Source organism: Triturus cristatus, chromosome 3_2 (assembly GCF_964204655.1).
Source record: "Triturus cristatus chromosome 3_2, aTriCri1.1, whole genome shotgun sequence".
Taxonomy (NCBI): Eukaryota; Metazoa; Chordata; class Amphibia; order Caudata; family Salamandridae; genus Triturus; species Triturus cristatus.
The window spans coordinates 44,220,103-44,292,191 of record NC_140584.1 but is presented as its reverse complement, the minus strand read 5'-3'; positions in this window follow the sequence as shown (position 1 = coordinate 44,292,191).

The window sequence follows — 72,089 nt, the reverse complement described above, 5'->3', positions numbered from 1 at the left end:
TGTGGGGGTTGCTTGGGGCGGGCAATGCCTATGTGTCAAATCCTGATTCCTAATTGCTGGGTCTGGACAGTGTGTGATGTTACTGGACACACACGCAAGGTGCACTGACCGAGTTATGTTGGGCATGTTTGCAGCATTACCTATGCAGCATGTGTCTCAAGTTCATGGATATTGTCCCTGGTCATAGGTATTTTCACAAACGCTGTGTGGTGCAGAGGCAGTGCAGGATTGTCCCCAGGGCCTGGGTGCTATGTCAGACTCCGTTTCCTGTCATCAGCTATTGTCTCATGCTCTCCATGGTATTTCAGTGGCATGGTGGCTCAACCAACTGTGTTTCATGCCCTACATCGGTACCTTGTTTTGCAGATGTTAGGGATCTGCCTCTTCAGGCTATGCAATGTTGACTATGTAGATTGGACTCATGTGACAGATGTGTACAGGTGTCTGATTAATTTCTGTCTCTCCACCCTGCCCACAGCATCGTCGGGGGACACAGAGGGAGACATGGACACGGACCAGGCGGAGGGACCGAGCACCAGTGGCAGCCGTGACATCGGGGCTGGCACATCGAGTGGGACAGAGGCGGAGGATAGTGTGGCCGAGGACCTGTCGACTGGCACATCAGACTACGAAGCTGACAGGTCCGAGGAGGATGTCTCAGAGTTGGCGGAGGCTGCACCAGCAGCTGACAGTGGAACAACACCTGCCACCGCCCCCTCAGTTCCCACCAACCGCCTCCCACTTGCTCGTGTCCCTTCCCAGCGTGCCCGGTCACCGCATGTCTCCTTCCTGCCAGGCACCGCACCCCCTGCCCCTGTCTCCACTGCTGCCGCCAATGCTGAGTCTATGGACATCCAGCGGCAAATGCAGGTTGGTCAGGCTGCGATCCTGAATGTCCTCCATTCCCACGGGAAAACCCTCACCAACATCGAGGCATTCTTGGAGGGCATTCATTCTTTGCAGGCTGACCAACGCAACTTGCTGAGGTCCCTAGACTCCACACTGACTGCAGCAGTGGGTCTCCTGCAGCGCGACCTCCCCCCACCTACCCCTGCCCCATCCACACTTCCCACTTCCATGCCTATCCCACGTACACCCAGACGTCGGCATGCACCCACCACAACAGACACAGGCACCACACCAGCAGGGAAGGTCCACCGCACTCCTCCTGACACGCACACACAGGGTGAGATAGGCACACCCACTGGGTCGGGGGGCAAACGTGTGACACGCAGCCAGAGTGGGAGTCCGCATTCCACACAATCCACTCCCTCCAAATCCCCTCCCCTCAGCTCTCCTGGCCACATCTCCCCCAAGGACTCCTTCATGGCCGCTCTGTCCCTGAGCCCCACAGTTACGCCACCACGCAAGCGGTCAAGGAAGTCCTCGGTCAGGGTGGTTGAGTCTCCCCCCCTGTCTCCACCCTCCCCCGGTGGCGCTGCAACCCATCCCTCTGAACCCCCCCCCTCCTTGGGGCCTGAGGTCACTTCGGGTGCAGGGGACTCCCTGGAGGACCTTGCTAAGGTGTGTAGTGCCATCCTGGCCTCCGCCTTTGGCCATGACACACCCCCTGTGGTTGAGTCCTCCATCCCTGCACCCACAACGCCGCCCCTTTGCCCTGATGTCCCTGCGGTGCCTGTTGCTTCCCCCCCCCCTGATGCCCTCACCAGTATGGAAGACGATGGCATTTGACTGTGCAGGCAAGGTAGGGGACACACATCCCACTGTGTCCCCCATGCAGCTGGGAATCATTGACTGCCCTATGGCCTTTGTTGACTTTGAACTGCCTTTGATCCACGGACATTGTGCTCATGCTGAATAAAGCTTATTTTTTTTTTCATTATCACACTCCTGCTATGGTGGTATTGGTGTTGGTGGGGCTGCTACATTGTTTTGGGTGGTGTTTAAGGCTTTGGGTGTGTGGGATTTGTAGTAGTGTTCTGCTCTTTGGGGCCACCCTAGGATCTGTGTGCCATCACAAGGTGTTGGCTAACTTCCTTAGGTCATGTCAGCAGTTACTGCATGGTTCAATTGTCCCAGGGTGTATTCCTTCCTCTGTGTACCCAGTTTCTTCCCTGCAGGGTGTTCCCAATGTTTAGCGCAGAGCTGTGTGTACATGAGCTGTGTGTGTGACGGAGCCCTTCTACTTTGGCCATGCATGCATGGCCATGTCTCCACCTGCAACAATCGTGGCATCCTTGGTGATCACTGTACTTGTGTGTGGAGTCAGTTGACATGAGTTCATGGGGACATGTTCCCTTGTAGGCAGTATGGATGTGGGTAATTGTGGCATCACACACATGTGTTACACCCCTCCTGGGTGTGGACACTGCTGGGAGGACTCTGCACCCACCCCTCCTGGGTCTGGACACTGCTGGGAGGACTCTGCACACACCCCTCCTGGGTCTGGACACTGCTGGGAGGACTCTGCACACACCCCTCCTGTCTCTGGGCACTGCTGGGAGGTCTCTGCACACACCCCTCCTGGGTCTGGACACTGCTGGGAGGACTCTGCACCCACCCCTCCTGTGTCAGGGCACTGCTGGGAGGACTCTGCACCCACCCCTCCTGTGTCAGGGCACTGCTGGGAGGACTCTGCACCCACCCCTCCTGTGTCAGGGCACTGCTGGGAGGACTCACCACCCACCCCTCCTGTCTCAGGGCACTGCTGGGAGGTCTCTGCACCCACCCCTCCTGTCTCAGGGCACTGCTGGGAGGACTCACCACCCACCCCTCCTGGGTCTGGACACTGCTGGGAGGACTCTGCACACACCCCTCCTGGGTCTGGACACTGCTGGGAGGACTCTGCACACACCCCTCCTGTCTCTGGGCACTGCTGGGAGGTCTCTGCACACACCCCTCCTGGGTCTGGACACTGCTGGGAGGACTCTGCACCCACCCCTCCTGTGTCAGGGCACTGCTGGGAGGACTCTGCACCCACCCCTCCTGTGTCAGGGCACTGCTGGGAGGACTCTGCACCCACCCCTCCTGTCTCTGGGCACTGCTGGGAGGACTCACCACCCACCCCTCCTGTCTCAGGGCACTGCTGGGAGGTCTCTGCACCCACCCCTCCTGTCTCAGGGCACTGCTGGGAGATCTCTGCACCCACCCCTCCTGTCTCAGGGCACTGCTGGGAGGACTCACCACCCACCCCTCCTGTCTCTGGGCACTGCTGGGAGGTCTCTGCACACACCCCTCCTGGGTCTGGACACTGCTGGGAGGACTCTGCACCCACCCCTCCTGTGTCAGGGCACTGCTGGGAGGACTCTGCACCCACCCCTCCTGTGTCAGGGCACTGCTGGGAGGACTCTGCACCCACCCCTCCTGTGTCAGGGCACTGCTGGGAGGACTCACCACCCACCCCTCCTGTCTCAGGGCACTGCTGGGAGGTCTCTGCACCCACCCCTCCTGTCTCAGGGCACTGCTGGGAGGACTCACCACCCACCCCTCCTGGGTCTGGACACTGCTGGGAGGACTCTGCACACACCCCTCCTGGGTCTGGACACTGCTGGGAGGACTCTGCACCCACCCCTCCTGTCTCTGGGCACTGCTGGGAGGACTCACCACCCACCCCTCCTGTCTCAGGGCACTGCTGGGAGGTCTCTGCACCCACCCCTCCTGTCTCAGGGCACTGCTGGGAGGTCTCTGCACCCACCCCTCCTGTCTCAGGGCACTGCTGGGAGGACTCACCACCCACCCCTCCTGGGTCTGGACACTGCTGGGAGGACTCTGCACCCACCCCTCCTGTGTCAGGGCACTGCTGGGAGGACTCTGCACCCACCCCTCCTGTGTCAGGGCACTGCTGGGAGGACTCTGCACCCACCCCTCCTGTGTCAGGGCACTGCTGGGAGGACTCTGCACACACCCCTCCTGGGTCTGGACACTGCTGGGAGGACTCTGCACACACCCCTCCTGGGTCTGGACACTGCTGGGAGGACTCTGCACACACCCCTCCTGTCTCTGGGCACTGCTGGGAGTGATGGGCACCCACCCCTCCTGTCTCAGGGCACTGCTGGGAGGACTCCACACCCACCCCTCCTGTCTCAGGGCACTGCTGGGAGGACTCTGCACCCACCCCTCCTGTCTCAGGGCACTGCTGGGAGGACTCTGCACACACCCCTCCTGTCTCTGGGCACTGCTGGGAGTGATGGGCACCCACCCCTCCTGTCTCAGGGCACTGCTGGGAGGACTCCACACCCACCACTCCTGTCTCAGGGCACTGCTGGGAGGACTCTGCACACACCCCTCCTGTCTCTGGGCACTGCTGGGAGTGATGGGCACCCACCCCTCCTGTCTCAGGGCACTGCTGGGAGGACTCCACACCCACCACTCCTGTCTCAGGGCACTGCTGGGTGGACTCTGCACACACACCTCCGATTTCTGGATATGTGCGCTTGGCACATACACGGTGGGGTTACGCACACTGCATTAGAGGTGAGGGTACGAGTCTACTGACACTGGTGTGGTGGGGGTACGCTCCGTACGTCCGCGGGTGTGGGTACGGGTCATACTTACACTGTTGGGCAGGGGGGTACGCTCCTTGCATTCGTGGGTGGGGGTTCGAGTCGTACTTACACTGTTGGCATGGGGGGTACGCTCCATGCATACGCGGGTGGGGGTACGGGTCGTACTTACACTGTTGGGCAGGGGGGTACGCTCCTTGCATTCGCGGGTGGGGGTACGGGTCGTACTTACACTGTTGGGCTGGGGGTACGCTCCGTACGTCCGCGGGTGGGGGTACGGGTCGTACTTACACTGTTGGGCTGGGGGTACGCTCCGTGCGTCCGCGGGTGGGGGTACGGGTCGTACTTACACTGTTGGGCTGGGGGTACGCTCCGTACGTCCGCGGGTGGGGGTACGGGTCGTACTTACACTGTTGGGCTGGGGGTACGCTCCGTGCGTCCGCGGGTGGGGGTACGGGTCGTACTTACACTGTTGGGCTGGGGGTACGCTCCGTACGTCCGCGGGTGGGGGTACGGGTCGTACTTACACTGTTGGGCTGGGGGTACGCTCCGTACGTCCGCGGGTGGGGGTACGGGTCGTACTTACACTGTTGGGCTGGGGGTACGCTCCGTACGTCCGCGGGTGGGGGTACGGGTCGTACTTGCACTGTTGGGCTGGGGGGTACGCTCCTTGCATACGGGGTGGGGGTAGGGTCCGTACATATCCGTCCCCACGCTATGTGATGTTTGTGCGGCCCGTACCCAGGCCTTTGCCACGTGGGTGCGATCCGTCCCGCCATTGTTGGGGTGACGTGTGTGGGCGTGGTCCGACTCGTACCCACGCTCTTCAGGCGTGGGTACGGGACGTACCTGTCTGGTTGTGTTGCCGGTTCGCGTGGTGACGGACTTCCGTTGTGGCGGTCGCTGGATTATCAGGACACGCCCCCACCCCCTCGTGGTGACCAGGGCATGGGAGTCAGGTATGTCCAGGCCATGTGTAGTGTGTCACTCATGTGGTTGTTTTGTGGCCTGCCCTGGTCGTGCCACCCCCACCCCACCCCACTTTCCCCCCTCCCTTAGTTATTCTGACCTTCTGCGGCGTCTGCGTCGTAACCTGTAGAGGAGGTGTACTGCTATGAGGGCAGGGATGACTCGTAGGTTCGGGTCCATGTCTGTCCGTCGCGTACTGGTACTCCTTGCTCGCGTCGTCCTGTCGCGTACGGGTCCTCCTTGATCGCGTCGTCCTGTCGCGTACGGGTCCTCCTTGGTGGCGTCGTCCTGTGTGTCCGTCACGTACTGGTCCTCCTTGTTCGCGTCGCCGTCTGTCCGTCGCGTACTGGTGGTCCTTGTTCGCGTCGTCCTGATTTCCCAGCAGTTTTTGGCTGCCGCAAAATATTCACCGTGCGGGGTGACGTCGGTGCGAATCGTGATTCCTGGGTCGTGAATGGCTGGCTGCGTGCGTCCCGACGTCAGGTCGGCGCTTTCCCGGATCGCATTGGTAGGTGTTTTTTGTTCGGTCGGTCTTTTTTACGATTCGTACGGTAATGGTGTACCCGTGCGAATCGTAATTCCATGTTTGTATATTTTGACGACCGGGTACGCGTCGGACGGAGAATATGCTCCGTCCGACGGTTCGTACCCGGTTTTTACCGGATTGTGATCGGCACCTCAGTGTTTATTTTAGTAATATTAATGGTGATGGTTTGTGTAGAAGTGGGTACCATAGGAGTATTTATCTTTGCTTGGAAAACTAAAGATTGTTTTCTCACTTGATACTTGTAGATTTTCGGGAAATGAGGAAGTGAAGTCTGTTGTCGTTATCCATGAAAGGAGAATATGCAGTGGTTTATCTAGGTGGTCCTCTTTTTATGTCTATAACGCGTCGTGTTGACGCACTTGGGTCCCGTAACGCGAGCGTAAATGAATTGTGTTTGAACGCGGGCGGTGAAAATTGTTACCGGCAAGGGTCCGTGAGGTTGCTTTTGAACATGAGTCTAGACTTGAGGTAGAAGTAAGTGGATGCGTTGCGGAAAGTGGGGAGGCTTTCCATTTGTTTGACGTTGGAATATGGCTAGAGGCAGTCTCACGACTGATCCTTTTTGTCACTTAACAGCTTCCAACCAGTTTTTTTGAAATATCGAGTGGAACACCAAACGCAGTTTATCGAATTCGGAACATGCTTAAGGTGCGTTAAAGTTTGTACACTGCAGTTGGTAACCATTGACAGTTTCCGTGAAGGATAGATGAATAAAGGATAGGTTTTTCTTTTTAATAGAAATGGATTGTTGAAGTTATATGTGAGTATTTTTTGGTTGTGGTGGTAATGCGGTGTATTGGGTATTAAGGCTTTGGATGGTGGATTTTAGTATGTCACAGGAGCACTTTCACATGGTGGTAGGAGGTGTTTTTCTTTTATTATTTCTTTTAACTTCTTTCAGCTTTATGCCTGGATTTATAATAGGAGTCATGTATAAATATGTTATGACTGTTCTGATGATATTGATTGTGAGCTTAGTGATACTTTTGCAAACAACTTTACTTCTTTGTACAGCGAGTTGTTGATACATCATTGATGTATATCTTTTGATATGTTTCAGATTGAAGCCCCCGACGAAGGGCTAACAGCCCGAAATGCATTGGGCAGTGTTCAAATCATTGCATAATTGTGTTTAAATTTGTTTCTGATTCAGTAGGAAAATTTGAATATCTGAACAATAAATGAATTATGTTGGAAATTTTAAATAACAGTGATTTACTGTGGTCTAAAATTGAGCATTGAATTGTTTTCAAATTTTATGTGTGTTGTGAATTTTCAAAAAGCAATTAGTTGCATCAGCCAATGTGCATGTTGGTCAGGTCGATCAGGCTTGAAGTAGGGTGTAAATTTGGATTTAAAGCCACAATTCTGAAAATTCCACTTTTAGAAAGTTGGCATTTTCTTGTTCCAACCATTTGGTGCTTGCAGCCTCCATCCTTGGTAACATGACTTGGTGTAGCTGGGAATTGATCTTTGTGTATTGGGCTATCTCGGTCATGACTAGGGGGAGGAGCTGTCACTTACCACACTTTCACATCACAAAGACTTGCCTCAGCACTCTGACAAAGGGTTTCACACTAGCCTTTTGTGCCCCCAGACAAGCTGGGAGAAGGTCAGGGAGGAAGAGCATTCCAGACATTAAGGGGAGACGCTTCTACTTCAAAGTGGCAACCAGATGTAAGTAGTGGTCTCCCACACCCAACTCATCAGATCACCAGTGAACCTGTGAACTCTGCCAGGAAAGACTACCCAGCTGTGAAGTCTGCCCTACTGACCTTCCTTCTGGTGAAGGACTGTTTTGCTGCCCAAGTCCTGCTGTTGTTCATCTTAGACTCTTCTGCTGCTGAACCCAGCCTGCCTGTGTGGACCCAGGACTCCAAGGAATCTCCAGCGGTCATTTGACTGTCCCCCTGTGCAAGCCATATTGAGCAACTATGTAGAAACCTTGAAAGACACTGGCGGAAAGACTACAGTAATAATGAAAAAATCCGCTAGAAACAGGCACTCGTCAAATATAAATTGCTCCTTGTGCAGGAGAAAAGTAAATACTACACTGAACAGATAGAATCTGCGCAAAACTCTAACAAACATCTATATCAGGTAGTAGCCAAACTATCAGGGCAATCATTGAACCTCGCCACAGCCCCTTCACAAACTCTATGTGACTCACTTGCCAGCTACTTCTTTGGAAAGGTAAATTACATCTATACTAACTTCGCCTCTCAACCCAAGATAGATGGTCAGCTTTCGAATCGTGGCATTCTTGAACCCTCCCCTTCCCTCCTAGAATTTGAAAGCATCTCACCGGACCAGATTATAAATCTAGTCTCCATTGTCAAATCTGGCTCTGCCACTGATCCCTGCCCACCTGCCATTCTAAAACCCATCGCTGATCTCATAGCTCCCAGCCTCTCTAACATCTGTAACGCGATGTTTAAGACCGGCATCTATCCCCAGATTTGGAAAAGAGCCATCCTCAAACCTTTGCTAAAGAAAACACAATCTTGACCCGCCAACACTAAGAATTATAGACCCATAGCTAGCCTACCATTCCCAGCTAAAATCTTCGAGAAGGTCATGAATTCCCAACTATCCAAATACATCGAAGATCACAATCTCCTGGATGACATGCAATTTGGTTTCCGCAAGGGCCATGGAACTGAGACAGCGCTTATTAAGGCATCAGAGGAGATTAGGATGATACTGGATCAGGGGTGCGCCGCTGTTCTTATTCTGTTGGACCTCTCGGCAGCATTTGACACGGTCGACCAGGCTACCCTGATCGACCGTGTCACAAACATCGGTATAAGACACACAGCCAGAGCCCTCGTGTCCTCCTTCCTCACCAATCGTACCCAATCAGTGAGTCTTGGCACTTTCAATTCTCCACAATTCGCCCTCCCGTGTGGCGCCCCACAAGGATCCTCTCTGAGTCCGACACTATTTAATATCTATGTGTCGGACTTGGCTAGAGTCATCAAAGCACACGGGATGGGTCTTACGCTGATGACACACAATTGGTGCTTGCGGTACATAATGATGGAGGGGCAGTAGCAGCCAATTTCCAGGAAGGCATGTTGGCCATCAGCCCATGGACGGCCAATAATTGCCTAAAACTTAACTCTGAGAAAACAGAGGTAATGATATTTGGCAAACTGTTGCCAGGCTGGTCCCCCTCTTGGTGGCTGTCCCCATTAGGACCCCCTCCACTTCTGATATCTAAGGTCAGAAACGTAGGCGTCATATTTGACGACAAGCTGTCCTTCGAACCTCATGTCAATGCTGTGGTCTCATACTCAATCTATAAATTTAGAATGATAAAGAAGCTCTTACCTTTTTTACCACTCAATGCTGGAAAAACCCTAGTAAGCACCTTAGTCATGTCGACCATCGACTACTGCAAAGGTCTTCTCATAAATGCACAGAGTAAAATACTCAATAAATTACAGCTGGTCCAGAATTCAGCGGCCAGAATCTTATCAGGAACCCCCAAATACAAATCCATCTCTCATATACTTCGACATTATCACTGGCTCCCGATACAAAACCGCATCAAGTTCAAGGCCCTTCGCATTGCATACAAAGCCTCGCGTAACTCCGGACCTTTGTTCTCGAAGGAGGCCCTGGATGCCTACATCCCTAACAGGGCTTTACGGTCATCCACAGCCAATCTGCTAAGGTTTCCCCGCACTAAGACAGCCTCGTGGGGCGACAAGCGATTTACTGTCGCCACGGCCAAGCTATGGAATTCTCTTCCTATCCACATCAAAGCTAACCCGACCCTACTTGCCTTCAGAAAAATGACAAAAACATGGCTATTCAGCCAATAGTCTATAGTCTCTGTTTCCTGCTAACTGTCCTTAGTGCTGAGACGCCCACGGGTATTTGCGCACTTTACAAATTGTATAAATAAATAAATTAATAAATAGGAGCAAAACATATTTCTTCGATGCATCTCCACTCATCTCAACCCAGCTTGATGCAGCTTGCCTTCGACACCGGCCCAGTGGGACACAGCTCATCCTCGACCCCGATGTATCTCAGAGCAAGTCCGCCAAGCCCTGGTGGCTTCTTTGATGTTGACGCAGCCAGGCGTTGATACCGTCCCATTGCAACACATCTCATTCCCTGTGCTGATGCATATCAGTGCAAGTCTCAGCAAGCCCAACCAGCTTCCTCGACGAGGATGTAGGGCCTCGCTTTGCAGCTCTTCCTGTTCCCGCCCCTGAGCTATGCTTTTTGACCTTGAACCTCGCCTCGCAACACCTCATCAATGGTTCCTCTACACCGACCCATGCATCTCGATGCAAAGACTTTAAATCTTGAAGCCCATGCCACAAGGTACTTTTCAGTGGACTGAACTAAGCCCTATATCTTACCCATGCTCCATCGCGGTCAGCCTGAACTTGTCACTTGGATCTGGTATTCCTCAACCAGATAACCATGGTTGGTGCTTTTTGTTTCCTAGTGCTTGATTCCTACAAAACCTTTGAAATGGCATATCTCCAGTTCTACTAATTGAATGTTTGTTCTTTTGGTGTCAGACAATTAATTGAACTCTATTTTTCTACATTGGTTGCAAGAAAATGTTAGCTGTGCCAAATAGGTGCATATCATTCATGTCTCAAGGGCATGACAACTTTACAAAAAGTTTAAGGATGAGTTTTGTAGGCATCAAAGCATAACTTTCACCAGAATAGTCTTGGAGGCTTAGAATATTTTGGGGAATGTTATTGTTAGACCTGGCTTCTTTTGGCATGTTTTCTGTTTTTTTGCTTTCTGACCTCCTGTTTTGATGGTATGCTGGACTTCGTTTGGGCTGGTTTGTTGTCTCTACGCACTTCACCACTACTGATCAGTGCTAAAGTGCCAGTGCTCCCTTGTAAATTGTGTCATTGATTGGTATTTCCATGATTGGCTTATTTGATTTACTAGTAAGTCCCTAGTATTGGGCACTGTGGTGCCTTTGGCCTGTAAATGAAATGCTAATAGTGGGCCTGCAGCACTGATTGTGCCACCCACACAAGTAGCCTTTCAAATGTGTTTCAGATTAGATCTGTGTGGAGTTCCGGGAGTTCTGCTACACAGAACTCCGCGAAGTGACCCAAAAACTCTGTTGCACTATGCTGAGTTCCGCAAGCTGAGGAGTGCCTTTGGTGATGCCATTCACGTTGAATTTCAGCACCGGGTGTTTGTCCCATGCTGTAAAATCAGTGCAAACTATACCATGCACAGCACAAGAGGGCGCTGCTTCTTTCCTTGCCTCTCGAGTTGATTTTCTACCTGAGTGGCAGCTTGCTCAACGCAAACAGAAGGTTTCTCAACACAAACGGTCACGACCTTCCGCGACCGCCCATGTTGAGAAATCTGACCGCCCGTGTTGAGAAATCTTGGCAGGAGGTGGCAGTGAAATACTGTGCATTTCGTTTTTAACTATTGCAAGGCTATCCCTTCCATAGGTTAACTTGGGGTCTGGCTGGATACACCTTTCCATTGTAGATTCACATTGGAAGATGATAAAAAGTTTGAGTTGTGGATGTCTGAGCAATTTCAAAATACACCTTTGAATAAAGAAGGTTTTAAATTCTGTGTTCGAAAATTGCACTTTTAGAAAATGGGCATTTGCTTGCTTATCCATTCTGTGCCTGCCTGTGGAATTCACATCTGGTTTAGACTGACAGGGCTGTTTGTGCTTTCAGTCCACACACTCACACAAAGGGAGCAGAGGTGTGCCCTGCATATCCTGATTGGTCTTCCCGAGCTACAGTGGTGGGAGGAGTTGACACCTGAATAGGGCTGTGCCTGCCTATCATAATGCTGTCTCCACCCCCTGTATTGTGGCTGGGCCAGGGAGGACAGAACTGGTTCTAGTATGGCAAGAAAGACTTTTCTTTGAAGTTTGCCTACTTCAAAGGCTTAAACTGGTATAAGTATTGGGGCACTGACCCCACAACTTTGTAACTCTTTTGGACTAAGGAACCTGCCAAGAGGAAGAGATGGAGAAGCTGTTGCGAGGATCTTCCACTTTGCTGTGTGTTTTGCTGTAGAGGGACTTCCACTTTGCTATGTGCTTTGCTGTGTTGGCCTGCTGCTTGCTGCTTCTGTCTTGGGCAGTGAAGGACAGGATTGAACGTTCTGCAACTTGGTTCCTGAGTTTCTCCAAGGGCTTGCAGTAGGGCCTGCCTCCTGTTGGAAGCCTCAGGAACATCAAAGGCATTAAGTAACAACAGCACTGGGAAGTGTGTGTTTTGTGCTGCAACAAAAGAAAAACAACTCTGACGCTGTCAACGACGCCGCTGCCGGCTCCATGACCTGAAGGCACCACCTGGAGCATTGTCTTGCTTCACAACGTAACCCTGGTCTCATCGCAGCCGTCACATGATGCCATCACCGATGTCGCTGCTTGCACTTTGACCTGTGGGCACTGCACCCTGCATCGCCTCGCTTCACATTGTCGCCCTGGTATCACCAATGACAATGCTCCATGCCGACATCGATGCCGCTGCCTGCACCATGACCTGTGGACATCGCTCGTGAGGTACCAGAAGTATCGCCCTGTCCCACACCACAGCCCTGGTCCACCAACATTGACGCCAGCGACGCCAGCCTCATGAACAAATGCCGCTGCTTGCACCGCGGCCTGTGGGCATCTCATGAAGCATCACCTCACTTTGCTTCGCTACCATAGGTCTACTGATGAAAGCGCTTCAGCAACGACGATGTCGCTGCCTGCACTGTAACCTGTGGACATCGCCCTGTTCCACACTGCAGCCCTGGTCTCACCAACGATGCTGGGTGCCGCCACCGAGCCGCTGCCTGCATCGTGACCTGTGGGCACCACACATCGCATGTCACATCGTCCCGCTTCGCATCACAGCCCCGATGCCAACCTCGCTAGTGCTCCTGACCTCAACCATACGGGGTTCCATCCAAAACACGTGTGACTTCAAGGGCCCGACGACTCCTGCGCCAACCTCTGGAACTGACGCCTGCCGACACCCCAGCAACGCGGCCTCTAAGACGCCTTGCATTTCCAAGGCACTGTTTGCGGGTCTTCCCAACACCGCAGCTGGCCCACGACCTTGCGGTCAGACTGAACTGTTGGATTTGTTTGCTCACTACACCATGATAGCCCTAGATTGAGCTATTGACTTCAAGGAAATGTATTTTAAGCCGATTCTTGCAATATTGATATCTTTATTACTATATGTTGGATTCATTTATCGTTTCAGTCTTGTTTTATACAGATAAATATTGGCTATTTTTCTAAAACTAGTGTGGTGTAATTTTGTTGCATTTTCACAGTATTGTGCAAAGGATTTACACATTGCCTCTGAGATAAGCCTGACTGCTTGTGCCAAGCTACCAAGGAGGTGAGCAGTAGCTGTTTTAGAAGTTTAACTCCCTTATTCTGACTAGACAGAAGGGCCCTTACTTGGAGAGAATACAAACCTGCCAAAGAGCCCCCTCCCATTTCTAACAGTTCTAAATTGCCGAAGCATTTTTACAAAGAGTTGAAAAGCAGTAATTTTGCAATGCAGAAAATGCTTCCCTGAGGGTGCCATTTAAGGCCAAGAACTAGGAATTTTTAGTTAAATACTGAGGCATAAGCATTTACTGGAGACTAACAGACACAGCATGGCTTGATAATGCTGCCAAAGAACAGAAATGTCCACGGAGCCAGCCAAAGACACCAAATGCCAGAAACTTCTGTCTGCCTTCAAGCATTATAAGAAATGTGTCCACTACACAGACAAAGGAAGAAAGTAGGAAAGCAGGGAAGAGGCTAAAATAAGCTTACAGATGCAAGATAAATCTGCCAAGAGGTCTAGATGTGGCAGAGAGGAGGCACCGGCAGCACTGTTTATGACTTATTTTGAAGCCATGCATCTCAACCCGCATTGTATTGTCAGATTTTCACATGGACACTGCCAGCGAAGGTAGATGTATTGTTTTTTTTCATGCTGATGTTGCGTCTCTTGAATAGCTCCATATTCATCAATTCCTTTACCACTTGACATTGCATCTCCGTACAGGGCTGGTTTTTTGATGATCATGGGGTTTCCCTAAAAGAAGAAGAGTTCCAAAAGGAGATCAGAATTTGTGGTCTTCCACTAACACCCGTTTTATCCTCGAGTTATTGTGTGCAGACTCTTAGATGCTGGCTGTGCGCATCTCCAAAAGTGAGTACTTTGTAGGAGGCCAGTTCTAAATGTCTTGCAGGGTCTTCTCTTCCTTTTAAAACAGGGCTTGGCAAAGTATTGGTTCTTTATCTGCACCCTGTGAAGTAATGTGGGAAACTTGGCAAACCTATTAAAGGGTGTATTTAAAAAAAATATATATTATATATATATATATATATTTATTTATTACCTACTGGCAGTCACCAGTAGGTAGTTATACTTAGGACCTATTTTCCAAAGGAAAAGCATTTTTTGTTTTTCCATTAACTTTAGCGCCGGTTGACGAATCTTCGTGAAATTTTCAAAGCTAGTGGGGCGCTCTGGTCAGCTCTTGTCTTGAAAGTTTCGGGGTGATTTGCAAAGCGGGGGATGAGAAAAAAGGGGGGTCCCAAAACGTGTTTTCCCCATGTTATTTTCCATAGGAAGCTTTAGACACGGTTACAGCCCGAACTGCTGAACGGAATTACACCAAATTTGTCAAAAAGGTAGCCCTTGGTTCAGAAATAGTCCTTTTTGTTAAATGGTGTAAATCCGGTAAGTAGTTCCTGAGAAATTCAAAATATAGAGGTCATAAAATCAATTTCCCATAGGAAACTTTAGCCAAGGCTACAGCCCGAACTGCTTAACGGAATTACACCAAGTTTGGCAAAAAGGTAGTGCTTGGTTCAGAAAGCGACCTTTTTTTTTTAAATGGTGTAAATCCGTCCAGTAGTTGCTGAGAAATTCAAAAATAAAAGTTTTGATATCTAGGGACGCGGTGGATTCGCGGACCCTCCCGACCACGAGCTTCACTGTGATTGGCTGCCAACACTCCAAATCAGGAAGTGTTGGTAGCCATCTTGTGACTCGGTAGAACCGAGTCACAAGAAAACAGTGAAAACAAAGGTGAAAAACAAGAAAAGGGGGCAGGGTAGAAACACCCTGACCCCCCCAGACCTGCTCAGGGGGTCCCACAAGGACCCCCAGGTCCAAAAAAAAAGCATTTTTTTAAAAATGTCGGCAAAATTTGCGGTGGGGTCGCGAATCCCGCTGCACTTTTTAAAAAAAATGAAGTGCGGGCTCCCGCGCTTCATTTAATTGAGGCCCCTGGTGGGCCAGGTCCCGGGGGCATTGCCAAAATATATTAGTGGGGGCTCGTGGGAGCCCCCGCAGCCCCGGGGACCGCCACCCCCTGGGGCTTTTCTCAAGTATTTGCAGGGGGCTCAAGGCCCCCCCCCCGCAGCCCCGGGGACCGCCACCCCCAGTGATATCACTGACAATGTCATGAATGATGTAATATGTGACGTGATGAACAGTGCATTGCGGGTGCTCAAGTTATAGTTAGCTGAACTAACTATAACGGTGGAATTTCTATGGTTTTGTAAGAGTGAAATGCCCTGCTAACTATAACGTCCCCAAAACCTATGGATTTTTCAGTGAATATATATATATATATACATATATATATATATATACACACACACATATACACGCACACACATATATATATATATATACACATATACACACACACAGATATATATATGTATATATATATATATACACACACACACACATACATATATATATATATATATATATATATATATATATATATATATATTATCTACTGGCGGTCGCCAGTAGATAGTTATAGTTAGGACCGTGTTTCCATAGGAAATCCGCAACATTCTATTTGGAATAACTTTGGCGCCGGTTGACGAATCCTCGCGAATTTTTCAAAACTAATGGGGCGCTACGCTCCGCTCCTACCCTGAAAGTCTCGGGGGGATTCGTCAAGCGGGGGCTGAGAAAAAAGGGGGTCCCAAAATGCGTTTTCCCCATGCATTTTCCCATAGAACCTTTAGTCCGAGCTACAACCCGAACGGCTGAACAGAATTACTTGAAATTGGGCAGAGAGGTAGTCCTCAGGTCAGGGATGTGCCTTTTGCAGGTCTGGTGTAAATCTGTTCAGTAGGTCCTGAGAAAATAGCATTTAAATCAATATATATATCTGTAAGCGCTCTCCGTGCGCTTACGGTAAGCTTACCGTACGCGTACGGTGCCGTGCGCGAGCTCAATTCTGATTGGTGGTTACATGACTGTAAACATTCGAATCGGTCGAAATCAGAAAGTATCGGCCGCCATTTTCTGTCTCTCGCACTGAAAATCAAAGGTTGATAACATGAAAAGGGGGCAACGAAGAGAGTTGCAGACCCCATAGCGTTCGTCAGGGGGTTCACGAAGGACCAAAAAGTATGAAAAATAAATTTAATAATTTTTAAAAAAAATCGGGGAGTGCGCGTACGGTAAGCTTACCGTACGCGTACGGTAAAAAAAAATAAAAAATAAAAAAAGAATTAACAATTGATATTTTGTAAAAAAGGCGTGGTGTGCACGGTATGAAATGCGCAACGTGGGCGCTCGGTGCGCGAAGGGCACCGAGTGCCCACAGCGTGCGCACGGTGCGCGAAGCGCACCGTGCGCGCAAAAATTAAAAATAAATACATAACTTAGCATTTAAAAAACCGTACACATTCACTGAAAAACCCATAGGTTTCACACACGTTATAGTTAGGAATTAGCATTTAAAAAACCTTGCAAATTCACTTAAAAAACCATAGGTTTCACACAAGTTATAGTTAGCTGTACATTTCACTCGTAAAAAACCAATGAAATTCCACGTTATAGTTAGATCAGGTAACTATAACTTGCGCGACCGCAATGCACAATGTGTCATTTCAGATGTCATCATTGATGTCATGAGTGATGTCACTGACCATGTCATAAGTGATGTAATATGTGACGTCATCAGCAGTTTATTGTGGGCGCGCAAGTTATAGTTACCTGATCTAACTATAACGTGGAATTTCATTGTTTTTTTACGAGTGAAATGTACAGCTAACTATAACTTGTGTGAAACCTATGGTTTTTTAAGTGAATATATATATATATATATACATACACACACGCAGGAGGCAGCACCTGCATTCATCTTTTAAATTGCAGTAGAAGATCCAAGAAAACAATTTGCAAACGTAATGCTCAGCATAGTAAGTGAAATATCTGAAAAAGTACTTATCTCTTCCTTAATAGAAACTGAAACTTTTAAATCCACTTTCTATAAAAGAAATTTTCTGCAAAGATGTGTTTTTTCTGGAGAAAACCCATCAGCGAGGGTGCAATAGATAGAAGAAGTTCAAAACTTGACAATTTCCCGAAGAGTGAAAATCAAGATTCTCGGCCCATTTTACAAGAGGAATATAATCCACCCATAATCTGGTATAAAAAGGAGCAGAAAAATGTGGTGAGTTTCAGAACGAGGCAGAGTGGATATTTCCTGACCGTACCTGCCGAGGACTCCTCTGTGCAACAAATCACTCGTTAAAAGGAAGAGAAATATGGGAGCGCGATTACTGTATCTGCTTTTCAGCTCTCTTCCCGTAAATAACAGATCACAAAACACTCTACAAACCTTCAGCAAACAGTTAAAAACTCAGCTTTTTTGCCTCTTCTTGAAAGAAGATAAATGACGAAGTCCTATCTCAACGTGTTTGTTAATGTTTCGCTTAACTATCTATACTGTTAAATGTGACTACTTTATCTTCTCTAAAGGCCCCTCTTATGTCTCTGGTGCTGTAATACTATAGGAAAAGGTTAAATCAGTATTTAATTGATTTAATTTAAAGTCCTTCTTCAAAGCAGAGTAGTTGGTTTGTCCATAAATGTGAAACCTTCTGTAGCCTGAAATTTTCCAGAGCTGTCTTGTTTGTAAAAAGCATTAAGAACCTTAATGTTTCAAGTGGTTAGTAAGATACGCCTAGAAAAAGACTCATGTTCAACCCTCTCAAAAGCGGCTTTCGCTTTTATCGTCAGGCGTACCCATACCACCTCGAGCGGCCTATGGGGAGGCACGCCATGGCTTCTTCAAGGCGGATCCTCCCATAGCGGCCCCCCTGGTGTGTACCATGCAATCCATCTTCTATCGCTCTGTCGAAAATTGCTGTTATGACACTTTGAGTGGAGGCGCGACAGTACTGTAAATATATGACGGGGATCATCTTCTTACCTGAGCCTACAGAAGACGTTAATTACAGGGAACAGATGAAGAGGATTCTGTCAATGTCAGAGTACTGACTGACAGCACCACTTAGCGCACTGAGTGTCAAGGTAGGATCCAATCAATACTCAAGGTTACAAAAACCTCACCTATGGGAGTGCTCGCTTTCATGCATGCAAGGGAATTGGAGGGTATTGTTGTTCTGAAGGGGCATGAAATTGTGGGACTTGGCTTCTGCAGCCCTCATGAAACACGATTGAAAACATTAAGTGGCTGTGATGTTTTCTTTTTACTAATTCCTCTGACTGTAATTGGTTTGTTGTGGATTGCTAGTTTAGATTACTGATCAGATGGAAGAATTACTTCTAACCGAAAGGTTAACATGATATTTTTGTGTTAATGTTATTTGTGCTTTTGACAAGGTAAAAGCCTGTTCAACATTATAATTTTGCAAGCAAAGCACGCAAAATGTATGCTTAGCAAAGATGCACATTGTGTATTTTTATTGCCTAACGAATTACTACTAAAAACTGTTATACTTGAAAATGTTTCCATCAAAACCATTTTGTGGGCCAACCCTCCTCCTATTTTTGTGGGCTGTACTCCAGTCAAAAAAAAGTTAGTTTAATCTTTTGCCTACTTTTTTTCATTTCGAATGTATGCAAACTTATATGCACATGAAAGTGGAAAGGTTTTATACGCACCATCATAAAACTGATTTAGACAAAATTTCACAGTTTCTGCCAACCGTAATCGGATTAGGACCAATGGAAATTTAAGTCTTCCTTTTATTAGTCTGCAGGGAAATTAATGCGGTGACTTGTGGGGCCCCCGCTTAACTTGTACAAGAATAGGTGCTGGTGCCCAAACTGTATCTCAGAAGCCCATGGCTGCCGAATACCAAGGTTATCTATTCTGGATTCTGTATAATTCTTTTTGCATTCACCATTTTATACTGCCTGCCCGTTCGGGTCACTTTTGTAGTTTCTTTTTCATTTCTGCTTCTTTCTCTCGTTGGCACTGGTTTAAACATTCTCTTCGTCCTTTTCCCACCTTTTCTGATTTTATCTCCTTTCTTCTAGGTCAAAGTCTGCTGATTAAAAAGGGCCAGTCCCAAAAATCGAATGCCCAATGGAAGGCTCAATTTAGGCCCTGATGGAGCCACATTCCCTCATAAGAACTCTGGTCACAATGTGCCTTCAAGGAGTTGCAACCTCAAAGACAAACATTGATATTCTACTAGCCTCCTAAGGTTTACCTCTCTGATGAGAAATCCATTTTATTGCCATTTTAGTGATTTTGAGGCAGGTTTTGGATAATATGGAAACGACGTGGTGGAACAGGCACCTTTGAGAAACCAAAATATGTCAAGGCTGATCCGTCATATTTCAAGGTCAGCTCCGAACCTGTCGGGTAATGGTTTCATCATTCAGGGAGTCAGGCCTATATTCAGTGCTTAGAAGTTACTTATTTTTCTGCACACACTTTGCAATTCACCCCACTCTCTTACCTCAGGGATTTCAAAGCCGAGACCCTGAGTTTACCCGGGAATGGGGGTATGATGTGAAGGCAGAAACCATAGATGAGTCAAAGAAGAGGCGTGACCTGCACGGGTGCCGCAATGATAGAAAGTAGGGTACGACTGGTTCAAAACATTGCTTAGCGAGAGCATTTCATCTACATACGGGTTATGTTATATGATGTATTAGCTGAACTGGATGTAGCAAAGGAAGCTAGGACTCCAGGCAGATTAGCATTATTGCACCACAAGGCAGATCAGCACACACTAATGGAAGCTCTTGGATACTAAATGGACGCCACAAACATAACTTTTCATCAGAAAAGTCTCACCGACATGTTCAGCATTGCCCAGTAGTAAGGACATCCATTACTTCCACCTCAACCCTCTGTGAATCTCTTACTCAAAATCAAAGACTCGCCCTTTCTCTTGTCTCTCTTCCAAGGCCACAACCTATCAAAACCAGCATTTGTCTCCTGTTTTTCAGCTCCTCTACTTTGTTAAATCTCCTCCATGACAGAGAGCCACTCCTCCATCTATGTTACAATCTTCCAAATCCAGATGCCTGGGAATAGTGTTATGTACCAGACTGCTTTGCCCCCTTTGTCAACATCATGCTTTTTCAATTATTTGGGACATGACCATGAGTCCAGGACTGAATTCCAATCCCTCAGCAAACAGGAGTTTGTGACGAGACGAGAATTATAAACAAGGAGGAAATTCCTGCACTGCCTATAACTTGCCCCGAGAACATTTCCGCACTTGTAACCTGCCCGTACGCTGGGGGAAGCAAAACACATATAGTCACTTCTAATTCACGATTTGCGCATGTCAACTTTAAATATGAGTCCTTTGCGACACTCAGTAGCGACTTTGCCTTAGGCCTTAGGGTATCAGTATTTACTGAATGCGGTAAATACTCCACGCTACTATCCTGTACCCACTTATGATCAGAGTCTGAATTTCAGCAGGTTTGACCCACAGAAATTTGCAAGTCGAACATTTGTTGGTGGTGGTAATTACCACATTGCACTGGATTCCGATCATAAGCAATTTCCCTCACCTAGCCCCCACTTCCAGGATCAGGGCCAACAGGTTTGCTGGAGCTGAACCTGGGCAGTGAGGAGCGCAGCTGCTTTTTCAAAGGAACCTATGGGGTAGGTCTGGTGGGGTGCAGAAAGGCAGAAATGATGGAAACAACCAGTATATGGATTCTAAATACAAATTGAGTAAGATATCCACCTCAGCTTTACCTTCCAATCAAAATCACTCCACATTCAACCCTCTACAAACCCCTGATCTACTCCCAAATCTGGTTCATTCCAAATTCAAAATGGCGAAGGAGCTGGGGTGGGGGAAGAGAGAAGGGCAGAGTTTGCTGGGAGTTTCAATCGTAATTGGCCGAGGCTAGAAGGAAAGGAAAAGGCCATGAAGTAGGAAACAGCTGTTTTAGCACTTGATAGACACAAAGGACACATGTATTACTGCACCCCCGGTACAAAGACGAAGGCACTACATTGACTTACTTAGTGGCTTTGCAGCTGGGAGAGAGCCCAGGTCTACAGCTGGCCAGTAAAGCCCAGTAGAAGAGGGACTGTAGGAAAGAATGTGCCACATAATGCAGAGACTGCGAAAAAGTGAGTAAAAGAGGGCTTTACGTCGGCGCAAGTACGTCATTTGTAAGGACCTTCTTCAGAGGCTTGCTAAATCAAGAAGCTCAAACAATAGAGAAATACATAAAAATGTAAAGAGGTGTAAGTTCAGAAATAGCAAGCGCGAAAGGAGACAGGGGGGCCAGAGAAAGAGACGGTTTTGAAACAGACAAGGAGGTAGAGAATATTAAGAAAGTGAGGGACATGAATTGAACAATGTAATCCAGAATAGATGTCCGACAGCGAACATTAATCCTTACTATTTCTTGCCTGGATGATTTATGGTGAACTCTGTTTTACTTCGTATTAACCCCTTCCCCGCTCATGACGGAACCGTTCCGTCATGAGCCACGGTTGGCGTGTGCTCATGACGGAACGGTTCCGTCATGACAATCCTGTTGGCGGCCGCTCCGCCTGCGCGGCGCTGTTTCCCCGCCTGTGCGGGACGACAACGCAAATGGGCGGAGTCATGACGGAACCGTTCCGTCATGAGCACAGCTCAACTGTGGCTCATGACGGAGCGGCTCCGTCATGAGCACAGGCCCACCGCGCTGCCCCCCTGCCCCCCCCAGCGCTGCAGCGGAATGTCCGCAGCAGCGAAGGGGTTAATAGCAACCGCTAGTGTTTGTCCTGATTGGTCAGGGCCATGTTGTTATTGGGCTATCTGAGCCTATCCAATCACTGTCTTGCTTTTATTGACAAGAGCACTTCTGTGGTCAACCAATGATACATTGTTCCAGGACAAGCTGACTTTAAGTAGTTAGCTTTCCAGCTTTGGTGGACTAGCAACAGGTGATGATCGGATGGCCAGCAACATTCATTGCCTTGTGTTTAAGAAGCAAGGTTTTACAATTTGGAATAGATACTCAGTAGCGCCTTCTCAGGAGGATAACGGTCAGTGCACCACACATCCCGCCCCTCACAGAACCTCTGACCAGCAAAATTGTCAGGGCTGGACTAGCCAAATGGGGCACAGGGAAAACTCATGGAAAGTTGATCACCATGCGGCTACTCGCAGAGGTGAATAGACAACGGTGTCATCACTCATCAGGTATCCAGAATGCCCACCATTTTAGTTTGCACACATTTATAATTTACATCCTCAAGATCTCCTTGGAGACGATCGGACTCACGCGCTACAATATGGTGCTGGTGTGAACACATTTTCCAGGGCTCTTTCAATTTCTGCTCCATCATTGGGCGGGCTCAGGATTCGGCGACCTGTGGTGCCACAATAAAAGGCCTTACATTTTTTCCCCTCATCCCACTTCCCTCGCACGCTCTCTCGCTCGTGTCCACCTCTACTCCCAACCCCTCACCTCTCCCTCTCTCTAATTTCCTCACCCACGCTATCTTTCGTATAATATTTCATTTCCTCTCCACCTTTAACTCGTAATCCGACGCTCGCTGAGCCTTCCCTTCGTCTTCCTCTTTCCCTTCCCACTATCTCTCCCCCGCTTCGAGCTTCAGATTCCGCAAATTGCTTTCCATCCGTCATTTGTTGGTGCGTTTTCTTATTTTCTCTCCTGCCCGGCCTCCGTTATTTATTGTTCTCATACAGATATGTTGAAGCCTCTCCCGGGCTACTGGGGGCAGCAGCACAGAAGGTACTGCGTAAGGCATACAGCGCTATACGTTCCCCGAGACCACTTGCTCTCGACCTTGCTATATACAAGTGTTCTCATTCACTCATTCATTCATACAGTAAGTCGTTCCCAGCACCGCTATTAACGCCGCCAAGAGGTCCAACAGGGCTTCGCTGAACAAAGCAGTAGACGCCAAAATGTACAACCTCACCCATTGGTTGATGCAAATTGCACGTCTAACATTTCCAGACAGCCGCTGTGACTTGGCACCCGTTCAAGGCACTCCAACCGTCTAATGAGGCCAGATTCCAGCACAGAAGAAAGAAGAATTTGTCCTAACTTCTTGAATTGTTTAGGGGTTTACAATGTCACCTTCGGAAGATATTCCGAAGGAATTACAAGGATATTAGAGTCCTTTAACATTTGTTTTTTTTCTGCAAGCCTCTCTTTGTTTCGTGTAGTTAAATTCTTTCATAATGAAATAAAACCAATAGAGAAAACAATACTATTACCACTCCCAAAGACAATGGCGACATCAACAGGGTTTGTATATAGCTCCTAAACGTTGCTGTAATGTCTAATTTGTATAATAAATTATGCTTCCGTTAGACAGTCGACTGGTAGTCATGTTATCAACCTCTGAAGGATGAAAGATTAATGTCATTGTGGCAGTTTCTCTGGCATGCAATATTTTAACCAAGGGCTAATAAACGCATACACTGCAAATGCATTGAGACAACTGAAGGACCTAACATTTTAGCCAGCGCAGCCCCAATAAATACATTACCAGTTTGAGCTTTTCCCTTATTTATCGCATGACAAACAGCAGGACATTGGTCATGCAGATTGCTGGAAAGTAACTGAGGCCTTCATTTATGCAAAATACACCAGCCTTGGAGACAATTGCTCTTAAAAACAAGCATTGGCAATGTCAATAAAAGTGCCTTATAAATAAATGCACCTTTTATGTTGTTTATGGATTTAAACACTTAACAAGTCATCATACATTCACTCACTCACTCAAATATATGCATGAATGCAACTATATTAATTATTTGACACATACTTGCATTAACCCTCTGACACAACCACATCAAAAAAGCAAGACTGATTAAACATACAAGTAGAGCACAGAAAACATTCTATTATCTAAACACATTGGGAAATGCCTACAACATCATTCCATATTGGTCACCTGGTTTAGAGGAGTGGTCTCTTTGTATGTGGCATAGTACAGATGAAATGGGTGTCAGGTAAGTATTCCTTTAGCACAACCCAGGAAGCTTCAAAAAGCCCTTAAGAAAAATAAAATAAAAAGAGGAGAAGCAAAGAAAGAAGTAACAAAATGCAAAAGGAGAACATTGAAAACCAAAGGACTGGCAAACCAGTCCTGACACTGAAGCGCGCTCATTTTCAGGTGAATATGCACATGTGATCAGAAAGTGCCATCAATCACATGACAAGAGAACCAATTTACGGATGTGGACTGAATCATTTATCCATGCAGTACACCACCATGGATGGAAGCTGATTGTAAATAACAAACAGGTCGGTAGAAGTGGTCTGATCCAAAGTCCCTTTTTGATTTTAAGTGCCTCAATGGATATATATTCATACTCTAACCCATCCTCTACATTCCTTCCAACACATTTCAAACAATTAATTTATGGAACTGGTCAAAGCAAGCAGGCCTGCCGGCAGCCATTCTGACCCATGTCCATCACGATCCTTTAAGACAATTCCTCCAACAACTTCTGCTGCCTCACCAGAAAAAAGAATCTTCAACAATTCATTAACTGCCGGAATATTTTCAGAAGAACTCAAAAAGTCAAACATACGCCCATTACTGAAGAAAACAAACTTGGACCCGCTGAACCCTGACGACCACAGACCGATTACATATGGACCTTTCCTGGGCACACTTATAGAAAGAGCAGCATTCGCCCAGATGTCACAATTTATTGAAGAGAATGCCATACTTTCAGACTTCCAAACGGGATTCCATCCAGGAAGAGGCACAGAATCTGCTCTCATTGCCATATAAGATGACCTGAAGAACACTGTTGACCGCAACAGGGTTGCTGCATTAGTTCTCTTGGACCTCTTGGCTGCCTTTGACACAGTTGACCATGACACTCTGATACAAAAACTGTAGGAATCAAGGGATTGCTCTAGACTGGATCACATCCCACCTTCGCAACAGAACAAAGTCATCCATACCCCTCCTTTCTCGTCCAAACCGTACTTCACGAAAGCAGGGGCCCACCAAGGCTCTATCATCTTGCCCATGTTTTTTAACATCTACATGAATTAATTACCGGCACTGATCAATCAATTTCACCTCACGTGCTATAACTATGCAGATGACACGCAAACACTCCTTCAACTGGAATGCCCCAAAGCCATTGAAAACGTGCCAATTTTCTGTTGTCTCAGAGCCATGGATCAATGGATGACGTGGAACCATCTCAAATTGAATGCTTCCAAAACGAAAATGCTCACGTCTGGTGATTGGAAAAATGATGACCCACTCGCCGCCTGGCCTGATCATGTGGGAACACTGCCTAAAGTAGCAAATGAAGTAAGAATCCTTGGAATGACCATGGACTCCCAGCTAGCAATGAATGCCCAAGTGGACCAACTAGCAAGATCAAGCTTTGTTAATATAAAAACTCTGCAACAAATCTTCCCCCACCTGGAATTTCCACACAAGGTCCAGGCTACCATCTCTCTTGTCAATCAATATATCCTCTAATTCTACTCTCTCATTCATCCTAAACCCTATACCACTACTAGGATCCCCAAAATAACCCTCTCTAGACTCTTCCCTACTCTACTCCTCCTTGCATTATCTCTTACCTCTTTTACTATTCAGATCTCCCAAACAAGCCCTTCTAAACCCTTCCCTTTGACTCTTTTAAAGTTTGTAATCCTTCCCTCTTCTATTCCTCCACTATCCTTTTCAATCCAAATAACAGACTAACATGTCCACCACTCAAATTAATTTCGTAATTCACTATACTAATTCACCACTAATCCTTTATGGGTTTCGGAGCAACGTGCTACTCGCCAAAAAAGCACTACATAAATGCAAACCTTTTTCCTCTTCTATCCCTCCACTATCCTTCTCAATCCAAATAACTGATGTACATAGCCACCACTTAAATTACTTTCATATTTCACTATACTAATTCAACACTAATCTTTTATGAGTTCCGGAGTAGCGTACTACTTGCTGAAAAAGCACTTCAATGCCACGTCAGGGGTAGTAAGCTCTATATAAATGCAATTACAATGCAATACAATACAATGAAAGCATTATTTAATGTTTCTTAGAAACGCAATATACTGGCAAACAGCAAAGCCTGTCAGGATTTCTGAAGAGATTCTAGCAATAAATATTATAGTGTTAATCTTCTGCCACTACCACTAGGGTTCTCAAAGGGCTATCCAACACCAAAATCATTCCCTAGATAGGTAATCTATGTGACTTCATGTAACAAAATACCAGACCGAAGGCTTTATCATGGTGCAAAAACAATCCTTACTTAAAGGCCAATTGGCTTTGATCTTTGTGTTACATAGTAAATACATATGGCCCACTGCATTTGGTGTAACTTTGTATAAGAAACAGATAAATCCAATAGAATCTAAAGTAACTTTTCCTAGTGAACCAATCAGGGCTATAGCTGTTATCACTGGCTTGTCACCATAATCAACACAGGGGTACCGAATTAAGCTTACGTTTTCCATAAGACAACGTATCAGGTATACAGGCATCACTCATAAAATTACAAAGTGTACAAAATTACAGCAGAGCAAAATACTCTCTAATGAGGTTCTAACAAGGATTCTTACAATCCTCTGAAAATCTTCTAACCCCACACTCGAAACACTTGCTAACTATGGTAGTCTTGTATGTTCCATGTAACAAAATACCAATCTGTTGGCTTAAATACAGATCAATGTCAATCCGCCCTTAAGTATTATCATAATGTCCATCTTTTACTGCAGCGGTTTGCTCGGGTGGGTCACAGCACCAAAAATGGTCTTCTATGATATTCTAAGAAAAAGAATACCTGCCTACAGGTTGTAGCACAGCACAATAACAATCCATCCTTAAAAGCCTATCGCACATAACTTGCTTGTCACAATATGTCAAGTGTACTTGCTTTGTCAAACCGTTTCATAATAAACCAACCAAACCTACTGAATCTGGCATATTTTTTCACATGAACCGATATGGCCTATGGCCTTACAATCGGTTTTGCACCCTAACCAATGCAGACCTATTCAAATGCTCATACATTGGAAACCATCTTGCATAGTTTTAATATTACAAATATGTAGAAAAATAGTTTCCAAAACAATTTGTGGCCCCTCTTAATAGGGTCTAACAAGAACCATCACAGTGAGAACCCTCACAGTTTGTCAGAGTGGGAGGACAACACCAAATCCTTCCCTACTTTGGTGATCCTTGAGATTCCATGCAACAAAATACATACCTGTAGATTTTAATACCAATCATCCCTTAAAAACTGATTAACTTACAATTTGTCAGGCCTACTGCCTTTTTCATAATTTTAAATAATAAATAATCAGGCTAGGACCTTTATCATTAGTGTATCACCATAAACAACTCAGACCTACTGTGGTGGGAATAAGCTTTCCCACAAAGCAACCATCAGTTAGATCATAATAAAGTAGAAAATATGCTACAAATTTCAGTTGTCAAACCAATATAAACTCCCTCCTTCCAAAGCCTAATAAGTATGAGCAGAGCGCAAATCTTCTATTCCCACGGTTTGTTCAAGTGGGTCACCACCACCTAAACAATAGACTACTACAGTAATCCGTGAGATGTGGTGTCACAAAATATCAGCTGATGTGCTTTAGCACAGTGTAGCAACAATCCACCCATAAAAACCTATTGCATTTAACACATGCATATTCACAATAAGTAAGTCAGGCCTCCTTCATTTGTCATAGCTTTTCCTGATAAAAAGATCACACCTAAGGAATCTGACATCTCTTTTCCCAGTGAACTGATTAGGCCTAAAGGCTTAAGCATTGAACTGACACTTTAACCAACATAGACCTACTGAGGTGCGCATAAATGGGCAAGCATCAAGAAAACAGTTATAAAATTGTAAACACATACAAAAGTACATTTGGCAAAACAATATGCAACCTATCTCAATAAGGCCCAACAAGGATCATAACAGCGAAAATCTTCAACTCTTAGGGTTTGTCAGAGTGAGTGACCAGCATCAAGTCCCTTGCCTATTATGGTAATCTAAGATTACATGTAACAAAATAGTAATACACCCATAAACGCAATCGACTTTAACAAATGCTTTTCATGATAAACATTCCAAGCCTCCTGCCTTCATCAAATCGTTTCATATCATTCAGGCCTATCACCTTTATGTTATGCCTTTCACCATAATATATTCATCACAGACCTACTGTATAGGGCACAAGTTTTCCCACAAGGCAACCGTCTGTTAGACCATCATACAATTACTAATATGTAACAATTTAGAGTTGTCAAAACAATATAAAATCTCTCCTAAGAGAGCCTATAAATGATTATGGTTTTGCACATCTTCTACCCTCACAGTTTGACTCTAACACCTATGCCTATCAAGGTAATCTGTAAGATTTCATGAGACAAAATACTAGCCTACAGTCCTTAGCACAGTGTAACAATAACCCACCATTTAAAGTCTATTGCATCTGACATGCTTTTCCCTATAAGTCAAATATTTCATAGTTCATGGATCATAGCTATGGAATCTGCCATACTATTTCCTAATCAACCAAATAAGGCCTATAGCCTTTAATGTTGACTTGACGCCATAACCAACAGAGACTTATTCAAAGGCACATAATCTGGCAACCACCACGCATGCAGTTATAAAATTACAAATATGTTGAAAAATACAGTTTGCAAAACGATATTCCACCCTTCTCAAAAGGCCTAACAAGAATCATCACAGTGGAAACTCCCAGTCTTTGTACGAGTGGGTGGAAGACACTGAAACCATTGCCTATTATGGTAATCTGTGAGTTTGCAAGTCATAAAATACCTGTGTATAACCTGGAACACAATGTGATAACAACCCACTGATAATGGACTATCAGCTTCAACAACGGTTTTTCATTATAAATAAGCTAGGCCTACTGCTTTTGTCTAAAGCTTTCATAATAAGCTAATCAGACCTATGGCAATGGACATAACTTTTCCAAGTGCACCAATCAGTCTATGGCTTGTCACCATAACAAACTCAAGCCTACTGTTTTGAGCAGATGTTTTCCCACAATAATCAAGTTGTCCCGCAATATACTTTGCTGCAAGCAAAAAATTTAAATATACACACTCTTTACAGTGGAAGCGCGCAACTTCGGCCCAATCACATCTTGTACTCAGATGAATCAACATATGGATGGAGCCTAAACTGCTCTCTCAGTAGTACTCTGAAAGCTCTCTTTTTGATGATCATTAAGGTCTGCCAACAGCTTCTCTGTCAAGCCACTCCTAACAATACAGCATTTAGAAACCTTTCAGTTAGGGTTGGGTGAAATTTTAATTGAACTTCCTCAGCCAAGAAGCATAATTTTGCACTTTCTGGAAATGCACAATAAAATAGGTTGGTGTAATAATGTTTCCATAATAATTCAATTTGCAGTTTTTTTTCCTTTTCTTAAACACATTTGTGCAAAAACTATGCGAGTTTTACTTGTTTTGCTGCTATAAAAAACTGTAAAAAGACGATCTGTCTATTTTTCGTGTCCAAAATAATTTTTGATTTTGTGTGAAAAAAGCAATCTTTCTAAAAATTTTGAAGTGCACAACATTTTTCACATGACTCACAACTGTGTGTTTGATTTGTGACAGTGGCTGGTGGTTGTGTTCCCTCTGGACTCAATTTTGGACACTTGGACTATTTTTTCATACTCTGACTCAGAGAAAGAAAGATAAAGTTAGAATAGGGAGAAAGGAGGAAGAACATGCAAGATTAAGATAAAGACACTCGAAGTTTTAGGCTGATTCAGATCTTCGCCGACAACACCAAGCTGATTCTCTCCCTCACAGACGAACCCACAGCTGCCAAGAGCAACTTCCACAATGGGATGAAGGCAGTTGTCACTTGGATGAAGGACAGCTGCCTCAAGCTTAACTCAGACAATTTTGAAGTCCTCCTCCTGAGCTCCACCCTCTCCCCCCGAGCCAACTCCTGGTGGCCCACAGTACTCTGAACACCCCTCACACCCATGGACAATGCATGGAACCTCAACATCATCCTGGACTCTCCGCTCTTAATGAACTGCCAAATCAACACTGTTTCAGGCTCCTGCTTCCACGCGCTCTGCCTGCTTCATAAGATCTTCAAGTGGAACCCATTGGAGTCCAGGAAAATGGTCACCCATGAACTCATCAGCAGCAGACTCGACTACGACAACGCACTCAATGCCGGCACCACCCAGAAACTCCAAAAGAAAATGCAGAACATCTAGAACGCCTCCGCCAGACCCATCTTGAACATCCCACGCCACAGTCACATCACCGGCCATCTGAGAGACCTTCACTGGCTACCTATCAACAAAAGAATTACCTCCAAGCTCCTCATGCACGCCTAAAAAGCCCTCCACAGCACCGGACCTGCATACCTCAACCACCGCCTCTCCTGCTACACTTCCACCAAACATCTCCACCCCACCCAGCTGGCCATGGCCAGCACCTCATGGATCTGCAAGAGCACTGCTGGAGGAAGATCCTTCTCCTACCTCACGGCAAAGACCTGAAACTCCATGCTTCTGCACCTCAGGCAATCATCATTAATGGCGCAATTTAGGTTGGACCTCAAGACCTGGCTGTTCAACTGAACTGCAGACTCACCCTCCCCACTGAGCACCTTAAGACCCACATAGGTGTGTAGTTGCGCTTTATAAAAAACCTCATTGATTGATTGATCTTAAAATGTTTAGGAGTTGGGACAGTGGTGCTCTCTTCAACAATGCAAAATGGTTTCTTGTCACAGGACCTTTAAAGGCATATGCTGCTTTTGGCTGGAAATGTGCCAGCATATCCAAAGCAAACAGAACGTAACACAATAACATGCAGAAAGCAACATAATGACACAAAACAGGGCACAGCACAACAAACCAGTGAAATGAGAATGCAACATAACACCCACTGTACAATACAACATCACATTGCAATATTGCATCACAACAACAGCAGCGCAAAAAAAAACAGAGCACATCGCCACCACAACAAAATGCCACACAACTAATACACACAAGCATTCCTGTCACACACTAGCATCTCCTGAAACCTGCTTTCATAATAGTAGTAAGAGGCATTTGCATCAAACAATACAGTAACTTACCACAAAGTATGTGAAATAACACCAGTCAAAAATGTTTTCTGACCAGTTCAGGAAGTGAAGGTGATGGAAGAAAGATACATGAGGTGAAATCAAGACTAGGCCACCAAGGTATTTAACAACTCATACATTCAGTAACACCTTCAGATGAATACTAAGAAAAACGTAGGTGCCTGTACTTTTTAGCAGGGGCGTGTGAAATTCACGTAATGTGCTTTTATGTAATTATGTGAAAGTTTGGCAAAATGTACCCTAGTTAGGCACAATGCAAAACTGGCCATTGATGCTGTTTTGTGCCATGAAATCTGTCCTTGCATCCACTATGGACATGTGGACGCATTTAGCACTAAAAAATGTGCATAAAACAAAAGCACCACAAACAATATTCTCTGTCGTTCATGTTGTCCCTGTGTGTTCATTGATTTTTTTTTACCAGGAACAGTGCAATCATGGTAAATTCATACCGCGAATGGAGCATAATTTTCTCATATGGCATAATGCTTTAATTTTGAGACTTTCACGCTATAAGAGCAATGCTGGATTACTGGAATTATGCAAGTGGTACCTATTCAGTGGCGGCTCCTCTGCTAAGGTGGAGGAGCGTTGCCTCACTGTTTTATGCAGTATAAAAAATTTAAAAATAAAATGATAATAACTCAAGGTTATTACCATTTTATTTTTCCCCGTTTGGCATATTTGTGAGGTGGGCTGCTCTCAGAACAAGGGGAGGAGTGGTTTGTACTCCCTATGTGAGTGAGGAGCATGAGTGATTGGCTTGCCCTCTAGGGCCAGTCAAACAGTCATGCGCACATAGCAAGTTCTCTATGCAGGCTGCATTACTGCCTGCGTGGAGAACATGTCCACATCCAGATCCTGGCTGAACTCCGTGTCACGGCGACTCAGACCAATCACAATGCTGCATTACAGTGTAATGATTGGCTGTGGGGAGCGTGGGTACAGTGGTGCTTCCTGTTACCCCCAAAAAGCCAGGAAGATAACGCAGGAGAGGCGGCCGCCAGCCAGCCAGCCGGTAGATAAGTGATGGTTTTTTTTTTTTTTTTAAACCAATCGCCCCTCCCCTTCCCCCCACCCTGCCTCACTGCTGCATCCAGGTAGCAACCACCACTTCAACTATTGTCAGCTTACCATAATCTTACAGTGGGTTTAAAGCCCTTCTATTGCTTATCACTAGTTGGCTTTACTGTCAAAATAATTTGCTTGCTTCTTATTCAATAGTTTGCTTTGTCAATCTTGTGTTTGTTTCTCCCTTGGAGAATAGCCTCTTTACTTTTGTCCTTCCACTACTCACTTTCATGGAACTACTTTTTTTCTTGATTAGTCACTGCACAAGCATGCATGTGTTTGCCAGCTGTTTCTCTCATGAGTTTCTCTCCCCCCTCCCTCTTTGTATTGCTCTCTTGTGCCTTTGCTTTTCGATGCCCCAAGCTGCTCTTTGCCATTTCTTTTTGCTTACGCAGTGCACAAGTGTATGTGGTTTCCAGCCCTCTTCCTTCTGTGCTTCTCTCCCCCCACTCCATGCTGCTCACTCTCGTCTGTGTTATATTTCCCCAGTTCTGCCCTTGTCTGGGTTTTTCTCTTCCCCCTCCTTGCGCTCCTGTTCTCTCTCACTGGGGTGCTTCTGTGGTGTTCTCTCCCTCCTGGTTTATCTCCCAGAGTTCCTCCACGTGAAGCTTTCCCACTTCCTCTTCCCACCCGCTCCTCTGCTACACCCCAATTCGGACAGCCCTTTGTTTTATTGGTGCATTTGCAGTTAAAAAATCTTTGTTTTTTAATTTACTGTCATCTGCTATCTTGGTGGCAGGTAAAAAATCAAAGTAAATGCCACCCACGTCATTCTGCTCGCTAGGGCATGTGTCCAGACTCATGAGTGCATCTGTAGAGCGAGACAGCCCCCATTGTACCTTTAATAAATATATATTTTAACCATTGGGCAACAAGAACAAGCATTGGCATAGCCCATAGGTCTCGCCTTTGGGACCTTATAAATGTTTAGCCATGCAACAGTTGCATAACTAAATACTTATAAGGTCCCAAAAGCGAGACCTATTGGCTATGCCAAGCGGCTGTGCGGCCGCGAAAGTGAAAGTAATCGCGGTCAGGCGCGCGCCCGCGCACATGCACTGTAGCTCTAGGCTTGCCTGGTAGCACTTTTTGGAGCCCTCTCAATAAGTCTCGCCAGACCACCGCATGCGCTGGGACAGGCGAAACCTAAAAACACTCATGACCCATGATTAGCATAAAAGGGTATTTATTATGACATGGATGCAAACATATTACCTTTATTAAACAATAACTTAAAATTGCAAATAAGGAACGATCCCCCATAGATCACGTGGCCGCTCACATCTCACACCAACTTCCATACCGCCAAACGTCATACCTTTTTCCATCCTTCCCTGATCCAATCCTTATGTTCTTGCCCTCTACCCAGGTCCTCTTTCTTTTATTTCCCAAACACCCTCCCCTGAACTCTCACCTCACTGGACAAAGGTACCACACACTGAGTTTTCATCTGTGCTCTATTCTTCCCCCCCCCAATCCCCCCAAGACTCCCACCTACGACCCCAGCAACCTGTCCTAAATTTGGCAAACAACACTTTAACACAGAAACAAGCACTCTTTCCCAGAACCACCTCAGTCCGTAGGGTGGGCAGGCAGATAACATTTTTCTTAACCCTTTACACCCCGCCTCTACCCCAGTGACGCACAGAGTCCGTAAGAGACAGATTACGCATCTCTAGACCCTTCTATATTTCTCTTTAACGAGCCCCCTCCCCCCAAATACCTATCCCCACCCGTTTCCTGTTTTCTGCGTGAAATCCCCCGGGGAAAGACTAGTCTGCAACGTGCTTTTCCCCGGATGCTATAATTCGGCACAATATCCCGACACTATAAAGCACCGCCAAAAGCGGTTGGAAAAGCCATTTGGTTCCAAAGGTGTGATCTAGTGGCCTTACCAATGCTTTGTTTTTTTAGGGCTAGTTACTAAGAACTCGCCTGTAGGCCCCCATTACCCAAGCCTGGGTTTACATTTCTGCCTTGACATCGAGATGGTCGTTGTCCTTGCCTACCACCCCACCCAGGGCCGGACTGGCCGTAGCAGGCACCGGGCAATCCCCCAGTACGCCGCACGGGTGGGGGCCGGTTTTGGGTCCCTGGGGGCCGTTTTTGCAACATAGCTGCAAAATCGGCCCTGTAACAAAATCGGCCGAAAACCGGTCCTGGCAAAGAGCTTGGCGGCACCCTCAAGCCCCAGGGGGCCAGCCGAGCACTTTGCCAGGGCCGGTTTTGGTTCCCAGTCCGGCCCTGACCCCACCCAGGAACTCTTCACAGGAAGTAGCAAGGCGTCGCTCGAACACTACGGCAGATTCTGTACACTCAGCTAGGTCCATTACTACACCACACATTAAAGCATCTCGCATAAACCCCTGCGATACTTACATGTACGCAAAGAATATTATAAAAGCACAGCAGATTCTTAAAAAGAACAGAAGTAGCCACCCTACCACCCTAATTGCTGTCTCCCTGCGATTTTCGTCGTCCTTGCTAGGCGCCTAGTGGCAGGCTTTATCGAGATGATGAAAGGCGGAGTTACAGGACCGACTGCTGAGAGGCACTGACATAAGCAAGAAATGTACAAAGTTTAATTATTGGATGTGAGTAGCCGATACGGGCTCTCAAATTAAATACAAGGACTGTAATTCACTCCAGGGCTTTTGCTGATGACAGCAGAAGCCAGCGATTCAATTATAACATTATGCTAGGTAGGCGGATAGTGAGTGCAAGGTACAGAGCGCTGCAAGGGGGAATGTATTTATATTTGTACTGACAGGTGGTGGGTAAGTGAGATCATAGAGTTTCCTCACAAGTAGAGGTGTCTGAAATTTCCTTTTGCATACTTATACAAGATTTTGGAAAAAATCGATAACCTCTTGTGAAATTCAAATTTTGCATTTATTGCTTTATTTTATAGAGAAATGTGTACTTGCAACCATTTGGGATGTATTTCACGATTAAACAAGAGCAACAAACACAAGTGCCACGAACAACAGCCGCTCTCATTCTATTCCTTGGAATTGTATCTGTGCCCCAGTGTTATGATTTTTACCCGAACAGACATTAATTTATGATACTTGTCATAATAGCATAATTTCAGCATATTTTCAGAAATTTCAGATATACCCCAAAATTACACAAGAATGTTTTTTCCCCCGGCCTTCTCTCACATGTAGGTCTGTGCATAATCTGCATAATTGTACACAAAAATGAGACTGCACTTGAGAATTTTTTGGGAAAATTAAGCAAGTTTTTGTTAGGTGTCACAAGTGACTTTTCTAGGCAATAGCACAGCACGCAAAAGAAGTGTAAAAAATCTTTATTTGGTAGATAAAATCACCATAAAAGAATGCAGAGCCATAATAATAAAATCCGTTTCATAAATAACAATTAAAAAAAACAACACAGTTGCTTATAAAAACAAGGAACACATAAAACAGTTAATCAGGTCTCGTTTCCCTCGATGCCCAGACAACTCGTAAAAAGGATACAACAGTAAAAGCCACCTGCACCGTGGGTAGCATCTGTAAATACAAGGCAGGCCTAACTTGTTTAAAATGCAATGATCTCAGCAAAGGGATTAAAGAAGGCTTCCTCAGCCAACTGAAGTAAGAGCAGAACACCATAAAATGGAGCAAATGCTGTGGAGACACATTGTCGCAGCTGCAGGGTGCCCTTTCCTCAGGCCGAGCCCACCCAGGCGGGGGAGCCAAAAGATTATGCAACTGATTAAACCTAAACCTTCCCAGTAAAAACCTGTGATGCTGTCAGTGAACCAAGCCCAGGTATGGCTCCAACCCCTTTAATTAGAAGCAAGTGACCCCTAACTGTTGGCTTCCAAAGTTCTTAGCTTTCTCTCTCCAAACGGAAGTGTTCCAAAAACAATCGATTTAACACACGCCAACTGGTGGGCAGATTCATAAAAATATCAGGTCTACCTAAAGAGAAAAAGGAGGCCTTAACATGAGCAATCCATGGTATACTAATTTCCCGGTCCAGAGACCGACCGTCCCCAAGAATCAACTGACTTAACTTCAGCTCCTCCTTGCTCTAAATCTTAATCCAGCACAGGAGCGGAACATAAGTCCCAATTCTGCGTGCACAGAAAACACTGGGGTGGACTGGGGGATCTGGGTCAACTTGCGCAGAAAGTTGTTCTCCATAGTCTCAACCCGATCCACCTTAATGTACCCCCAAACCTCGCTGCCATAGCGCAGCTGAGCAATACACTTTGCTTGATAGATTTTTAAGAGGTCGCTTGGTGCCCTGGACCCAAGCCTATGTGCAAAACTAAAAACCGCCCCATAGTTTTTATGGACTCTGATCTTTTGGCCTCTACCAGGGGTTTCCAAATATTTTTTAGGTCAAATAAAACTCTAAGATAAGGGAAGGCCTTGATTTTGGCCAAAGTAAAATTGGATACCTCGAAGGTCTTACTGCTTGCAGATTTGGGGCCCAATATCATCACATAGGATTTCGAGGAATTAACTGAGAGTTCCAAGAGTCCCATAAAAGACAAATACTGGGCCAGCAGCAAGTCCAACTCCTGTGTGGTCCGAGCCATTGTCTGCATATCGCAGAATGGGGAGAAATCTGTTCCTAATCTTAGGGCAGTCAGCCGACACCGATAGGAGTGTGGACTCTAACCCGTTCACATATAAAGTGAACAAAAAAGGCGCAAGTATGCACCCCTGGCGAACCCCACTGCTTGTTGCAAATGATCGAGTACATGTTGCTCTTTGAGAAGAACGCACTGAGGTTGATGAATGCATTTCAGATAATAATGCTACAATGCTAGAATCAGCCCACAACTCACTGAGCGAGGCCCACTGTTTTGCAGGGTTCACCCTGTCGATAGCGTAGGTTAGGTCCATAGATGTGAGATGTAGGGATTCAGACCGAGCCATCGTATATTTGTTGATAATTAAATGGAGTTTGAGGCATTGGTCTGCAGTTGATCTTCTGCCCTAAATCCACACTGAAGGTCACTAAAGATATTATTCTGTTCTGCCCAGTCAGATAGCCTATTTAGAATCGCCCTCCCAGAACCTTAACCGTAGCGTCCAACAATGAGATTGGCCTATAGCATTGCGGATTCTCTTTGTCCCAGTTCTTAAATATGGGTACGATCACGGCAGTGGACCAAGACGGTAGAGTACTGTGGTGACGCATTCAAGATCTGCGTTAATAGAAGGGTCCAAACCTCAATATTAGCTTAAACACACCTGACGGTATACAATCTGGGCTTGGGGCCTTGTTTCTGGACAAGGCAAGAATTCCTTGTTGGATTTCATCCAATGTGAAAACCACTCGGTTACCAGTTTTAGCAGTTGCCCCAGAGGTTTTACTACCCACCCCACCCCCATGATCATAAATACCCTCACAACGAGCCACCCACTGTTGCTCCGGGATATGAGGACATAAAAGCAAGGCAGGGCCCTCAGAAAACAAGGCCTATTTACAACACTCCAAAAAAGGCAGCTATTCCCTGTTTCACAAGTTTGACAGAGCTCCTCCCAGGCTGACTCCTGTAAATTATGTCTACACTCCTTTTGAGCCAACTTGTAAGCCTGACTGCAATTTCTAATCAATTGCCCGTCCCTCGGGGACTGCTTCAGGGCTGCCTTCAAATAGTGCCAAGTTCTCTTACATTCCCTATCAACCCTTCTTGGGATTTGAGACTCCAGAGTGCTAGCAGTTGTAACCGTCAGAAGTTTGCAAACCCCCCAAACTATGCCTTCATAAGCTTCCAATAACTACCTCCCCCCCTGCATCACTATCAAGACAAATATAAAAAATCATTCAGGCAGGAAGAAAAAAGGGAATTGTAGACAATGAGGGTCCACCTGAGCCCAATTCAGCCTTCTCCCTTTGTCCACAACGGACAAGCTCATTAGGGCACCCCTTGACTGTGGTTTTGGGCCCAAGGCAATGTACAGGGTTAGGGATAATGGATTGTGGTTGCTGAAAGGGCTGAAAATGATGTTAAAATGAGAAATGGGCAAATATAGTGGTGCTGAGACAAATATAAAATCAATAAGCAAACCGCTGCCCCTCCCTTTATAAGATGGACAAATTGCAGGATTCAATGAATTCACCAATTTCTCCATAGTAAAGACCAGGTTGTGAGTATCTAAGAGCTCATTTAACACCCGCCCCTCCTGTGAGTGAGCAAAATGTAAGCCTTCGTTCAACCAACAACTAGCATGGGAAGCAACACCCTTTAGGGAAAGATTACATAGGTGCCAATTAAAATCGCCAACAAGGACAATTAGCGGTTGGTCGTCATCCATCGCGGATTTAGAACTCAAGGCGCGATCCAGGCAAGGGGCTCCAGAGTGCTCAGAGCATCCTCCCTTGTTATTATAGAAATTAATTAAAACCATTGGAGAATGTTCAGGCAATGTAAGTCATACACCCTGCAATGTGTGTACTTGCTACTTGAGGTCCAAGGTGAACCCACTCAACTCAATTTTAACAAACATAATTAAGCCCCCCTTGGCACTACCAGCCTTTAAATGCACTGCAGGTACAAAACAAGTCATGAATCACTTCATAAAAAAAACTATTATCAGTTGCCCATGTTTCTTGAAGACAGATTATGTAGAAGATTTGACGTAAGACACCCACCTAGGGTCACTAAACTTAGAAGCAAGACCTGCAATATTCCAAGACAGCAACATAAGACCCTTTGGTTGCTGAGTTGGAACTATCCGGAGGGTGCCCATGGTTCTTTGAGACTGGGAAGATTCAGATTTGTCCAGTCAATCGCAGGACTCCAATCCAGTCAAAGGGAGAAATTTATTGGCGATGGGTGTTAGGGGGGATGGCCTAATAGCAAGATGGCCGTTAACTGGGCAGGACCTCCTACCAGAGGAGTAAAAATTGTGAAGCGCTAAGTAGACTGCCTGGTCTGTAGAAAAATCCCAAGGGCAGAGCGACTATCCCTCATGCGCCTAATGTCAATCTAAGGGGAGTCGCAAGTAGTTCACCAACTAGCATGGGATTATTCAAATTAACCACCAAGCAGTCTCCTGGCCAGGGTTTTCTATCCCTGCCTATCCAGCTTATTCTTGGCACCATAATATTAGCATGCGCAAGCTCCCTCCTGCGAGAGAGATGTGAGCTAATCCAGTGCATCACCGTATTTTTAAGTTCTTGATATGATTCCCCATTAGGGCTGGAACAAGAGGGGGACATTACCTAGGACCATGGCAAACGGTGCTGCTGCTAGGGGCAAATTAAGCACAACTCCTGGGTTTATGGGGGACGCAGGGGACTGACTCCTCCCTAATTCATCCCAAGGACGTGGAAGTGGATCAATACTATGGGAGCTAAGAGTTGCTTCCACAGGACCCCAACACTACACCACCAGCTTCAAGGGTTGCCCTAAGGCCCATCCCAGGGATAAATTCACCCATCCCACGTAGCTCTACTTTAATACCCTGCCCCAGGTCAAACCTTACCCTCCCCTTGTTCATGAAGGAAAATAATTCACAGACCCTATCTTCAATATGAGAAAGTCTCAACAGGATTGGGTCCAGTTTGATATTCAGCAATGTCTCGACCTCGAGACATTCCTTTTAAGAGAGTCCCTCTCCTCTACTTGTGAAATGGGAATAAGAGGTGCCACATGCAAAACCTCTGTAGAGGGCTGGGTAGATGCACAGGCCTTCCTTTGCATCTACTGATGGCTAATGTTGTCAGGGTTATAAATCTGTCCGTTCCTGGGATGGCCCCCAAGTGATCTTCCTCGCACTCCCCCATAGTGCCCCTATCCTGGGTAGGCCCCACCACTCTACTACAGGTGGTTAACCAAAGGGGGGGGGTAAGGCATACAGGGTGTACCTGTCCGGCGAGAGCCTCCTATCAACAAGTTCTAATTCTTTGGACACTGCCCCCACAGCCCGATGGAGGAAACCTTCTATGGACGATAAACAGGGAGTGGCGGACAGAGATTTGGAGGGAGAGCATTTCTTTCTGCCCATTGTTATGACATCCTTCAACACCATTTAGGGCCACTTCACCAACTGGATAGCAACTGAATTAAACCAAACAAGGACGTCGTTAAAGCAACCTCACGAGCCAGTGAAGAAAAACAGTAATGGACACTGGGTAATAAAGCATGGAAAACCCCAAAAATACTTTGATCTTGATTTGACCTCGTTACTGGGTAAAATGTCTCCGCAGTGCCGATAGTAGAACCAATAATCTCCAAGCTGCTCATTTAGAAACGAGCCAAATGGGGTGGCCCCGACCCGCCTCTTCCTGCCGCTGACGGGCCTGGTCGGGCCTGCTCTTGGCCCAGTCTTCGCCTGGGTGCGATGTAGGAGCCCTGCTGGGGTTAAGTAGCACCTCCTAGCTGGTACACAGCCCCAAGCGGCTTCCTGCCGCAATTGTTCCTGGACGTTGAAGCCCTGCCCACCTCCTTCTCCTTAGAACGGCTCCCAGCAATGTAGTATGCCTGTGTTAAACTCCTGGCAGTGTTGTCCTCGATATCTCATAGGTGTAGGAGCCAGGCAGCACAATGTCATGACAGGCACACAACACGATAAATTTGGTAGTGTCCAGCCAGCACACCTGACAGGGGGTGGGGGGGACAGTGCAAGGCATCCACTAGTAGTTGTTGCATTTCAACAAGAGTCCAACAGCCTCTCGCCCTTGCGTGGGTTATGGAACCTTTAAGCTCTGGTGGTGCTTGAGGGTTCAGGTACCTCTCCCTGGGGTCGTAGTGAGAAGCAGAGGAGCGAATGGCAAGCTCCAGTCCAGGCGGGGAGTCAGGGTGCAGCAGTTCCCAAGCGCGTGTCCAGGAAAAGCACAGGAGTATACAGGACTAAACACACAAAAAAACTTGAGTCTCCAACCAAGGGGCCTGCAGACCCGGCAGGGTAGCCCCACGCCAGCAGCCCCAGGCAGGGGAGTCCCACCAACTGCAAGCTGCTCCTGGCCTCCGGCAGTCCCAACTTGCACAGGCTGCACCCCCTGGCATCCCGATCGGGAGCACCCAGGGCCGGACTGGCCGTAGCGGACACAGAGCAATCCCCCGGTGCGCCGCACCGGTGGGGGCCGGTTTTGGGCCCCTGGGGGCCGTTTTTGTTACAGAGCCGTTTTTGCAGCATTGCTGCAAAATCGGCCCTGTAACAAAATCGGCCGAAAACCGGCCCTGGCAATGAGCTCGGCGGCACCCCCTTCCCCCTCCGTGGGTCGGCCGAGCACTTTGCCAGGGCCAGATGTGGTTCCCAGTCCGGCCCTGGGAGCACCACACATATACGTGCCACCCCCAAGGCGCTGCAGACCAGCCCCCCAGGGGGGGGGGGAAGCAGGCCCCCTGGGAACGTCCACACCCAGGCTGCGACGTCCCTCCAGACGCTCCAAGCTGGGTCCCGGGGACAACACACCTCTAGTAGCGCAGGCTCCGGCAGACAGCAGCTTCTCCTCCAAGTGTTTTTTTGTTTTTCTGTCTTACTTGAGGTACAGCAGGGTTTTGATCTAAGCAGTCTCCTGTGGAAAAAGTCATAACATTTTGGTTTATGTGAAATGGTCAACATTTTACACATTTCACACAAGGCAAAATTTGTGAATTACGCAGGATTATGCATGCATAATGAAAATTAAACATGAGCCTATCCCTAAGTACACTGAAATCTGCCTACATGGAGCAGCACCTACAAGCTGGCGGTGAAGGCATCATTAGGCATATGAATATTGCGGCAGTATTGAAAATAGTGCCGCAGTATGACGTTGATTTTAGTTTATAACAAGGGATAATCCAATTGAAAAGGCGAAGGCGCAGTGCTCCAAATCCCAGCTCTTCCAACCTAAAATGTTCAAAATGTACCTGAGATTTAAAAGGACCCAGCTGTTGGTACTTGGGCCAAGATTCACCCTGGGCCATGCTGCTATAAGACAGAAAGGGGCATATTACCAAAGAGTTGAGATAAATATCGCAAAGCGCGCTTAGCGCTGTTATTTTTATCGCCGGCTATCGCTGGATTTAATCGCCGAGATAGCGTTGTATTATCAATGCTTATCTCAAAGGCGATAAGAAATCCAGCGATAGCGGGGTTTTCCATGGAACATCGCTGGTTTTCCAGCGATGTTCCATGGAAAACGGTGATAGGCTTGATAATAAGGCCCTGTGGCCTTAGCTGCACAATCCACCCCCCATGTTAGGTATGCCTTAGTCAGGAATTTAACAGATGTTAAATTCCTGCGTTAAGGCAGAGTTAAGGCGATTAAAATTATCGCTTCAACTCGTTGGTAATATCGCGAAGCTGCCAATGCGATATTTAACCGTGTTGTTTCGACAGACACGCCTGCGATGGTAGGCGTGCCGGAAACGGGCGCTATGTAAGGAAAACACGCGCTAGTGTGTCCTTGATGATATTGCAATATAATTATCGCCGCTTTTCGCCCGAAAACGGATGCTAAAGCGGCGATAATTATATCGCCAGCCCTTGATAATATGCCACGCTGAGTCCTAAATCACACCCAGTTTACCCCCTTTCGTCATCCTTCCTCTCCATAGGTAATTACAATCAAAAGCTCGTTATTTAAGCTAGGAGAAGCTCCCATTGTTAACAAATGGGGGAGGTGGAATCCCAATCTCGGATGCTTAGTAGTTGGCTTCTTGGAAGATATTGGAGATAAGACCCCATGCCTGTGTGGCTGCAGACCCACTCAGGGAATGATATGCACAGATTTCGGAGAGGGATACCATCTGTAATTTACCTTCAATGTTGTACAAGGGTGGGACAAGCACTGGGCTTGGTCCTGGGTGACAGTAAGCGGTGGAGGGATAATGCGGCACTACTACCTTGTGAGGGTGGCTGAGCAACTACACACATCTCTACTTCCCTTTACAAGCCTCCTCTCAGTCAGGAAGAGCAAAGAAGGAACCTGTAAAAGATAGGTGATGTACCAGGAAGGCTGTGATCCATATTAGTAACCTTGGGGGTGCACCCACTCGTAATTTGCGGTCCTGGACTTTCAGAAGGGAGTATGGCACCAGCTCCCTGCCACTCTAATAGGACTTGTGGACAATGGACTAGCTAAGCTAACTGAAGGAGAAGTGCTGTACTTCTGTTGGTCTGGTCCTGCTGTAGATCCCGGAGAAGTGGGCACTGTGGCACTTGTTGTACACAGTGACCCTGCAAGAGGTTAAAGGCCTGAGTGGTTAAAGAGTGCATGCAGAGAGCATGGTCTGCCTGGGTGGTTCAGAATATACTGCTGAGTAGGAGTGGGAAGAATGTTTCATTCCACCCGCAGAATTGGCGGAATTTGGCGACTCCATGTTACTCTTGTAATGAGGAGTTCTGGCCAAATTCAAATGGCGGAATCTTTACCTGCGAGCATCCAGAAATGCGAGTGAGATTTGATGCCCCCAGCACCATTTTCAAATGCGGGCAGTAGTGAGCAGTCGCGGTCAGAGGGCTGCTTCTCATGTAGATTTGCTGCCACCTGAGTACATATTCTACTTGAGCGGCAGCAAAATCAACTCGAATGGCTGCGCACTGCTACACACCAGATGGTGCCTTTTATGCTGATTTCTCAGCCCTGCACGAGCTATTGGTGCTTAATTGCAGCATGAGCATCACAACATGCAGATTTCTGCCTGTTGGTGGAACTCCGTAGAATCTTGTTTAGTTTTTTTTGTAACTCCGCATAATTCCGCAAAGTGAAACTCCACGATTTCCGGCCACCCCAACTGCTTATGAAGAACCCTAACTCAGGAGATCATCAGGTCTGCTTAGGAAAGCAAGCAAGGATCTCATAAAGCTACTTTTAAGGAGCAGTAAACAGTTGTGGCAGGGTTGTGATGGACTCCAGAAATACTCAAGAAAAAATTGCACTAAATGGGTCTCTAGGTCTAAGCATAGTTGGCGGTGAAAGACCCACAGGAGCTGGCGCTTTATATCCCACTGAAATCATGAAGCGGAGCTCGAGAGCCCATCTTTATATTTGCCACTCGTACATGGTGTCCATCATACGGCAGTGAGTGTCCTGAGCCTTCGGGCACTCACTGCTGATGAAAGGTTTCTAAAGCAACCTTATACTACGGAGATTGCTCCCTGGTTTCTGCTAGGTGACCCTTTGGGACCATTGCATGATCTTTATTCAGCTTTTCAACTTTAGGGGTGGCGGAAAAAGCCCGCAACCCTCATGGGACGATAATATTTCCCTGCCACTGGGGAGCCACCAAGCTTCCCATGGGCAGCCAGGTCAAGGAGGCTCCTCATGGCATTAGGAACACTGCCTGTTTCCCTTCCGCACCCCACACCCAAGGAGACAGAGAGAGCATGCTGCTGGATAGAATGGAGGCAACTGGCTTTACTTCGACACAGCAATATAAAAGAGTCATGTGGACAGAGGAGGCAGCAGAACTGCGCAAACTCAAAGGATCTTGACGTATGGTCCATCTGCCAGGGCAGGGAGGAGTGGGAGTAGAGTGTTGGCACCAGCGGAGCAGGGGCACCATTTGAAAGCCCACAAGGAATTATTGAAGGAAAGGAAGGCCATAGCTCTTTCCCTGAAAACATAAAAACATCCTGGTTGCTAGGCTTCCAAGACAACCAATCAAGAGCGCAGGCTGCAGCCCGCCTTAGAAAATTCAACCCAGGACAGAAGACTGTGTCCGTTTGTTAGTGAGTGCTTTGGGGTAAATGCTTGGCCGTTTGTATGTCTGGCCAAAAACATGTTAATGTTTCCATTGGGTGATTTCAGGTCATTGTGGAATACTGTTTTTAGATCTGCCTAATAGTTGTTTCCGTCTTTAAGGGGAATCTTTTGTTAATGTTCAAGCCAATAAGCTAGTCTTTTTATGAGTGAAAACAACTGTCAAAGGGGATAGAATGCCTTTATTTTGAAATGCGAACTCCAACTAAAGTCTTTGGACCTGATCATTTTCATTTCATTCATTTGTGATTGTGGACTGTGTTGAATCTTGGTATTGAGAAATTTTGCCCCTATATTTCTGCTGTATAAATTATAAGAATGTGCATTGCTGTTTTACATTATTTAAAATTGTCTAGTTTTATAAATTGGGAAATATTTATAATATTTCTATAAGAATTTATTACGTATAAATAAATAATTTTTTAAATGTGATTTTCATTGTGAAAATCCATATATTGATTTCAATCTGCCTTGTTTGAAACAGTACTGTTTTTTAAATAATTTTGAGCCTACCAAAATACAGACCAGATTTACAGGATTAAATGCCCCAGTGATACATTTTTATGGTGGGTGATTTGCCCCATGGTTTTTCTGCGAAGCCCCTAAAAGACATGTTCTGAATTGTTAATGCTACCATAATGTTGTATGTATTTGCAATTTTATGTGTAATATTTCGTTATGAATTCATTTTACAACTTTACCTCTCAGAGTAACGTCACTGTCTGGACATTGATTTATTGAATGTTACTGCTATGTGTTGCTTAGTTTATCTAGCCCACAGTACCTCCCTGAGGGGAAACGGCCACTACAACGCGGCCGTTTCAACGCATAACCATATCCACGTATGCATTACAACGCATGCGTGGTTACAACGAATAGCCTTTACCACGCATACCTTTACTACGAAATACGTAGTAAAGGCATGTGTGCTAAAGGTAAAAAAAAGGGGGGGTTTGCCCCCCCCCCAAAAAAACGCGGGTTTAAAAAAGGGGGCTTGGGGGATCTCCCCCCCCCCCAAAAAAAAGAAACTCACCTGATTTCGTCCTTTTCAGAATCTGAAGAAAAAAGATGTGGAGGCAATAGGCATCATTAGAGGAAACGGAAAGACACTTCTGCTTCCTCTTTACGACGTGAAACGCAAATCGGAAGTGATTGATGTGGAGAGGACGTGGAGAGGTAAGGGGGAATGAGGGGGTGGTGTTGCACAGGGTAAATTATAAGGGTTAATTAGTAGTGATCGGAGATATCCTTCAACATGAAAATGCCATTAACATGCATAGTTTAACAACGAAAATCGTTGTAAAAGTGTGCGTGTTAAAGGCATTTTCGTGGTAAAGGATATGCGTTGAGAAGGCATTCGCGTTGTAACGCGTGCGTGGTAAAGGCATGCGTTGCAATGGAATGCGTAGTAATGTCATACAACCCTCCCTGAGTCAGCCTTGGACAGCGGCATGCTGCTATCCTGGAAGCCAGGAGCTAAAAGAAACTCTTGGTTCCCAGTTTGGGACTTCATGATACAGACGTCCCCAGGACATCAGAGCTCCACTGATACAACAGCGACCAGGTAACTTCTGGTGCCTGGAAGTAACTCCCTGAACCAGATTTCTCACAGGGCTTTCACTATTCCAATCCGTATAATTCTAAACAGGTATTAAAAGCATTCTCAACAAATAAATACATCTAACTGGCAGCCATCTTTATTTCGCGATAACTAATTGGTATTGTGCGTCTCTTCTCAAATGCACAGCGACCTCCTAAAGTAAGCCAACACTGGTGAATCAACAAATGGCCAGCCCTTTGAAGAAACTATTTCCTGGCGCCTTGGACAGTGAAGAGAAAGGGCAGTACCAAACAATAATACCATCTGACTTGCCCAATGATGAAAGAAAAAAGCCTGAGAAGATCCTATTTAATTGCCAACATCTTTTCATAATGTTCATAAAGGAAGAGGCAGGTGAGACTGCTGGGAGATCACAATATGGCCCACCATGCAAGCTCACCCTCAGATGTTGGTAGGCCTGGTTAAGAGTTTGTGTCATGTCAACCATGCCAATGTATCAGGGACCATTATGGGTGAGTCCAGGATAACGGATACATACTGTGTTTCAGTGTTACATCCTGATAATGTCATTAGAAGGGGTGAGTTAATGGCTTAAGAAGTGAGGCTCTCTTTTTGGCCCTTACATTCATTAGATTCTGAGCTCCTAAACAGAGACAGAACATAACCAGGCGAAGGCTCCAAAAGTATCGGACTGACAAGCGTACTTCTCTGGGTACAATATTTTAACTATTTCGATTCTGTGTTTTTCTCAGGGTCCCTTTTTAGATTGTTTGTCGTTTTGCTGTCATTTTTTAATTGAATTCTTCCCTATTTTTATTATGTTGTATTTTTGACTTTTAAACTGTGAGGTAATTCTAACTGATTTACATATTTTCTGTTACATACCTTCCTTGGGTTAAGCTGAAGTTTAAATTATTGAAACTTTTGCTTGGGCCTAATAGGCTACTGACTTTATTATTCGAGGTGGACCACCATCCACTCCAATTAATAATTCACTTTCTTACAATTGTTTAATAAAATTCTATTTATGACAGGTAAACAAAAACTGCATATTTTAATTCCAAACAGTGTCTGCTTTAGAAGAACTCCAACAATCTCTAATTTTGCAGACAGAAGGTTTTTTTCGACAAAGCAAGGGGGAGGGGGGCTTTTCTAAGTCTTCATTCTTAAATGGCTAATTAAGTATTTATGTATTTTCTCAATAAACAGTATAGTCAACAATCTCACTTAATGTTTTCAATAAACATATCTCTCTTTGCAACAAACTTCCTTTTCAAACTGTGTCGGTTCTCTATAAACCTTGGTATAATCTCACACATCTGCTGTATCCTGGATAGTTTAGAATATATAATGCCTAATTGAGAAACAAATAATCAGTTCTGAATAACAATGATATTACTTCCAACCTAGCCAAGGTTAAACTTTTCTGAATCGTTTTCAAAAGAAAAAAGAAGCACACATGGTTGAAATTGATCCATATCGAAGGAAGTTCTCAGAAGAGGAAGTTTGACCCTGCACCTTTAAGGTAGGTAGCACTTCCAACGTATCAGAATGCATTGTACATTTGTTTTGGTAAGGAATGACGGATACTAATGGTCCAGACTTCATCATTTAACATCCTAAAACTAGTGCACGTGAGAGGTTGGCCATTGATTTCAACAAAGACTCCCATAATGAAGAATCAGGATTACAAGTAAGCAACATTTCCATATACTTCATGGAATCTTTACTTATAATTAAACATTTGAATAGAACCTAGCAAATACCCACAAACATGTGGTGAAAAAGAAGTAGGATGGTAGAAAATGAAAATGACTTCTGAGAAACAAATAATCCTAAAAACAGATTTCTCAAAGAGGCCTGCCCCGTTTGGTGTCTGTACAGCAGTACGAATCAAGAAAGTAGGGTATAGTAAATGTATGTGTGTACTCCCTAGGTTGCAACTTTTTAAGTACCAGCATTATGGAGGTCCTTGTTAAAGATGTTTTTACTACTTTACCCTATGTAGAAAGTGGTCTGGAATTTTAACGTGACAGCACTGAGGTATGCGGAACGCGAACTAGCAGGAAATCTGTGTGGATGAAGCAAAACTGGTTGACCGTGAATGGAGCAGTATGTCACACAAATGTATTTGGATGACCAACCATCCAACTATCAATTTCAGTAAAACAAAGAGCTCTAAAATCAAGCATGTATATCTATATTCCTTCTATAGGGGATGGGTTTTAAAACAAAGCTGGCTAAAAATAGTAATGGTAATATGGCCAGCCAAGACTACGTTTGGAAAGAAAGCCAGATAGATGCTGATGACTACACTATCTAAATAAAACATCCTGCACAGTTGCTGGGAGTTTGTTGCCTATTTCTCTCTAACTTTGCATGCAAAGTAATTGCCATCACTCTCATTCCTTCACCATATGTGCACTTACCTACACACTCAAATGCACCCTCTATTAGCAAGAACCAATATAACTTCTTTCAACTAATCAAACTCAAATCCCTGATTTGGCTGAGATAATTTATAACACACTTCCTTCTTGAAGCCCTGGAACCTAGCCGCACCTGCTACATCAACAATAAGAACTGTGCAACCAAGAAAGCAAACTAGAGGATGTTTGGCTGTTGTCTAGAAGACCTCCAGAGACACTGCTGCCAAAGCACATTCCTGAACCTTGTTCTTCTCTCCATTGGCTCAAGGTCATAGTGCCATGTTTGATTTGTGTTTGTATTAGACTTGATAAACAGCTTAGCTTGTGTAGTATGAATGTCTTTATACAATACCAATTCCCATTGTGTTACCTACCGCTATCTGGACTCCCAAGGCTATTTACTATTGCCACTGCATAACGGCTACTCCTTTGTTACTCCTGGATAGACAGTTACTCCCTGCCAAACCTTTCTGAATTCATCAGCCAAATACTATGGTCAATCACACCATGGTTGCCCTACTGTTGCTCCAAGAAGGACCCATAAGAGCATTTACCAAAGCTGAATTATAACCCCAAGGGCTATGGGTTGTTCACTGTTGGTCCTGGGTGACCTCCTCAAATCACACATCTTGCCCAGTTGCTTAATGCCCATCCAGTGAGTTACACTCTGAAGTAATGGGGGGTGTTCGGCAGGCATGTACTACAGCTGTCTTCATAATTATTACTCTTCAGTGATTCCAGAGTGACCCATCAGAGATTATACTGCATAATGTTTATGGCCTTGAGTGGATCTCTGTCACACCTGGGCGAGCTCCTATGGAATATACCATACCCCTTGGAATAATGGTTGCACCTCTGTTGCTCCACCTGGATCCATCTCTGTGTATACCCTGGCTGCAGTATAATCGATTCCTGTGGGCTGCCCATCTGCTGCTCTTGTGTGGTCTCGAAGCACATACTGCAGATAATACAAGACAGCACCCTCCTCAGGAGCAGCGTTTCACCTCTGAGCCAGTGGCAGCCGGCACAGGTTGGAGTGGTGGGGAGGGGCGGGGAAGTCGACAGACGACAGGATAGGTATAATTAAATAAATAAAAACACTTAACCTGAGCTTGCCACACAGCCGAGTCGGCAATGCGGAGGGCACAATGTAAGTGGTTTTTATTATTTGTTTATTTAATTCTACCTTTCCCGTCATCAGTCGACTTTCCCCCACCCCGCCCTGCTCCCACCCTGCCCCATCACTCTTATCTGTGCCAGCCGCTACTGCTCCTAGCTCTTCAGATGCCGCTATTCAGTTAGTTGTAAATGGGCCGAGCTGGCAGATAACCACATGCGCAACCAACGGCATCTTTTCCCACATTTTTCCTCACACTCATGTACAGGGCTAATAAATGCTTGGCTTGAGCAGTCTCTAACATTCATGCACAATATCAACACACAATATAGACACACTGCACTCACGCTTGTTAAACATTTAAAAAAGTAGCATGTAGGGCGTACCTGCCTTATCGTCTCCTCGTTTACTCTACAATTGTTTGCAGAGTCAAAGGGACAAATACGATAGGGGCCCAACTCTGGCCCTCAAGCACAACATCAAACCACAACCCACATAGACTTCAATTCAGACACTCATTCCATCCATGCCACTCCCACGGAGTGTTCTAGACAGCCACAATTGTGCTTCATAACCTGGTCAAAGTTATGAATTGCTATATAAATGCAATTACATTACAATACAACATCTCATAGAACCTTTAGCTCTAATGAAAACGTGTGAGCTGTTGGCAGAGCTACACCTCCTCCTCCCTAGCTCCACATAATTCATACAGACCCACATTAAGCACAGCACGCATTAGAGTCGGATAGGCGCTATATAGGCAACTAGCATGACATGAAATGACACATTGCCAGCACCAGCTACTAAAGCAAGGCAATCAGTCTTTGTAGTCAGCAATAAGGGGACCGAAAAGTGATTCACCGCCGCTGAATTGATAATGAACTCTATTTAACACTCACTGATTGCGCTGTTAAGAAATGAAGAAGTGTTGGCTTCTACAAATCACTGCCCTGTGCCAACTTTAACTTTCCCTTTATTAACTCTTTATATGGCCACACTCAAGACAGTTTTCAGTGTGGTGTGTGGTGGGCTCAATTGTGCATGCGTCCGCTGTGTGGCTGAATATTCTATTCATTGGCTCATGGACCACCCTTTGGGTGCAAGCAATCAAAATGCAGAGCAAAGTACAGTCAAGAATTTTTAGTAAACTGAGAAAGGGGGCCGCACAAAGAAATTCCATGTCACTGGTGGATATTCTTAAGCAAAAGCCTATGCCTTAACTTGTCCAGGTATTGGTTTTTTGGCGGGAAAACAGTTAAAATATGACATTAAATATCCAGGCTTTTATTATCTCCTGTTGAGTTACCTCCCCAAAGTACGCATTTCAGCATGCAGCCCTGTACCTGAGCTGAATGAGGTAGGGTTTTCATTTTTGCATTCTGCGAATTTCCTGGAACGTTGGTCAACCTAACAATTCACCTTTTCTTTCTTTATGCGTAAAATGACTGATATTCTAATCGTGAACAAAGATAATACTCTTGGAGGCGGAGCTTGATGGCCCGGCTATATGGCACTTCCTTAGCTGAGCTCCCGCCGGAGTACGGTGATCGGGCCCCCTACTACCGCCATTTAGGGGTGCTGCTGCACAGAGCAGTGTCTCCCGTGAGCTGAGGGCTGCCCCCACCCACGGGGAGTCACAAACATGGCGACGGGGCCATAGAGGCATGGGCCCACAGCTTCCGTGGCCTAGGCCGAGTTCTGCCGGCTAATTCCTGTAGCTTCATCATCCACGCAGAGGCCCCCAATACGGTGGCCTCTCATCCGGGTCTCTGGCTGACTGCGCAGAGATGCGCAGCCATTCCAGGAAATATGGGGCCCAGCCATGCTTGCACCCTCTGTGCTGCGCCTGCCACTGCACATGCTGTAGCAAGGGTGGTGGCCTGCAGGGTTGGGAGCAGCAGTAGGTCGCACTAAGAGATCGCTTCTTTATGGCGTGGACTGCGGCGCCCAATGCCTAATGCATAATACCGTATCAAAGCCCTAATCACAGCAAAACGCCTCCTCCCAGCTACCTTCCCGTCCACAAGGGACAAGACCGGTGCTGGAGCACTCACCCTCCAGGACAGAGGCCCGCTTCCACTCCACCCCAAGTGATGGGGCAGAGGCAACGTTGAACACGATGTGGGGGCCAGCACAGTCCCCTACTATGACGGCCTGCACGTCCACAGGCTACTTGGCCCCATTCTTCTGTTGTGCTGCTCATCGGCCATTGCTGCTTTGCCCCTCCCTTCCCCATGGGGGCCTGGTTCTTCACTCCTACGCCTCTGTGGGGAATTGTTGGTGCGGCGGCGCTATTGGCCTACAGGTACGGAGGGGACTGCCAGTACTGTTGAGTTCTTGGGTCCTGGCTGGGTCCTCCACAGGGGTACTGAGCCTGCCCCTGCCTTGAGGCAAGGCCTGGGCAGCATCTTCTTGGTTTTATGTGGCTGCCATGCTCCATCACGCTTTCACCCATTTGCGGCCTTAGACCTGGTCGTCTGCTGGGACCCCCATTCTTCTCCTCTCAGGGTCCTGGACTTTGATCATTCCTGCTCACTTTGCCTCCCCTTGCCATGTCAAAGTGCTCTAGGCAGCTCCTGTTTATGGAGGGGGTAACTGGGAAACAACTTAAGTCTGGGAAAGATGCAGACTACTCATCAGGCTCCGCCCTGAATGTCATCCTGAGGGAACGCAGAACTCTCAAGACTGCACTCTCCGAGATATTGGAGAACACATCCAAAACCTCAGCGGACACACAGAGTATCTGGCAGGACATTGCCTCTTTCAATGCCAGGCTGACCATGGCTGAATTCCACCTAGACCAGATCGATGAAAACATTTTGGTCTCTATAGACAGGGGACAGTGTCACTGGCACCTACAGAGGAAGATTGTGGAGCTGAAATACCGGTCCCACAGCAAAAATATTCAGATATTAGGGGCACCAGAACAGCTGGAAAGAGACTACATTAGGGGTTTCTTAGTCCGCTTTCTGCCAGCCATTAATGGCCTGTCCTTTAGTCCCCATTAGAGGTTCAAGGGGTCCATAGGATACGGCAATGCAAACCACCTCTCAATCAGGGCCAGAGGCAGATCATTGCATACTTTCCAAGACATCAACAGACGCGACAAGGGATCAAAGCAATGGAAAAGAATGGCTCCTTCCTACACGATGGACATGCGATTTTTCCTATCTCAAGACTTTTCCCCAGAAACCCAGGCCACCCGCAGAAGTTTTCTCCATCTCCAGCCTCATCATCTCAGCATTCCCTATGGCCTCCTAGATCCAGCGATCATGCTGATCACCCACGACAACAAAATGATGGAATTCCATGATCCTGGTCAATTGGAGGGGTTTCTTGATGCGGCAATGGCAACTGATATGGACCTAGCCACAGGCCCTGCTCACGCTCAGCCCTTGCCCAGGTAGGTGGGCCACCTGGGGGCCCTCACAGATGAACACCAGCAGCTGGAGGAAGTCACTAGACAGTGGCCTGTTACACCCAAACTTCATCTTACCCAAAAGGAGTCACATTCGAGGAACAAGTCCAAGTCCCCTCTGAAGTCAACTATCCCTGCAGTAGAGACATATCATCCTTAAACTCATGCTGGGACAGATCAGTGGGATGCACATCCCACCATACTGCACACTGGTGGCCGAATACACACGGTCACCCATGATTTCTTCCCTCTTAACGCTGCCCCCACAGTAGGAACTGAAACATGGTGGCCACCTCTTCCACCATACCTTGTATGCTCAAGCAATCCTGGTTACTGCACTTCAGCACCCTGACTCACCCCTCCAGCACAACTAAAGTTAGCTTCCCTTCCCTGTACGATCGGACACTTCGCACCTGCCTGTGGTGCCCTCTTCCTCCCCCTTTTTTCTTCAGTTCTTAGGTTTCCTTACCCCCTGCGTTCCTCACAGATACCTTCCATAGGGGTCACTGGCCTCACGCCATCACCTGACGGTGATCTCGTTGAATGTGAATTGTCTCCCCCATTAAACGAAAAGCCTAATTTGAAACCCAACATAGCCCTCCTGCAGGAAACCAATAACTCGGATGGGGAGAGTCACTGGGACTGTTTGGGACTGGCAAACCATGTGTGTAAAACTGAAGCAGGGGTCAGTGAGGCTCACTGTAACAAACTTTACCATAAGAGAAGTGTTGTCATACTGCTGGCTAAGCATTTTCAAGCGAAAACCCTTCGAGTCTGGCATGACCCACATGTTAATTTTATTCCCATTAAGATCTCCATGCACGACCAAGTCCTTATTTTTTCCATATGCAACCTGATCCATTTCAACAAGCTCTCCTATGCTGCTTTAACCAGGATCCTTCAACAGTACCCCAAAACAAAACACCTATTGGGGGCGAACATAGTCCCTGACCTCTCGATAGATAAATCCAACTAACCCTTGCTCTACATCACTGCAGACAGTTGATGTCTCCGCCGCAGCGATATGCTGTCGGACTTCTATCTGAGGGATCCCTGGAGACTGCTCCATCCCACCATGATGGACTATACCTATAACTCTGGGGTGCATGGCACCTGGTCTAGAATCAACTTTTTTCTCATCAGCGTGGTATTGGTTGGCAGCTTGATAGACACTGCCATAGTTCCCTCAGGGATTTACGATCGTGATGTGATCCAACTTTGGCTCAATTTGGACACACTTCGGCGGCCTCCACCAAGCACCTAAACTTCTCATTTTACAAGGCCCCTGCAGACAGGAAACGGTTGCGCTTCTGAGTCTGTACCTTTCTAGACCTCAATGAAGTGTCGATAGACTCGCCAGGGCACCCTATGAGCTGACGGAAAGAACACGGTCTTTGGGAATTTAATGCGCGACACCTCCCAACGGAAACGCGAGGCCTCACACAAGCAGATCCAACTTGAGACCACCCTCACCTCCCTCACTGCCCAACATTCCATTTCCCAATCGCAGGCTATGCTGCAAGCCTTGCTGCATGACAAACACAAACATAATTCACTGTACACCTCTAAGGTGAAACAGCTCTGTTCTATCTTATGCAGCGTCATTATGAGAATGGAGAAAAGGCAGTCCATCTTATGGTACTGCAGCTGCGGCAGCAGCACTCCTCACATGTCCTACTGGTTATTCGGTGGGATGATGGCCAGCTTCTCACCCACCCTCTGCAAATCCTAGAGTCCTTTAGGACTTACTGTGAGGTCCTTTACTTCTCAGACACCCCATGTACTCCCGAAAACATTACGGCCTTTCTGACTCGCAATGTGACCCCACGCCTCTCGGTCAACCAGAAACTGTCTTTAAATGTTGACATCACCCCAGAAGAAAACCTAGAGGCAATTGATAGATTGCCTATGGCAAGTCCCCGGGGTTGGATGTTATCTATCTGAATACTATAAAATGCACAAGGAAATGCTAGTCTCCCTTGCTTTGCAAGGTGTTCTCTAAAGATGCACCTCTACATAGCATCCTCACCGAACCTAACAGGGCCTCCATTACCCTTCTCCTTAAACCAGACAAAGATCCGTTGAGTTGTTCCAGCTACCACTCGATTTCATTGTTGAACATAGACACAAAATGACTAGCTAAAGTGTTGGCAAGTGGGTAATCCATTCCTTAAAACACAAGGACCAAGCTTGATTTGTCCCCCATTGCACATCGGCCTCCTGTCTCTGTACTCTATTGCACGTCCTCTGGAGAGTTCATCATGATGAGGATGAAAAGCTGGCAGTATCTCTGGATGCCAATGAAGGTTTCAACTATGTCGAGTGGGACTACCTTTTTCAAGTGCTGCAACGCTGTGGGATGGGCCTGGTGTTTTTGAACCGGATACGGAGAATGCATTATCACCGACTGCCATAGTTACTTGCAACGGCCATGCCTCTATCCCCTTAGAGGTCAGCAGAGGTACTATACAGGGCTGCCCCTTGTTCCCTCTCCTCTTTTTTCTAGCCCTGGATCCCCTGAATATCTCTATAGGTGTCCGCCGATATTCAAGTCATTCCCCTCCCTAGTGGGGAGCACAAACTCGCTGTCTATGTGGATGCTACTCTTGTTAGTTGTCTCGCTACCTCACTGTGGACCATCCTTAGCTCTGATCACACACCTCTCTCTCTGGGTACAGGATAAATTGGGGTACAAGTGAGGCCCTCTTAATCACAGAACACACACGTCCTACTATCTTTGCAGGCCTGGCTTTAAATGGCCCTCTTCCACCATGGGATATCTCAGAATTTAAGTCTCTGTAACATGGTGGAACGCAACCTAGACCCTCAATATGGCCTGCTGGTCCAAGCTTCACCTCTTCCTTTGAAGCAGCATGCAAATACTCAAAATGACTTTCTGCCCATATTGAACTACTTTTTTACCATGATTCCACTCCACATCCCATCCTGCTTGATGGACGCTCTTGAGAAAACTCTAAAAACATTGCTGTGGGAAGGTCGAAAGCCACGAGAAACTAGAGAAGCAAATGCAGCCACTGAGCAGAGCAGTATGCGGCTGCCAAACATCCATTGCTACTGGTTGGCATCCCAGTTGGTACCCCTCAAATACGTTGCATACACCATCCTGGACACACCCAGTTGGGTGCGGCTGGAGCCCTCCTTCTAGGGTCAGATTAAAGGCATTTAAATGCTGCACACTGGAGACGAGCCCAGACATTAAATTCCATCATGTTCTGGCCACCATGGTCCCCGCATAATGGAAGGCATACCTGCTGCTGGGTATCTGCCCCACCATTTATGCGCAGGCCGTTCTGTGGTGTAAAGCCTCTTTATTGATTGGAGGGTCTGAGCTCAACTGGTCAACATTCGAATCCAAGGGTAAACCCCGACTCTCCGACCTAGTCAATGACGGGGCCAACAAATCCTTTGAGGAGGCTCAATAGCAGTACGGCCTATTCACAGACCACTTTTGGGCTTGCAGTGCTGTCTTCACCATGCCTTGGATTCCCTTCCACTGGACTCGCCCACTACACCTCTGATGGACTATCTCCGGAAGTGGGGCACATACAAAAGGTACAGTATCCAGGCTGTACCAGATTCTGGTGGGCCGACTATACTCTGCTGTTTCGATCTGCAGGAATGGTGGTCGGACAGGCTGCTGGTTACATACTCGAAAGCTGACTGAGGAGATCTGTTTGCCAACCATGATAGGTCCTCAGGGAAGTCCACCTAAAATTCAGTTATTTCAAGGTACTGCATTATTGGCATTGGTCGCCTCTCCAGCTCCATACGTCTTCCCTTCTCTCGTCTGGAAAGTGCAGGAGGTGTGTCTCATTGGAGGGCTCATTTAGGGCACAAGTCAGGGGTGCATGCTGGCAGATGCAATCCATACACTTCTTTCACAAGGTGGATGTTGTCAACCCTGCCAAGAAGTTTGACCCCACTGAAATATGCTGAACTTGTCCCAGTGTAATTTTCTAACACCGTGACACAATTAGCAGCACTTGCACGTTGTCTGCTTTCCTCTTCAGCAGCAAAGTTCAGTTGGCAAGGGGCTTTAATTTAAATTTGAGCTGCATGGGGCAAAAACGAAGGCCGAAGTCAAAGGCTGATGTTAAGGGGCAATCAGTCCTCCTTTCGTTCTGTCCTCGCTGGGAGCTATCTGGAGCCTCACACCTAGATGCAAATACAATGGACAGGAAATAAAGGCACACAGCTTGGTATTATTTCACAAATACTGGAGGCATGGTTTTGACATTGTTCCAGCCCTGTAAATAATAGATGCTCTTCCACTGTAAGAATACCAAATGATTTGATCTGTTCCAGTACTTACACAAATAACAATTGAAATATCACTAGTTTTTTCTTTTATAGCGCTACTCATCCCAATGCAGTGTCAGAGCGCTTACATCATTCATACACATTATACAGTGGCAATAAATAATGTATGTAGATTAATTTACAATATGTGATACATAAGAATGTGAGGGTTACAAAGTGAAGGAGTCACATGTTCTTCATAGCTCACTGTGCTCTATTAGAAGGATTACAATTTGTGAATTGCAAGTAACAAAAGGATCTCTGTGTTAAAAGCAGTAACCACTTACCAAGCTACATAAAACAAAAATCTGTTATCTGCATGTTGGATGATGTGCTGTGGAGGAGACAAATAAACCCTGTGTTACTTTGATTAAAAAATGGGACTGGACAAAACGCAGATCTATCTAGAAAATGCTTAAGCTCCAGAGTTATCTTACCATTATTATTGTTCCCTCAGATTTCCTGGGATTTCTGCAGCAGGTGCCTTCGTAACCCAATAAAATATTTTGAAATGCAGACTTTGCAACCTGTTAAGCAGAACAGATTTACGACTTCTCCTTGTTGCCAATTTCTTTGCAGCAGAGTTTTAAAAAAAAGTATAAGTTGAGGCCCAGTTCTTGCGGCAGGGTTGCATCACATTTTTGGCACAACCCGGATGCAAAATCGGCTTTGTTAAATCTCTAATGCACTCAAATGTACTCATGACAGACCTGCTAACGTATGTGAGGTGTTAACATATGACGTCACTTTTTGTAATGCCACTACCTGTGCGGCATTGGCTGTGATGCCACTTCCTGTAATGCCGCACTGTGATGTCATGCGCCATGATGTTACTTGCATGCTGCCTAACTTGGTTAGTTCCCCCACTTCTTTTTTTAGGACTTATGCTCTGGGGATATTGTTCATCTACTCTGGGATTGCCCTCTCTTTTGGCCTACTGGTCCTCCATTACAACAAGTATTAGAGAACAGTGCCTCTCACAGGGGGATGGAAAGCCTAGACAGCCCTCCTACATGACTGTGTCCAATGTCCAGCCATCACAAACCAGAAGTTCAGGTGACTGGCCATGGCCCTGGCCACCACCTAAATCTGCATCCTGAGACTATGGAGATTGCCCACCTGTCCGACACCAGAGTTCTGGCTGCAAGAATTGTTCAAAGTGGCTGCTTTCGAAAGGATCATTGCTAGACTCACCAACCATTATGGACACATGGAGGGCCTTTCTCTGAGACTCCTGACCCACATCCTTTCCATTGTGTGGCCCCCTCTTCTATACCTTCTATGTCCTCACGTTCTCTGGTCGCCTCAGGACCCTCTGCCCTATCCCCCCACCCTGCCTAATCTCCTCTACCTCCCCGTGTCCAGGTTCCTGGGGTGTCCATGGAGAGGTCCAAGCACCGGACCGGTACTTCGAACGCCCAGCAGAATCACACTGTACCACTGAGTGATCGGTTGTCCCGCTGCAGAATGCTGGGCCTTTCCATCTGCCATCTACTGCCTCCCCTTCTTAATGCCCCAATATACCACCATTCCGCTACCATGCCTCCCTTCGCTTCACCCCCACGCGGCTCCCTGCTGCCCACTCCCCCTCTCTGGCTGTCCAAGGGGTAGGCGGGCCCTTTATCATCTCCTACCTGGACCCTGATAATTGTGCAGGGGCCTCCAGCTGGACTCCTCTATGCCCTGGACACCTTGGGTTATAATGAGCTTATGTTATACTTTTTTGCTTATTGTCATCCTCTATGTTCTTCTGCAAGCAGTTACTATGTGCCCTCGGCTTGTATCATTCGTGTTTCAATAAAAAAAATAAAAAATACCCTCAATCATGCCTAGAGGTGTTTGTACTCATAGTTGACCAGTGCCGGGGTGTATCAACAATATTAACACCTTTCATGCACCCGCTCATGGGGTCAGCCATTACTTAACGCAGTATATGTGGTCTAGTGGCTATTGCGCCTCCCAGGAACACAAGACACGCGCGTTCAAGCTTGGATTCCAAAGCAAATCAAATAAACCTAACCTAAATGTCTCAGAGCCCTACTACTCCTGCCTGCCAAAGAGGAGAAAAACCCAGCACTGTATTAACAGGTGCACAAAAACTGGACATTTACATAGACAGATGTCTGCCAGATTGTTCAAAACATGCACGTAATTTGGAGCCCAGTGCCCGTGAGGCAGATGTCCTCTCCCTGCATCTCTGACTCCCGCATTCTCGTGTCCTCTCACGCTGGCTTTCATGGCCCTTCCCCTTCATGCTGGGCTCGGCGCAGGCGGGCCACACAATGAATACAAGACCTGCCCTGACTTTGACCTAAAATGTTATTTATGGAAGAAAACCTGGGGCACGGGGAAAGAGGAAAGAACTGCGGGGGGGGGGGGGGGGGCTGAAGGGAAAGAGCCCAACTTCCAGTAGCAAGTGCTTTACAGATCCAAAAGAAGCGTGAATGTATACATTATTCATCATCTGTTGTATGTGTGGGAGGAGCTCACAGCGCACATCTTTCGAGGACAAGGGGAGATTTGTATTTATTGCCAAATTGCTGGTTGTGGAATACTAAGAGGTGAGTTTAATTCCAGCTTCACCACTGGACCACATTCTGTATTGTAGCTGTATTTATTGTTCCAATTTCGTTTTCTTTTTCAGTATGCATTTGTACAAATACACTTGTGTACATCCTTTCGCGGGCAAGGACTATGCTTGCTCTCCTGCTGAACTAAGCCCTTCCAGCCTCACCTCTACCCATCAGCGACACCAAATTTGAGGATAATTTACGAGGTTTCTAATGTCAATCGGCTTCTATGGCTTCCTTCGGCTCGTCCTCGCTTTACTGTTAGACTTCCAGCAGTGATGTCCCTCTTTCCCCATCAGCCATGATCCTCTGTCTACTAACTACCAGGGGCACACAAGCTCTCTCATTTTCGAGGAGAATTTTTACAGCGGTGGCCGCTGCATTAGAGCAGAGGAGCTCCGCCCCCTCTGCCCCCACCAGCAAATAAAAACAGGGCTTAAACCCATTTTTTTTAATCGTTTTACTTAAATCCCCTGGGCCCACCCCCATGACTCTGAGGAGTCTTAGGGGCGGGTCCAGAGGAAGACACTGCTGGTGGGGGAGTGTTGCGCACTCCCTTCGCTGTGCATGAGGGTTTGGCCGGCCATCTCAGGTCGCCAACCCTTCGTGCGCACTGAAGCTCTCTCCAGCCCCAGCTGCGTTACTGGGGCTGCAGAGAGCAGGCACGTGCTCCCAGTCTGCCTGGGAGTGCAAGTTGCCAGCGCTCAGGCCAATCCTGAAGCTGCTCTCGTGCGAGAGCAGCTTCAGCATTGGCCGCAGGGCAGGTTAGGAGCCTATGCGTAGTGCCAGAAGTAGGAAGAGCGCAATGCGGTGGGAGGCGGCGGCGGCGTTAATGTAAGTGTATTTTATTTTTATTTTTGTCCCCGAACCTTTCCCACCTCCCACCTCCCTCCTCCCTCCTCCCCAACCCTCTCTTCCCTCCCCCGGCCCACCTCCCCACTTTGGCAGGGGACGGGTCGATACTGGTGAAGAACTGCAAAAATGGCACCCAGAGTGTCCCATCATGTTGTGACATACTTCTATCGAGGATGTTAATTTTTGCATTCGCGGGATATCCCTTATTCTTTATATCTATTCCTTGGTGACTAGGGTCTTGGTTTCCACCACTGTTCTGGATTGTTTGTTTTGCTTGCATGTTTGGAGCTATGTAGCTGTAGTTTTGTGGCATGTCATAGCAATGAGATACAAAACTGCGTTTACAGACTGGGAGAACCTAGTATGTGGAGGCGCTTGAATGGAGGGCACAGGTCTGTTATGTGTTCTATTTCGGAAATGTTTTTTTGATATTGTGAGTGATAACCAGTATAGTGCACTTGTATTTTTGTTGCAGCACCTCTGGTGTGTAGTGAAGCGAAAAAAGTGAAGGCCTGATCCACAAAGATAAACCTATGCTTCTATGTAAGTGTACACTTTTTTGTATTCACAAACTACGAGTTAATAGTACATTTATGACTGTTGAAAACTTCATACATAAAAAGATAGGCCTTTATGTCAGTGGGTTATAGTTCTTGGGGTCAAGAGAGAAGGCGTTGTACTGCTGTTACTCAACAGCAGATCCACATGACAGGGTTTTATTTATTATGGTTAGTGGGAGTGACAACAGAGACGAGGAAAGGGAGCAAACAGCTCTTACAAGGGGAGAGTTAGAAGTGAGTGAGAAGCAGCAACATGGACAACAGGCGGGTGGGAGTTCATCACAGACAAGAGGAGGGAACAAGCAACACAGAAAACAAGTAGGTGGGAGGGAGAAAGCAGCACAGAAAATGGGTGGGCGGAGGAAAGAAACAGCACAGAAATGGGTAGGAGGAGAAAAAAACAGCACAGAAAATGGGTAAGTGGGAGGGAACAAACAGCATGGAAAACAGGTGGGTGGGAGGGAACAAAAAGCATGGAAAATGGGTGGGTGGGAGGGAACAAAAAGCATGGAAAATGGGTGGGTGGGAGGGAACAAAAAGCATGGAAAAGTGGGTGGGAGGGAACATAAAGCATGGAAAGCGGGTGGGTGGGAGGGAACAAACAGCATGGAAAACGGGTGGGTGGGAGGGAACAAACAGCATTGAAAACGGGTGGGTGGGAGGGAAGAAACAGCATGGAAAACGGGCGGGAAACAGCATGGAAAATGGGTGGGAGGGAGCAAACAGCAGCGAAAACGGGTGGGTGGGAGGGAACAAGCAGCACAGAAAATGGGTAGTTGGAGGGAACAAGCAGCACAGAAAATGGGTGGGGGTGAAGAAACAGGCAGCACAGAAACGGGTGGGAGGGAGGGAACAACCAGCAAAGAAAACAAGTGGGTGAGAGCGAACAAGCAGCACGGGAAATGGGTGGGTGGGAGGGGACAAGCAGCATGGGAAATGGGTGGGTGGGAGGGGACAAGCAGCATGGGAAATGGGTGGGTGGGAGGGGACAAGCAGCATGGGAAATGGGTGGGTGGGAGGGGACAAGCAGCACGGGAAATGGGTGGGTGGGAGGGGACAAGCAGCACAGGAAATGGGTGGGTGGGAGGGGACAAGCAGCACAGGAAATGGGTGGGTGGGAGGGAACAAGCTGCACGGGAAATGGGTGGGTGGGAGGGAAATGGGTGGGTGGGAGGGAACAAGCTGCATGGGAAATGGGTGGATGGAAGGGAACAAACAGCACGGAAAATGGGTTCGTGGGAGGGAACAAGCAGCACAGAAAATGGGTGGGCTGGAGGGAACAAGCAGCACAGAAAACAGGTGGATGGGAGGAAACAAGCAGCATGAAAAACGGGTGGGTGAGAGGGCAAAAATGGCATGGAAATCCGGTGGGTGGGAGGGAACAACAGCACGGAAAACAGGTGGGTAGGAGGAAACAAGCTACATGGAAAATTAACAAACAACACAGAAAATGGGTGGGTGGGGGACATCCCATGAAAAGGTTGGGAGCAAACAAAACAGATAATATGAAGGTGGGTGGGAACAAGTAACACAGTGGGAGGTTGGGAGGCAACAAGTAACACTGGCAACTGGAGGGTGGGAGAGAACAAGTAACACAGACAACGGGAGAGTGGGAGGGGCAAGCAACACAGACAACGGGAGGGGGCAAGCAACACACACAACAGGAGGGTGGGAGGGGGCAAGCAACATAGACAAAGGGAGGGTGGGAGGGGGCAAGCAACATAGACAAAGGGAGGGTGGGAGGGGGCAAGCAACACAGACAATGAGGCAAGCAACACAGACAATGGGAGGGGGCAAGCAACACAGACAATGGGAGGGTGGGAGGAGGCAAGCAACACAGACAACAGGAGGGTGGCATGGTGGGAGGGGGCAAGCAACACAGACAACGGGAGGATGGGATGGGGCAAGCAACGCAGATAACGGGAGGGTGGGAGGGGCAAGCAAAGCAGACCATGGAAGGGGGCAAGCAACACAGACTATGGGAGGTTGGGATGGGGCAAGCAACACGAACGAAGGAAGAGTGTGAGGGGGCAAGCAACACATACAACGGGAGGGTGGAAGGGGGCAAGTAACACAGACAAAGGGAGGGTGGGAGGGAAGAAGCAACCCAGACAATGGAAGGGTGGAAGAGAACAAGCAATACAGATAATACAAGCACCACAGACAATGGGAGGGTGAGAGGCAACACTCACCATGGACAACGGGAAGGTGGGAAGAAACAAGCACCACAGACAGTGGGAAGGTGTGTGATGGAACAAGCACCATGCAAAACAGAATGGGTAAAGGGTACAAGCACCTTGGACAACATTGCAAGCAACAGGGACAATTAACAAACAATACAGACAATGGGAGGATGGGAGGGAACAAGCAACACAGGCAATGGGACGGTGGGAGGGAACAAACAACACAGATGACTGAAGGGTGGTAGGGAACAAGCAACACAGACAACGGGAGGGTGGGAGTGAACAAGCAACACAGACAACAGGAAGGTGGGAGGGAACAAGCAACACAGACAACGTGAGGGAACAAGCAACACAGACTACAGGAGGGTGGGAGGGAACAAGCAACACAGGCAATGGGAGGGTAGGAGGGAACAAGCAACACAGACAATGGGGGGTAGGAGGGAGCAAGTAACAATGACAGTGGGTGGGAGTGTGGGAGGAAACAAGCAACATGGACAATGGGGGATATAAAGGGAACAATCACCACAGGCAACATTGCAAACAACACAGAAAATGGAGGGTGGCAGGGATCAAGCATCAAAGACAACGGAAGGGTGGGAGGGAAGAGGCAACACTGACAATAGGAGGATGGGAGGGAACAAAAAACACAGACAATGGGAGGGTGGGAAGAAACAAGCACCACAGACAATGGGAAGGTGTGTGATGGAACAAGCACCATGCAAAACGGGATGGGTAAAGGGTACAAGCGCCTTGGACAACATTGCAAGCAACAGAGACAATGGGAGGATGGGAGGGAACAAGCAACACAGACAACGGGAGGGCGGGAGGGAACAAGCAACACAGGCAACGGGAGGGCGGGAGGGAACAAGCAACACAGACAACGGGAGAGTGGGAGGTAGGGAACAAGCAACACAGACCATGGGAGGGTGGGAGGGAACAAGCAACACAGACAACGGGAGGGTGGGAGGGAACAAGCAACACAGACAACGGGAGGGTGGGAGGGAACTGTAGGAGAGTAGGGTCTGCAATCCTATGATCACCCAGATTTTTTGCTTTTGCTTCATTGGTTTACGACTTTCCCCGGCTGTGGGCCTGCCAATCAGACCCACAGCCTAGCTGTTCTCTCTCGAAATTAACACACATGTACATTAGGTGCATCCACCAATTGGAACTGGGCCGCCTTATCAGTCCCTGTATCAGCATACCACAGGTATCCAGGGCATCGGTGTACCCAGGGCCTACCAGGGGCTGCAGCAAGTATTATGCCACCCCTGGATGGCCACCCAAATCTGACACAACTGGCTGCACGACAGCTGGGCAAGGTGGTGTAATCACCCGTTGCTGTAGGTGTAGTATTCCTATACCTAACCCTAAAATGGACACATGGATTCCTATCAGTCACTCCTATGGCAGGCCTTATCAATCCTGAAGGCAGAGTGCGGGGAATCATGTGGGATGGTGCTCTGGCGCGAGCGGAGCCCGTCGACGGCTTGCGGAACCAAGTCCTAATAGCCGTTCCATGGTGACGCGGGCCAACTACCTTAAAATGCATTATAATCCTCGCGGTTATTTGCTAACTTTGGCATCGCATCACCCACACATGTCGAGTAAGGTGTCATACGAATTGGAATACGAACCCCTCGCCAATTCTGGCGACGGGGTTAGCATTCCACCCTTCTAGAGGGACACGACATGGTAGTAAGCTTGAACCCCGGTTAAAGTTGACTCAAGCCTCAGCATCACAAAATGGATGCTGCCACCAGACACAAGTCTGACCTCCTGCTGCTGGGAGACCTTCCAGCGAGGGGAGCTTGGACAAAGGGTTTCCTGTCGAGGGCGGTGTTGGCACCATCCCAGACAGGGTTTGTGTATCCCAGGTAGGCTGGGCTGAAAGGAAGGTGATTGCAAGTGGCACCCCGGTGCTCACGGTGCATAGCCCGGCTCAAACCAGTTTTGGGGGCACACCAGCCCCTGAGCTGGGGCGAAGCCGGACAAAGGATAGGGGTGTAACCACCCCCCTCCTGGCCCCACCCATAGGTAGGACCTAGTCACGGGCCAGCCCCTTTTCCTAGAATAAAGGTGGGAGCGGGTCCCCTTCCCAAATTGGATAATCAGATAATTTGGAATCTTGAACTACTTTCCACGAAAGGAACTCTTGACTTTACTGAAGACTCTCCCTTGTGGCTAAGGAGTAGCCACCCTGCACCAGCAGGCACCACCTAAGCGCTTGCGGTTTGCTGTACGTCTCTCCCACGGATCAAGACTGCCCAGCTCGACGAGACCCGGGTTCCCTGCCATCTCTGACCTTTTACCTACATCGTCAGCCCAGCTGAGATTCGTAGGTGTGACGAGACCTGCGGGACCGGCCATCGTCAGAACCTGCACGACGCTTATCTAGCACGCCCACCGAGGGACCCTCGAGTGAGTGCACCTAGGGTTTGAGAAGCCCTAACCCTGAGCGGCTCCAGCACCGAAGTCTGCCTCCCCAGCATCCACGAGATCTACGTGGGGGGCCCTTCTGCTCCTTGCTGCTCACCGCGTTGTCCGACCACTCGCCGACCGGCTTGTGGCCCTCTTCACGACAGTTTTCATCACTGGTCTGGTTGCTCCAGACTGGCTCTTGCTCCCCTTCAACCGAGGAGTACCTCGGACCCTCCTGGTCCACTCCCGACGCCATCTTGACTCCACCGCGTGGGCTGCCACTGCCAAGATCCGCTGCCCCATTCCTGGGCCCAGCATCATCGACAGCAGACACCTTCGTGGGACAGCTCGCCCTCCATCCTGGTCGCCGCCGCACCTCCTGGTCCGAGGAACAGCCGAGTCCGACGTCATCCACTCACCTGGTCGAGGTGACTTCAGCCGGTACCTTCCTGGTACGCCCCGATCGCTGGCTAGCGGTTGAGAACTGAGTCCCCTCTGCTTTCAGGTTCCCTTCATCATCGACCCAGGCTTGGATCTCGCTGAACATCGACACTGGTCGCCTGCCAGCAACTTCTTCTTTCAGGCTCCCGAGACTACAACAAGGACTCCCGACATCTTGCTGAACCCCACGCAGCCGCAGCCTCTGGCTAGGTAACTCGAGCATCTCGGTGCTCCATCGTAGGTTCACTCTACAAGTGTCCAGCTCCTTTTCCGTTTAGTCCAACTGATCGGATTCCTCCGGAATCAGTAACTTTAGACTCTCTAACCTCTCCCATTCCACTTGCAGTGTAAATGGTTTCATGCCCTTCGGGCATTTGTGTAAATTGTGCGACTAGAAGTATTCTCCTAAGAGTTTTGTATTGTGCTTAGCTCCCTGACTCATAAAGAGCCAGGGTAGTCTTGTTATAAATAAATATCCTTTATTTTCATAACAACTTGTGTGGTGTCCTTTCACTTGGTGTTCAAGGGGTATATGTGATGGTAAACAGCTGGCTTAACACGCCCTCTAGAGTTTAGCCTGAAGACTGCTCTTGTCCACGCTACTAGGATAGCTGGTCTATAAGGTTGACTTACAACCAATCATCAATAAGGGTTGTTTGGTTTGGAATGATACACAGTGATCACTAGAATAGTGAGCACTACATATCAGGCCAACTTCTCACATTGGTGAGCAGCGGTTGGGATTTGAGCTTGCTGTTGTTTTACCACACACGTATCCTAAGAATATCAAGTTGAAAGATCACATAAGTACCCAGGTACATATAACTTAACTTAGAATACTCTGAGTTCTACTGAACCAGCTGTTGTAGTGAAACAGGGACTAGCACACCCTGACTATAACTCTTAGCAAGGGATCAGTAGGGAAACACATAGTGTAGGTAGGTGCATCACTTACACCTCACTAGAAAGCATGTCGGGCCACGGAGAGTCTGCAGAGACTCCCTTAGTGGTCATCGACCCTCCACAGGTCGTGTCACGATATTCAGCTCTTAGCTTCACGGAGATGAGACAATTGTGTGCCTCCAGGAAGCTAAACCAGGGTTCTAACCCTACCATCACGTTTTTGATAGGTCTCTTAGAGACTTATGATGCTAGGAGGGCTTCTAACACAGGCCCCCCTAATCCTGATGGGGACATGCCTCCCTTAGAGGGAACCCTTGGTGACCCTGACCTTGACTTCCATGGTGAGGAGGAAGAGGAAGAAGAGTTAGCAGGGGACGAGGCAGACGGAGGTCCAGTAGTAGTCAGTAGGCTCACAAGGACCAACTTAAGCAGGTATGAGAATGGAACTGGGGGAGCCCCGGGCCCACGCTTAAGCAGGCTTAACCTTGGGAACGGACGAGTTAGGTCTCTCTCGAGAGGCTCTAACAGATCTGTTCGAACACATGTTTCTCAGGCATCTTCTCAGAGAGGAATGACGTCCCCTCAGAGAAGGGAGCACGAAGCGAAGATGAGGGAAGTCAATCTGAGGATCGAGCGGGAAGAACTTGCCCTCGCCAAAGAAAGACTTGCCTTGGCCCGAGAACAGAAATTGAGTGGGTTAGATCCCACTGGTGGCAGCATTCTCATTAGAGAGAAAGACAGGGGTATAGACACTAGACACCTGAGTAAAATAGTGCCCCCCTTTAAACAAGGGGACGACATCCACAAGTGGATCACTGCTTTGGAGAGGGCCTGCACTGTCCAGTGCGTCCCCCCAAGTCAGTGGGCAGCTATACTGTGGCTCTCCTTTGAAGGTAAAGGACGAGACAAGCTCCTCACTACGAGAGCTGAGGATGCTAACAACTACCAAGTCCTGAAGAATACACTGATTGATGGGTTCGGCTTAACCACGGAGCAGTACCGGGTGCTGTTCCGAGACACCCAGAAAATTCAGTCTCAGGATTGGACTGACTTTGTCGATTGTGCCACTAAGGCTTTAGAAGGCTGGTTACTGGGTAGCAAGGTTACTGTTTACACAGGATTGTACAATCTTATCATGAGAGAACAGATTTTAAACAACTGTCAGAACCAATTGTTGCATCAGCACCTTGTCGACTCGAAGCTGACCTCTCCTCAAGAATTGGGAAAGAAGGCAGACAGATGGGTCAGAACAAGGGTCAAGCAGAACCAGACTCAGAACCAGGGTGGTCAGAAGAAAGCAGACCAAAAGGGTAGTAACAAGAACGAACAAAATGACCAGAAGTCTTCGACAGGCCCCCAACAAACCAAAGAGGGTGGGGGTCAGGCTTCACAGCAGAAAAAGAAGACTCCAGAAGGCCAGTCAAAAAGGTGGTGCCAATACTGTAAAAGTAAGACTCACTGGTTTAGTGAGTGCACCAAGAAAGGAGGGCAAACTCCTGCCACTGCAGCCCCTAAGGCACCTGCACCCCCTAGTACAGTCAGCAGTGGTAGTGCGCCTCCCAAGGCATTAGTTGGGTTAACCTTGGGAACTGAGGGGTGTGACGACTTAGTTAGCACACTCACTCAGGCCGTCCTTGTCTGTACAGGGGATATGGATATGTCCCCTGATGCCAGTCCGAATACTTTGGGCAAATACAGGCAGACGCCTTTGATCAATGGAAAAGTGGCTCAGGCCTACAGGGACACTTGTGCCAGTGTCACCATGGTGACGCCTAACTTTGTGGACCCTGGACAGATCATGCTAGGTAACGATTACCTAGTGACCAATGCCAGCAATGTCACTACCAATCACAGTATGGCAGTTGTTGATTTCTCCTGGGGAGGGGTAAGTGGCCCAAAGAAAGTTGTGGTTAGTTCAGACCTCCCCGTAGAATGTCTGTTGGGCAATGATTTGGAAACGTCACAATGGTCAGAAGTGGAGCAGAGGACTCACATGGAAATGTTAGGCTTGCCAGCACATGTCCTTGCTGTGACCAGGTCACAGGCCAAAAGATGCCCCACTGAACAGGTGCTGGATCCTGGAAGAACGGACCAGACACCATCCAAGAAAAGGAGCAGTAAGGGTAAGGCCTCGCCTTCCCCCTTGCCCCAGGTCGTGGATCAAGTCTCTGAGGAGGCTGACCTTAAAGAACTGAGGGAAACTGAGCCGAAAGAGCTTGAACCTGGTCAGGTTGAGTTTCTGGGCTCAGGGGGACCCTCTAGGGAAGACCTGGGGAAGGCACAGTTAGACTGCCCCTCACTTGAACCCCTCAGACAGCAGGCTGCTGCTGAGGCTGCAGGGAACGCCACAGGTACCCACAAAGTGTACTGGGACGATGGACTCCTGTACTCCGAGGCAAGAGACCCCAAGCCTGGCGCGACCAGGAGGCTGGTCGTCCCCTTGTCTCTGAGAGGTTTCCTTCTTACCTTGGCCCACGAGATTCCCCTTGCAGGTCACTTAGGCCAGAATAAGACTTGGGACAGAATTGTTCCACACTTTCACTGGCCCCACATGTCCGAAGATACGAAGGAGTTTTACCGCTCCTGTGTCACTTGCCAAGCCAGTGGTAAGTCAGGTGGCACGACAAAGGCCCCCCTCATACCACTACCGGTGGTGGGGGTACCCTTTGAACGAGTGGGGATCGACATTGTCGGACCAATGGAACCCCAGACAGCATTAGGGCACAAGTTTATACTGGTGGTGGTGGACCACGCCACCAGGTATCCTGAAGCTATTCCCCTTAGGACCACTACAGCACCTGTTGTGGCACGAGCCCTAGTTGGAGTGTTCTCCAGAGTGGGCTTCCCTAAGGAGGTTGTCTCTGACAGAGGTGCAAACTTCATGTCGGGATATCTGACTGCTATGTGGAAGGAGTGTGGTGTCAACTACAAATTCACCACACCCTATCACCCACAATGCAATGGGCTTGTTGAGAGATTCAACAGGACCCTAAAAGGGATGATTCATGGACTACCTGAAAAGCTTCGGTGGAGATGGGATGTCCTGATACCCTGCCTCTTGTTCGCCTACAGAGAGGTCCCGCAGAAGGGGGTTGGCTACAGCCCTTTTGAACTTCTGTTCGGACATCCTGTAAGGGGACCCCTTTGTTTGGTAAAGGAAGGATGGGAGAGACCTCTCAAAAAGCCGGCATCAAACATTGTGGACTATGTGCTCGGTCTCCGCTCGCGGATGGCTGAGTACATGGAAAAGGCATCTAAAAACCTTGAGGCGAGCCAAGAATTACAGAAAGCTTGGCACGACCAAAAGGCTGTCCTGACTGTGTATCAGCCTGGACAGAAGGTGTGGGTGCTGGAGCCAGTGGCCCCAGCAGCACTCAAAGACAAATGGTCTGGGCCCCACACAATCATTGAGCAAAAGGGAGAGGTCACCTACTTGGTAGACCTGGGAACTCCCCGGAGCCCCCACCGGGTGCTCCATGTAAACAGGCTCAAGGCATATGTCGACAGGGAGGGCATGGGCTTGCTCATGGCCACAGATGAGGGACAGGAGGAGGAGAGTGACCCTCTCCCGGACCTGCTCTCTCAGAACCCTGACGATGGGTCAGTAGATGGTGTTGTCTTCTGTGGCAGCCTCTCTGGACATCAACAACAGGATTGTAAACAGGTTCTTCAATCCTTCCGACATATGTTGTCTCTGACACCCAGTCAGACCAATTGGTGTACCCATGAGGTCGACACTGGGGACAGTCTGCCCGTAAAGAGTAAAATCTATCGACAGCCTGATCATGTCAGAGACTGCATCAAGACAGAGGTGCAGAAAATGTTGGAGCTGGGAGTCATTGAGCCCTCGGATAGCCCCTGGGCTAGTCCAGTAGTTCTCGTGCCAAAACCTCACACCCAGGGCGGTAAGAAAGAGATGAGGTTTTGCGTGGACTACAGAGGCCTCAATGCAGTCACTAAGACTGACGCCCACGCGATACCAAGAGCAGATGAACTTATAGACCGGTTGGCTTCGGCCAACTACTTAAGTACATTTGACCTGACAGCTGGGTATTGGCAAATCAGGTTAGCTGAGGAGGCCAAACCCAAAACAGCATTTTCTACCCCGGGTGGGCATTATCAGTTCGTGGTAATGCCCTTTGGTTTGAAAAATGCACCTGCCACCTTCCAAAGGCTGGTGAATCGAGTTCTCACTGGGTTGGACG